The 72,089-nt window shown below is 40.6% G+C and overlaps 1 protein-coding gene, 1 long non-coding RNA gene and 2 pseudogenes across 2 annotated transcripts; 1 reads left to right on the top strand and 3 right to left on the bottom strand.

The window, feature by feature from the left end:
* Positions 1–6,446: 6,446 nt before the first annotated feature.
* LOC143850265 (cysteine proteinase inhibitor 5 pseudogene) lies at positions 6,447–11,010 on the bottom strand (annotated as a pseudogene).
* Positions 11,011–16,118: 5,108 nt separating this feature from the next.
* Positions 16,119–17,549, bottom strand: LOC143850264 (T-complex protein 1 subunit theta pseudogene; annotated as a pseudogene).
* Positions 17,550–25,520: 7,971 nt separating this feature from the next.
* Positions 25,521–32,393, top strand: LOC143851890 (uncharacterized). Its single transcript, XR_013236544.1, has 3 exons — positions 25,521–25,781; positions 31,736–31,888; positions 32,049–32,393. It is a non-coding gene; the product is annotated as an uncharacterized LOC143851890 (long non-coding RNA).
* A 5,224-nt stretch (positions 32,394–37,617) lies between these two features.
* LOC143850263 (uncharacterized) lies at positions 37,618–38,211 on the bottom strand. The gene has a single exon (XM_077359526.1). The coding sequence runs from the start codon at positions 38,209–38,211 to the stop codon at positions 37,618–37,620; it is 594 nt and encodes a 197-aa protein (XP_077215641.1).
* Between the last annotated feature and the right edge of the window lie 33,878 nt (positions 38,212–72,089).

Below are 72,089 nucleotides of genomic sequence, written 5' to 3'. Positions count from 1 at the left end.
GTCTATTTTCTATTCAGGTAACCCTCTCCAATTTGTAGTGTTTTATCTCTGTGATCTCTCAAAATTATGGTATTTTGCTATGTTTCCAGATGAGCTTTATGATTTAATGTCAAGTTCTGATTGAGATCCAAATGGGTTTAATGCCGTGGTGAATAGATACATTTGTCTCTTTGAACCATGTTCTTTTTGTTTTTTTGTTTTTGGTGTGGAATTCTTCTCTACTGACTGTTTTATGAACATGAATATGTGATAGTATTGTGTGGTGCTCTTCCTTTATATAGTTTTTTTTTTAATTGGATTTCTCTCATGTTATATGTTTGTTGTCCGATTCATCAAGCTTGGGTGCTATGCATATGTTTTCTTCTTGATTTAAATTAATGTATATCAGTTTATATATTCGATTCCATCGGATTTGTAGTAGCATACATATTTTCTTTGGCTTCATGTACTCATGCTTTCCTTTAGAGCTCTGTTACCATTTAAAGGGTTATAATGAGGTGTCCTTGGCATAACCACTGAAGCATTAGCCATAATTAAGAGAGATATTTGTAGAAAGATTGATTTGAGTTCTTAAAACCAATATGTGTCAAGAGCTAATTGAATGGGATTAAGGCTGTTTGAATGATAGATTCTTCAATAGGTCAGTTCAGTCCAACTGTCAAACTATGATGACATTATTTCATGTATTCTTATCTACTAAGATGAGTTCGAAGTACAAACTTGGCTTATCTTTTCTTTTATGGGATAGGTGAATACCTAATTGTTCTTAAAAAAATAAGGGATAAGGCAGAAGAGTATAAACAATTAGGGAAACATGGTTTGTGTAACAAGATCCCATAGTGTAAGTCTTAAGGGCTGGTATTTGCATTACTTTAAATTTATGGTATATCTGTTACTTTATACTACTTTAAATTGTTTTCATTTCTTTTATATAATAGTTTCAAATTTAACATATTTTAACAGAGTTGGTACTTGAACTGATTAAGACTTGGCTATGTTAGTGGTGTCACTATTAGAATGTTGTAGTGTAGGTATCTTTTGCTTGCATTTTAATACTACCATTATTAAGCTTTGATAGTTGTAAGTAATCAGCTAATCCTTATTATTTCAAATGGCTCTGTTGAGTTTAATATTAACAAGTATGATTGAAAAAGCTATGGAAAATTATGTTTCTTGTGTTTAATAACTTTTCTTCTTTGCATTTGTTTGCTCAATTTCTTATTGTCTGGCTTGTTATCCTGCGGTTATGTTATCTGTAAGCATTAAATTATAGCCATCACTTTGATATTTGCAGCCCCTTTTCATTTTGAACTTTGGCAACCATCATTTCACTTTGATATTAGTAGTCCTTTCTCTCTCATATTTCAAGATTCCAGGTTATATTCAAATTGTGATTATTCCGTTCCTTTATTATCTTCCTTCCCTTATTGGGATCTTCAATTTCTAGGTTTCAGTGTTCTTTACTGCCCTCTTATGTGAGGGCGATGAAGGTGTTAGCCCAAGCCCATCTTTAGGGGACTTGCTCGGTCCAAGTAGCACTCTCCTCTTATTTTAGATGTACTCAGTGTTTAGAAACCCATTCATTGCAAGGGCAATGAAAGAGTCATCTAGAGCCCCTTTAAGAGACAAGCTATGCCTCATGTAGAAAAGAGTTATACCCTTTTGGAGACAGGCTTTGTCTCATTAACAAGTCACATCCTTTGGAGACAAGCTTTGTCTCATTAGTGAGTCGCATATTAGGAGACTGCCCGAGTCTCACAAGCAGTTGTACCCTCACTAGAAGACCAACTCGGTCTATTAGTTGCCTCTCCTTGCATCATTGCTAGGGCCATGATAAAAAATACTTAGAGCCCCTCTCTTTTGGAGACTTGCTTAGTCTCATTGACACCCCTCCTTGTCTCCCATTTTCTATAGAAGACATGCTTTGTCTATATAGCACCCCCTCTCTTAGAGTCACCAATTTATGAGCCAGTCCTTTAGCATAGGAGTCTGTCCTTAGTTAGAGAGTCAGTCCTTCTTTCAGGAGTCTGTCCTATCATCATAGGGGTTAGGATTCTGTCCAACATCTCTCGTCAAATCATGTGATTTTTTATCCGCTCTTGCAAAGTATAGGATGCTGTCCAACCCTTGCAAAGTCGTGATTCTGTCTTTTTTCCCCCCGCAAAGCATAGGATGCTGTCCAACCTTTGCGGGATATCAGGAGTCTCTCTTAACCTTATGATGATAGGATTCTGTCCTCTTGTTTCGAAAACTCAAAAACTCAAAAACATTCAGAAATTAAAAAAAAAACATCAAAATATCTGAAAAATAAAAAATCTCAAAAATCTTGAGTCATTGTGAGAGTAGTTAGGAATTTTGTTCCGAACTACATTGGCTTGATCCTCTTCCACGAAGTACGTAGTGCAGCTTGGGATCCACATCCCAAGTCCAGCCAAACCTTTAAAAATAAACATTTCAAACTTTTTTCAAAAATTATAAAAAATCTTCAAAACCTTTTCAAAAAGATCTTACCCTAGAGTTAGGAGTATGTCCTAGTTGTTTGGGGTGTTTTAGAGTTAGGAGGCTGTCCTGATTTGTATTGATATGGTGTGTCCTGTCGTGTGAGTATCCCTAGAGTTAGGAGGCCTCGAGTCGATCGGTTAGATATTTAGTCGAACCGATGGCTAGACTAGGAAGCATATAGTCAGCCCATGATTTTCGTTAGGTTGCACAGCCTAGCTACACATAGGATGTAGGGCCCATCTGCATTAGCGTAAGGATAATCAACTTGTATTAGTTAGGGCATATAGAGAGTCCTAAAAATAACAATTCACATGAACTTAAGCAATTGTACAAAAAGCTTTAAAAATCAGTCGAGGCTAGTTGATCGAGTTTATGATAGCAGTTCTAGAAGGTTAGGCATCGTAGTTTAGAATAGGTCATCGAACTACGTCGACTCTGATTCTTCCCGAGTCCGGGATACGTAGAGCAGCTGGGATGAATGGCCATTCTGGTTCGAGTCAAGTCATGCATTAGAGTTTTAAGATTTGTCTTGTCCAGTCATGTATAGAATTGATTTGTGTTGTGTGTTTTGCTGTGTTTTCTTACTTTCATGTACAGATCCTATACCTTTAGCTGTAGCATGCATGTGTTTGCACACCAGAACTCAGACATCAATTAGGTATGACACTCATAACTTAGATATTCTTAGGTGACACTTCTTTCATTTATTTTGTGTGTGTTTATTATTCATGTCTGAGACATGCATAATTAGGTAAACGTCTTCTCGGAGATATATGTTCCCATTTCACATGACTTTCGCCCAAAACTCTTCAAAATCAATAATAAATGGCATAAGAGACCAGGGGCTTACACTTGGGCGGACGAGGTGCTCTTCGGACCTTTCAAATTCGTAATCAGGCACGAATTTTCTTTTTATATCTCTGGTTATCCGTTGCAACAGAGCATAGTATGGGATCCTTGGCCCACTTCCTTGGATGACGACTCTTCTTTGTTTAAGGTACGCCTCGAATCTGGGCTAGTCCCCGAATCGAGAGGTATCTTCCTTTGTATCGCCACTCATGCTGTGAGAGGCACATTCTTTCGAGAGTTCCTTGGTAGAGCTCTCCATTCACGTGGATGATCCTGAGACTCATGTAGAAGCTCGTCCCCCGCCTCTCTCGGATCGAGGTCTACAGTGGCTGAGATGGGTTTGGGCGAAATAGGGTTTGGATTAATGGAATGGGAAGATAGTCGGCTTGGAGATGGCTGCATTGGAATTTAATAAGGAATAGGGTCTGTTGGGAGTGAGCTTGTAGGAAATGGAGGAATAAGGATGGAATCAGGCATATAGATGAAATGGGGGTATGGGCTGAGTGGTTTTTGGTGGGGGTGTGACTGAGATGAAGGTGATGGTGGCAATGGTCGAATTGGCAAGGGTGGGTGCTAGGGTTACGAATGAAGAAGGGTTTCAAAAGGAATATGAGTAGGGTTATGGTGGAAGTAGAAATTAGAAGAAGAAGAAAGTGAAGTCAGGTGAAAATGAAGAGGGGAAAATGGTGGTTGTGGTGGTGGAGAAGGTTAAAGATGGTGGTGGGAATAGAGCTCTCTCTCTCTCTCTCTCTCTCTCTCTCTCTCCCTCTCTGCTCTGTAATTTTCTTTTCCCTGCAGCCCCCTCTTGCCAAAAAAATAAAAAATGAGATCCCCCCCAATGCCCTAATCGATGGGATTTTTACAAAGGAAAATGATATATTTGACCCTTCCATTTCCTTTCCGGACAGCCCCCTAATGTGTATTTTATACATTTTATCCTTACAAAAGAGGTGGTCCAAGGTGAAAAGGGAAATGATATATTAGTACCCCCTATTCTTGCTCTAGACAGCCCTCCTCTAGTGTAATTTTCGACAATTTCTAACCTACAGGGGGTGGTTCAAGGTAAGAGCAAAGGGGGAAAATTTTTGCAACAAATATCTTTTGCTCCTTTGATCCCAACCTTTCAAATCACCTTTATGCATGAAGGGTTGGGATTAAAGGCCTTTTAAACCACCTAGGCTTCTAAGGAAGCTTCTTAGGATTCTCTCTAACTAATCCTAGCCTTAAACCCCTTACTAACCTAGATTAGGGCCTAATTGTTACTTGTAAAACAAGAAAGGAATCTTCCTTATTTACAAAACTACCCTGCTCCCGATAATGCACCCCCAAATATTGCAGCTCATTAATTTGTACACCCATATATCTTCCTGGATAGTCCACTGCAGTAAATTTGAACTGGCTTTTCAGATTCTAGCACACCCCCCTTTCTGGCTAAATCGCCACCCTTCTGCCATTGCACTACAAATTTTGCCCGATTTACCAGGCAATTCTATAAGCTTTTTTCAAAATTTTAAAGGAGGCCTACTATGGATCTAAACTACGCTACATTAAGCTAGGGGACTCTAATTAAAAGGATTTATCATTAAAATTTGAGGGTTTTTGGGTATGGTCAAAATGGGGTGTCTACAGTAGGGGATAGGTTCACTCGCTTGTAATTTTTTCATATATTCTTTAGGGTATGCCTGGTTGCACAAAAGCTCGGCAGCTATTGGAATTTGGCTTAGATTTAGCATGACATTCAACGTTTGGTTGCCAAAATAGTATTGGACTCCCTTTGGCTCCCTTGGATGTCTCCATGTAATAACTGCTTGTGTGCTGACAAGGATTCCTTGTCCCCTTTTTATGACTTGTAAACTAAATTCTTCCAAAAGCAAGGAATTTTGGTTGAATTTTTAAGGGAATAATGCTCTCTCTCTCTCTCTCTCTCTCCCTTGTTTGGTTGCTAAAATAGTATTGGACTCCCCTTTGGCTCCCTTGGATGTCTCCCATGTAATAATTGCTTGTGTGCTGACATGGGTTCCTTGAATCCTTTTTATGACTTTTAAACCAAATTCTTCCAAAAGCAAGAAATTTTGGTTGAATTTTCTAGGAATAATGCTCTCTCTCTCTCTCTCTCTCTATATATATATATATGAAAAGTGTTATAACCACTTAAGCGCACCAAAAAAATGGAGCGCTTAAGCACACCAACATATATATATATATATATATATATATATATATATATATATATATATATATATATAGAAAAGGATTGTGTTCTCGAGTGCCCCTGACTCATGTGGGCCCACTTTGTTAGGATGATCCAAAGCATTCATTTGAAAGGCCCTTACATAGATCGGGTGTGTACCAAGAATCAACTCCATAGTGTGGACCCCGATTCCGAGGAAGGCGGTGAGAACACGAGATCCACGTCAATCCTCTGAGATCTTCACACGTGAAGGAGAGCTCTACTAAGGAACTCTCGAAAGAGTGCCCTCACAGCATGAGTGGCGATGTAAAATGAGATACCTCTTGATTCGGGGACTAGCCAGGAATCGAGACGTACCTAAAGTAGGCCCTGAATCCCATACTATACTCTGTCACAACGGATAACCAGAGATACAAAAGTACGTGCCTGGTTAAGAATGGGGAAGGTGTTAGGCGCCCTCAATTTGCCCGAGTGGAAACACCCGGTCTCTTATGTCATTTATTTATTAATTTTGAAGAATTTTGGGCGAAAATCATGTGAAATGGGAACGGATATCCCGAGAAGACGTCTTCCCAAGCATGCATGTCTCGGGGAGAGATAAAGAAAAGAAAACACACAAGTCCTAAGGAGAAGTGATATCAGAATTATCTAACATTGGAACAACACTAGAATCCACCATCTCTCAGAGAGACGGAGAAGACTAGGGTCAATCCAATATTAGATAACCCTGCTACATGTCTCCATACATCATATCTAACATACATGCCTAAAGAGAGTTAGTACCAGTTTCATCTGTTATCTGAATGAACACTAGAATCCGCCGTCTCTCAGAAAGAGGCGGAGAAAGCTAGTATCGATCTGATAATAGATAACCATGTTACCAATCTCCATCAACCATATCTAATCATAACACAACGCATCTAAGAAAGCGGTAAATATACACATGCACATCTATATCTAAAGTGATAACCTGCACAGTGAACAAACGTCAGTAGATGATACAGTAATAATCAGCAATAATAAAAAGTTACATCTATGCATGTGATCAAGAGAAAGATAAATGCTACAGCTAAGCATATGAGCAAGCAATAAACTAAGTTAAATAGACATTCAAATGCTACAGTTAAGCATATGAATCATCTAAAGAAAGCGATCATTCAAGCATATGAACAAATATTAGATCATAAGCTCCTGTGACTCTAGGACAATAAACCCTAAGACTCTAATGTGATACTTGACTCGGACCAGGATGGCCATCCCGGCTGCTCTGCGTATCCCGGTCTCGGAAAGAATAAGAGTCAACGTAGTTCGGTGACCTATTCTAAACTACGATGCATAACCATCTAAAACCGTTATCATAGACTTGATCAACTAGACCCGACTAGTTCTTAAAACTTTTTGTACAATTGCTTAAGTTCAAGTGAATTGTAACTTTTTAGGACTCCTTATATGCCCTAACTAAATGCAAGTTGGTTAGCCTTAAGCTAATGTAAGTGGTTCCTATATCCTATGTGTAACTAGGCTGTGTGTCCTAAGGAAAATCATGGGCTAACTAAGTGTTTCCTAGTCTAACCGACGACGACTCGAGGCCTCCTAACTCTAGGGACACTCACACGACAAGACACACAAAGCATCAACATAACCAGGACAGACTCCTAACTCTAAGACACCACAAACTTCTAAGACAAACTCCTAACTCTCGGAGAAGATCTTTTTTTGAAAAGGTTTTGAAGAATTTTTATACTTTTGGAAGGTTTGAAATGTTTATTTTGAAAGGTTTGACTGGACCTGGGATAAGAATCTCAAGCTGCCTACGTACCTCGTGGAAGAGGAGCAAGCCAACGTAGTTCGGAAACAGACTCTCCTAACTACACTCCTAATGACTCATGACTTTTGAAAATGTTTTTTGTATTTTTAAAAGTGTTTTTGATATTTTTAACTCAAGATGACAGATTCCTATCATCATAAGGGTAGGACAAACTTCTAATATCCCGCAAAGGTTGGACAGAATCATATACTTTACGGGGGAGACAGAATCCCGACTCTGCAAGGGTTGGATAGAATCTTATGCCTTGCAAGGATTGGACAGAATCACATGATTTAATGAAAGGTTGGACAAAATCTTAGCTCCTTATGATGACAGGACAAACTCCTGAAAGATCGACTCTCTAACTAAGGACAGGCTCCTATGCTAATGGACAGATTCCTAAACTATTAACCCTAAGAGGGGGTGTTAACTAGACAAAACATGTTTTCTAGAAGAAGAATAAACCACCATTACTAATGAGACAATGCATGTCTCCTATGAGGGCTCCAAGTATCCTTATCATCGCCCTTGCAATGATAGAATAGGGGTTGGGCAAATAAAAGACTAAGTTAGTCTTCTAATGAGGTGCAGCTTATGAGACTTGAGGTAGTCTCCTATGGGTTGACTTACTAATGAGACAAAGCCTGTTTTCAAAGGGTTTGACTTTTTCTACATGAGACCATCTCCGGGCAAATTCAAATATGGAAATGTAATGTTTTTGGCTGACATTTTAAAAATAGCATAACTTTTTCATGTTTCATCGTTATGAGGCCCAAAAGATGTCAAATCGAAGATATCAGAAAAATCTACAACTTCTACGTGTATCACTTTCGCTAGATCTAACTAAATTTTAGTGAAATATTGAAAATAAAATTTGAACCATGATATTTCACATCAAAACTTCATTCAAACACAAAATCTATGGGAATTTGACACAAATATATGATAATACATGCTGATTAGGTTTAGATCTAACCATGTTAGTTTCAGTTTTGAAGATCTTTAAGGAATTTTCACAAAAACACACATAGATTCACCATTTTGCATCGAATTTTGAGCTGAAATCTTAAAACGGCCATAACTTCTTTATTTCTTGGCCAATTTTGAGCCATTATACCCCAAATCGAAGATCTCATTGAGCTCTACACATTTCATAAGAAATTTTTATGAACTCCAACCTCAAATTGATGTAAAATGGAAAAACTGAGGCTGGACAACACTTAATTTTGCCATTTTCACATCAAAATTCAACTAGAACTCAAAATCTAAGGGAATTGCTTTAGATCTTTATATGAGACATGTTTTTAAACATCTTTTGGTAGATTTTAGCCCCAGTGATCTAACCATTTTTAAGCATTTTCCACTTAGATTTCTCATTTTAGGTTAGATTTATAAAGAAAAGTCAAAATCTACTAACCTTGTGCTCTTCTCTTCGATCTCTCCTTGAAATCTTGTTCTTCTCCTCCTTCTTTCTCTTTCTAAATCTCCTTCTTTCTCTCTCTAGATCTCCTTCTTTCTCTAGAATTCTCTCTTTAGATCTCCTTTCTCTCTTTAGAATTCTCTCTTTCTCTCTCTAGAAAGCTCTCTCCCTCTCTCTAAAATTAAATTAAGAGCCCTCATTTTTTTCAAATGAAAGCCCAAATGCTCTATTTATAGAGTTTTTTCTTATTTTTTTTCCATTAGTTATAGGACAATCCCTTTTCAAAAATTTTGCTTTGATTTTGGTTGCAAAAGGGTGGTCATTTGAGAAAAAATTAATGAAAAATTAATTAAAAGAAATTTTTCGCCCCTTGAGTTACTTTGGACAACCCCTTATTCATGTATATGTTGTATTTTAACTAAATGATGGGTATTTTCAAATAAAAATCTTCATAGGCGACATTACAGAGATAATGCACCATCATTTCTGCTCTAGTGTAAAAACTGGCTGGCTTATAGGATATTTCACTCCCCTTTTGCACTATAATTTTAATTCGGCTCGTCTTATTAGGCAAATCTCATCCGATTTCGATGAAATTTTGTAGGGACCTAGCTGGGACCCTAAACTACCTTAGGGAGAAATTTGGGGCTCTATATCCATGATTTGAAGGGATTTTTTAATCATATGTATCTCTTTAGGGTTCGGTGAAAATGGGGTGTCTACACATAGGATCATCTTAACCCATCCAATTGTGGAGGTCAAAATGGACAGACATTGTTTGTCCAGAAATCTGCCCATTTTTGCCTTCCACTTTTGGAGGGGTTAGGATTATTCAATGGACCTGATTTTTGGTACACACCCTATCTATGAAGGGGCCTTGCAAATGAATGGTTTGGATCAACACAAAAAATGTGGGTCCATGTGATTAGGCACTCGAGCACATAATCCTTTTCCTCATATATATATATATATATATATATATATATATATATATATATATGTGTGTGTGTGTGTGTATGTATGTATAGGGTGTGTACCAAAAATCAATTCCATTGAATCATTCTAACCCTTCCAAAAGTGGAGGGCAAAAATGGGCAGATTTGTGGACAAACAATGTCTGTCCATTTTGACCTCCACAATTGGATGGGTTAGGATGATCCTATGGAGTTGATTTTTGGTACACACCCCATCTATGTAAGTGCCTTTCAAATGAATGCTTTGGATCATCCTAACAAAGTGGGCCCCCAGGTGTCTGAGCACTTGAGCACACCATAAGCTTGGTGCGCTCGAGCGCACCAACACTTTCCTCTCTCTCTCTCTCTCATATATTAGTGATGACACTCCTTATTCTCCTACTCTCTGAGTATATGCCGCGCAACCAAACATTACTTACACTATTCTCTGAGGTAAATCTAAACAAATCAAAATGCTTGTCTCCTCCCTTTTGACTTCTTATTCCACTACTCTCCGAGTATAGAGAAACTCCATAATCAAACCTCTATAGATCAAACGGTTAGGATCATTCTATGGAAATGATTTTTGGGGCACAACCTATTTACATCGTGGCCCATCAAATGGACGGTTTGGATCGTCCGATGGTGTGGGTTGTATGGTCTATTTTGAAAAATAAGGGGTGAATTCATCCTAGAAGGGGGTGAATTTATCACCGCCCACACTGATATCATTTCCCTTTATTCATCTCTTTTGGGGCATGCCCATTCAATGGATAGTAAGTGCTAAATAGTACTTATATCTAGCAAACCATGATTTACTCATAAAATACACAAAGGTATTCATATTAGGACAAATTAAAGGATGATATATATATATATATATATATATATATATATATATATATATATATGTCTAATCCACTTTGCAGTTGCATCAGTTTTAAACCTGTTTGCAGGACATGAGGTTCCTAAATCCCACCCAAGCCTTCTCCCACAGCATAGCTTCATAAGTGTTTGTGACTTCTTTATTCATGGCCTCTATGAGAAGGTGATATTTGACTCCAGCAACTGTTTGGGTTTCGCCGCTGACCACGTGTTTAAACAAGATGCTTGCCTTCTGGATATTGTTGTAATCGGAGAAGGCGAAGTCTCCGATTTCTGTGATGTGTGGATCCTTTGTGTCTTTGATCGGTTGCCATCCACCGATGATCAAAAGCTTCCGGTCCCTAGCAGCGGAGGCCTCATGAACTTGGGGTAGGAGAAGAACAAGAAGATATAGGATATCCATACTTTTTTCTTTTGAATGTACACCAGAAGAAATGTCTTCTGTTTTGAGTGATTGATTTTTCCTTTGTTGAATTTATATGGTGTTATAGCCAAAGGTTTTGGGCTTTTGATGGTCAGAGATTTTAACTCTAAATTTAGTGAGAGAGAGCCCATTGTAAAGATTTGGTTTGGTGTGGAATGTGGGAAGGGCACACAACACTAGATAAAGAATATTTTTAGAGGAATGATAGAATGAAAGCCGCCCTTTCAAAAAACCAACTCCAAGGGCACCCCATTGGTCAGTTTCAGAAAAAGTCAAAGCCGTTTCCTTTTTTTCCTTGCCATCCGCTTTTTTCTGCACCATCTTAAATGTACTTTGATGAAACTGACCAATGGGGGCGCCTTGAAAGTGGTTTTTGCAAGGGCACCGTTGATTTTATCAATCCTCGTATTTTTATTTTGGGTGATGATAATATGCGCCTTGTTTTAAATATGGTATTTTTTGGGCTATAAAGTATAAACTAATAAAACCACTACATGTGGCTGCCCCATCCCCCATGATGGAAGGGGTGGATTTATCATTTCCCTTTTTTTTTATATTATATACAGTGGAATACACGTTGCATTCACATTACCTCGTATTAATGGAATGACACCTATATATATATATATATATATATATATATATATATATATATATATATATATATATATATATCACTACAACCAAAAAGAAAAAAAAAGATCTACAGTTGGGGTCTTTGGGAGGCGTCTTAGAAATATTGTAGCGGTAGTAACCGCCACAATAGAGTAAGACAAGACCGCTGGAAAACTTTGTAACTAAGAAACATAAAATCGTGCTTATCACTCAAGAAATTTCTCCGCGACGGTTTTCTTCCACCGCCCTTTTCCTGCCTCTCACGTCTCTTCTTCCTCGAAAAAAACCCAAATCCGTTCCTTGCCTTTCCTCGAGAAATCTCAAATCCGTCCCCTACTCTCGATTTTTCCTTTTTCAGGTATGTCTCTTCAAATTTTTTTTTTTTGAGAAGATAACAATTTTATTTCAAATAAACAGGTGCACAGATACACTAGGGACAAGATGTCCAAGTGATATACATGCATCCATTTATTGATTACATCAATCCAAAAAAAAACCCCCTTCCCCCTACGATCACATAAATGCACAATCGTATCCGGAAGCTCCACTCCCTCCTTGGCCAAAGAGTCTGCCATCGAGTTGGCGGACCGATGCCGATGCTTTAAGAAAGATCCAATAGCCAGAATTAAATCGCGTATCTCGTCGATTAAGTTAGCTAATCTCCAGGGTGCCGCACACCGATTGGAAGCCCAAGAGATAACATTTGATGAATCTCTTTCCACCGTAAGAGGCGCAAGGTTATGTCCCATAAACCATCGAAGGCCAAACAATAAAGCCCTAGTCTCCGCTTCATTTAAGTCGCACACTCTTGCCGGAGCGGAGAAAGTCATAATCGTATTCCCACTTGAATCTCGTAATATCCCACCGATCCCAGCCGGCCCCGGATTCCCCATCGAGCTTCCATCGAAATCAAGTTTTAATGTTCCGGCCGCAGAAGCTTCCCATCAAGGCTTGATACGATTTTTGGAGCGTTTCTCCGATAATACAATGACTCCATTTCTCAAGATTTAAGAAATCAAATATGAACTTCCCCTTTGCCCTTGACCCCAATTGATAATAGCGACAATGATAGCAAGGCTTACAAAATGACTTGGTTTAACCTTGTTGTTAAAGATTCTATCATTCCGCTCTCTCCATAGAAACCAAATAACTGCATATGGAATGGCATCCCACAAAATCTGGCCTGCGCATCCAGCAAAAGCAGCCGGCCAGTAGATGATAGTTTTCTTGATGCAATTGTGCAAAACCCTGTGGACCCCGATCCGAGAGAGAGGTGGGGGGACGAGCCCCCAGCGGCCTCTTGGATCATCCACACGTGAAGGAGAGCTCTACCAAGGAACTCTCGAAACGAAAACAAAACTCAGAGTCGCCATCCATGGTATACGGCCATGGATCCCTAAAAAATATGCTCTGTATACCATGGATAACCAGAAATGAATGGGTTCGTGCCTGATTACGAATGGAGAAGGTCCGAAGAGCGCCTCCAATTCGTCCGAGTGCAAGCACTTGGTCTCTTATGCCATTTATTATTAGATCCAAAGAATTTTGGGTAAAAATCATATGAAATAGGAACAATTCTCAGGAATCGTCTACCTAAGCATGCATTTCTTGAGGATAAAGAAATAAGCATACACAAAATGAAATGAAAAATGTGTCACCTAAGCAAAGCTAGGTTATGAGTGACATGCCTAATGGGTGTCTAAGTTCTGGTGGACATACACATGCAGGCTACAGCTAAAGGTATAGTATCAGTACAAGAAAGTAAGAAGACATATCAAAACATAAAACACAAATCAATCTTATATATGACAGGACAAAACAAATCCTAACTCTAATGCGACTTGACTCGGACCAAGATGGCCGTCCATCCCAGCTGCTCTACGTATCCCGGCCTCGGGAAGAATTGGAGTCAACGTAGTTCGATGTCCTATTCTAACTACGATGCCTAACCGTCTAGAACCGCTATCCTAGACTCGATCCACTAGACTCGACTGATTTTTAAAGCTTTTTGTATCATTGCTTAAGTTCATGTGAATTGTAATTTTTAGGACTCTCTATATGCCATAACTAATGCAAGTTGGTTAACCTTAAGCTAATGCAGGTGGGCCCTACATCCTATGTGTAACTAGGCTGTGCAACCTAATGAAAACCATGGGCTAACTATATGATTCCTAGTCTAGTCATCGGTTCGACTAAATATCTAACCGACCGACCTGAGGCCTCCTAACTCTAGGGACACTCACACGACATGACACACAATATCAATACAAATCAGGACAACCTCCTAACTCTAAAACACCCTAAACAACTAGGACATACTCCTAACTCTAGGGGAAGACAAAAAGATTTTGAAGAATTTTATATTTTTTTTTTGAAGATTTAAAATGTTTATTTTTTTTAAAAGGTTTGGCTGGACCTGAGATGTGGATCTCAAGCTGCACTACGTACCCTATGGAAAGGGATCAAACCAACGTAGTTCGAAACATATTCCGAGATAAAGACACTAAACAAGTACACAAGGGCGATTCACAAACAAGTAAGCTAGCGTGCTCACAAACAGGTACACCAGCGTGGTCACAAACGAGTAAACTAGCATGATCACAAACAAATGAAACATCAATCGAATAAAACATGTATAAAGGGAATATCTGAAAGACTTGGAAAGTCTTCTAAAATGAAGAGAAATGGGTGCTACAGGACTTAAACAATTTCTCCTAAAAGAGGGGCTTGGGATGACTCCTTCATCGCCCTCGCAATGAAAAGGGACCTAAAGTTTAAGGAATGCACATCTAAAAGACTAGGCAAGTCTTTTAAACAAAAGAGGGGAGTGCTACTTGGACTGAGCAAGTCCCCTAATGATGGGCTTGGGCTAACACCTTCATCGCCCTCACAATGATAAAGGGTTATGTCTATTGGTAGATGTCTAATAAACTAGGAAAGCTTCTAAAAGCAAGAAAGAGAAAGAAATGCTTAGAAATTAACACAATTTTTGTAACCTCTACAAAAGACCAACACACTAGGTACATGCATAATATCCATTTCTTAACTGACAAATGATAGGAAAGATACCATCCTAAAATCATACAGATTAGAACCTGGCTACTAAACTAACCCCAATCAAAATAAAAATTAGAACCTATCCATGAACTATTAGAATGAACTTATACCATCATTACCCTTTCTCATTTTCACTATTCTATATAACTGATGACCAACCATTTCATTTCTATTCCTAAAGATTATCAGAACAACAGTTAGAGCAAAATGAAGTGAATCCGCTGAAGTCAGGGAGGCAAAATAACTTCGTGTGACTATTAAAATTGATTAGTGTTACTATAAAAAATGTAAAGATTCATATATAAACACTACCATATTTCAGTAATCCCATGGCTCCATCCTGACCTTTTCAAATACTCAGGCTTATAATTAATGATCATGATCCTAAAATAAATCCATTACTTGACTCAACTGATGACAATCATTTAAAACATACCAACACCGAAACTCAAGGATAAATAAGGCCCACAACAGTATATATAGTTTTTCCATGTAAGTGAACATGAACACCCCGCCCACACATACACACACAAGTGTATAAAGGCTGTCAAAATCAAAAGAGAATGTGAGGGTTGACAATATAAAAAGGGGTTAGGGGTTGCACATATCAAAAAGAGGTGTGGGCTGCAATTATCAAAAAGGGGTGTAGGCCTCAATTATCAAAAAGGGGTTAGGGGCTGCAATTATAAAAAGGGGGTGTGGGCTGCAATTATCAAAAATGGATGTGGGCTGCAATTATAAAAAATAAAAAAGTGCGGGCTGCAATTATCAAAATCAAGTGGCTGAGGGAAGGGGGCTGCTCATATCAAAATCAAGTGGCTGTACATACAAAGAGTGAAGTGGTGGTTGTCCATATTAAAAGGGGTCAAGGGGCTACAAATATCAAAAAGGAGTGGGCTATCACTATATATATAAAAAAAATGTGACGACTTGCAGGACAACAACTATATGTTTTTAACCAAACAAAGATCATGACTGATAATGTACACACCTATAGAACAGCAGCTAGGTGCTTTGAACCAGACAAAAGTCACAACTGTAAAGTATAAAAAAAAATGAGACAACAACTCTAAGCTTCTAATGAGACAATTTCTACTGTAATCACTTTCAACTATTTCCAAAAGAGTAATACTATCATAAACATTGCACATAAAAGATAGAAAACTAAACTGGACATGTGCGTCTACCAAAACCTGTGAATTTCGACATAGCTTCTCTATTATAGCAGCCAAGATTTCCCAAATCCTTAAAATTTTACTACATTCTCTGTAAAATCAGTATTCCTCTAAGAAGAAAGGAAAAAAAATGAATTTCAAAAATCCTAAAATTTCCAACATCAAACATATGACAGCCCTTTTTTTCTTTTATTCTATTTTATTCAAGAATACTCAAAATACCAAAAGCAAGTTGTCTGTCTATCTCAAGCATAGCAGAATGCAAGCAATAGCATCATTGAACCAAGAAATTGGAGGAAGACAGATTACCTGATTAAGCAAAAGTCTACGATTATCACCTCTAATCCCGCTTTTGATTCTTCTTCTCTCTCCCGTTTCTTTAAAAGAGAACTCCTTTAATTTGCTTGCTAGCTCAATTTCAGTTGCTCCTGTTCCAGGTACTATGCGACTATCCCTGCACATTGCCTTGTAGGTATTCATACCATCATCAACAGCTCTTTCAAGGTCATCTAATATGCTATCAGTATTTCCTCTTAAAACCACAGTGGAAACAGTGTTGCCACTCTCCTCATTTTTTATAATAGTGACCCGAACACCACCAATTTCCTCTACTGAAACGGAGTCAGCATATCCCAGTTCATCTGGATTCGGCTGGCTAAGCTTCAAAATCGATACAGCACCGGTTGTGCGGCAAAATCGCCGTAGTTCAAACTTTGAGCTGATTTTTAGGACCATCAGCTTGTAACGCTCACAAAAATGCAATGCCATCTCTCCAACTGCTCCCCCACTGACAATAATTTTAGCACCTGAGTCTGCAACTGCTTTTATAAGCTCCTCAACTTTTGCTTCCTCTGTTTTTGCATAGTTCTCTAGCTGCTCAGCACTATGAATTAGAACTGTTCCTTTTGTTTCAGTTGCAGACGTGTCAACACCTCCCACAAAAACAGCAACCTTTGCCTTCTCCATTCGTTTAATACTCCCAACAGCATCATGTTTCAAGACCATACCACGAACTATTGAACAGTTGTGCAGACCTCCTCCAAGGAGCTTTACAACACGGACATTATCCACATTGAAGTTTGCTGGGTTCTTCGGGCAAACCTGGATACATGCATCTGCGATAAGGGGGCACAAAATGTCTTCTTGCCCGAACTGCTTGCTAGCAACAACAGCTTTCATGCGGGAAACAACTTCGTCCTTATTCCGCACATCCATTGTTTCTGAACCCTTTTTCTACCAACTCATCCAAAAGTTCAATTGTCTTATTGATTGCTTTTGTGTAGCCACTAATGATTTCACTTGTATGCAGCCCCATCCTTATAAGCTCCTCAACATTTTGTAGAAGCTCTCCAGCAAATGATATTGTTAGATTAGCTCCATCTCCAATTTCCTCCTGTTGTGCTTTGCCGGCTAACACCAGAATCTTGGCAGCAGGATGTTGAACCTCAAGTTCATTCACAATAGTGGCAGCATGATTTGTAACAAAGAGCTTGTCCAAATGATTGACAACCATCTTATTCATGCCATTGGGTCCAAGGGAAGTTCGAGTGTGATGGAAAGCTGTTTGCAGGCATCTATGTTCTTGAGAACCGCTTCGTCCAGGCCGGATAGATGCTTGTGCCCTTCTTTCAGCATCGATTGGATCCCATATGGTTGCATCTGGAACCCCATTTTTTTTTTTAGCGAGAGACTAGGGCAAGATCTAAACCCTAGAAATGGCTTCTCCTTCTCAGATGCTCTGTTTTTTCTGTATTAGAAATGGAGGATAAGAAGAGAACCCTAAAAAGACCCTTTGCTTCTTCTCTAAGCTGCTGTAAACAACTTTCTTCGAGCAATTGACCGAGATTTATCAAAATCCTGAGAGGATAAAAAAAAATGACCGAGATTTGCAAAAATTGCCGAAGAACATGTTAAATCTCGGATCTGATGCTGCTGAGATTGAAGTGGATAAGATTCTACAATCAGATCTAACAAAATGCCTTGATCTTTTTCTAATTTCTTTCTATTTTTCTGATTTCTCTTCTTCTTAACTCTTCCTTGCTAATTTCCTTCAGATCTCTCTTTTCTCAACTCCTAATTCCTCGAACTGTTTTTTTTTTTAGCTAGGTGAAGACAGGTTTGATTTAGGGTTTTAGGTTGCAAAAACAGGGTTCATAGCATGAGTTAGGGTTTAAAATGAATCTGATTGGATCAAAAGAGTAAACATAAAGAGGTTCTCGCAGAGATGAACGAAAGAAAAGATGTTTGACAATGGCAATTAGCAGGAAAATGGCCGGATCTCGGTAGGCTCTGTCGGAGAAGATGGTGAGAACGAGTTAGGGTTTGAAGCAGATTTTCTTTCGTTTGGTTTTTTTTCTCTGCTGGGGCTTTCTTTTGAAACGAAAAAATGAGCGCCCCCCCCCAAAATGAGAAGGGCACTTCTGTATTTATAGGAATTTGCCTTAATTAATTGCCCCTCAACCTGCTAAGACACCCTCAAAATAGGATGTTTTAACTTGGCTTGGCTTAAAATGGGTGGTCCAAAGGAAAATGGCTTAATGAAAATTTCAAAAAAATCAGCCCTTCTAAGCTACCTAGGATAACCCTTTACTGCAAAATTAGTCTAAGTAGAACACCTTCTAACCGGATGAACCACTCTCCTCTTTCCACACTATGTTAGGCTACACTACTTACCTCACTCATCTACTAGGCAAACATCCACGGATTTTTCTAAAATTTTAGAGGGACCTAAATGGGACCCTAACCTATTCTAGGAAGAAATTTGAGACACTAAATCATTAATTTGGAAGGGTTTCATTCAAATACACCTAATTGGGGTTCGGTCAAAATGGGGTGTCTACAAACCCATTTCATCCTGGAAAAACTTATCACCCCCATCCAAACAGAAGAAGAAAAGGGACTTGAGAGTAATACATGATCCATTGTGACATAGAAAGCACCAACTGGCAAGCTGAACACTCCTCTGCAGTCTGTCACATGTATTGATACATCTATATGCCACAGTCCAAGAAAAAGCTGCAATGCGAGGAGGAATGAAACGCTTCCATATTCGCCATTTGCATGACACCCTTTCGTCTCCCCCACAGATCTTTAAGAAAAAACTCTTCACAGAGAAAGTTCCATCACATTCCGGCATCCAAATCCACCTGTCCGCTTTGTTTTGAGAGAGATACTGAGACAATAATAACTTAAGGAGAGAAGTAAGGGAAACAATTTCATTATCTTCTAGATTCCGGCTAGTACGAATATCCCAGAAAACCTATTTATCCCTTTCCCGTACTTCATAGTCCGATATTCTAGCGTCTCGGTTTATTGCCACTTGGAACAAATCTGGGAATAAAACAGAGAGAGGCGATTCACCAACCCAGAGATCGATCCAAAAACGTATCGCATCTCCCCCTCCTGCCTTGAATCTCACCCAAGTCTGGAAAACCTCCCTGACAGAGATAATAGATCGCCATGCTCCTGAACCCTTCCTACCCGACAGATTTTTTGTTTACCAATCCCCCCAACCCCGTCCGTATTTGTCCCCAATTACCGTATGGCATAACGCCTCCTTCTCCACCCCAAATCTCCAAAGCCATTTACCAAGACTTATTCCTCGATCTAATCTTCCCAACACCTAAGCCCCCTTGCTTTTTCGGCTTGCAAACTTTCTGCCACTTTAATAGGTGTTTGAGCTTCCTGTTTCCCCCTTCTCTTCCTTCCCATAAAAAATCTCGTTGAAGCTTTTCGATACGGGCACTCACCTTTGCCGGAATTTTGAACAACGACATATAATACATAGGCACATTGGCTAGTGCCGCTTTAATGAGAGTGATACGCCCACCAAATGAAAGATATTGCTTCTTCCAAGAGGCTAGCTTCTTTTCGATTCTTGCCATTACCAGATTCCATAATCCCATCTTCGGAATACCAAAACCAATAGGCAACCCGAGGTAGGTTATTGAAAGAGAGCTTACCTTGCCTTTTTTTTGTTTATTTTCGATTTGTGTATTTTTATTTTAGGGTTTTATTTAGGGTTTTCACCTTTGCAAGACTTAGGGTTTTCTGTGTTATTATTTAGGGTTTTGCAATTTTTGTTTTGCTTTCCTCAGTTTCTTATTGTTTTCTGCATTGCCACTTGAACATTTTCATAAAGCCATGAGTATTCTTGGCTTTAGGAGAATTCCTAAGCACTTAAATACTTGAATTCCTTTGGTATAAATCACGCAGGCCTTAGTTTAGTGATAGAAGAATTTTAAAGCTTTCAACATGTTTGCTAGAACTGTGACATTAAAGTATTCATTGGCCATAGAATTTCTAACAGCCAAGATTTGCCCAAGGGTGCTTATCCGCTAATTGTTTTCAAAACTAGTCCTTACACTAGTCTCCATGGGCAGTTTAGCTATATAACTCACAGCTTAATTCTCTATGAATTGGTGTTTGGGGGGGGGGGGGGGGGGTGGAGTATAATCTTGTGGGGAGTTAAAGATTGTGTAGATGGTTCACTGTTGCATGTGGCTGGGTTGAAACAAAAGTACAGAACAAAGAGGGAGCTTCCATAACTCTTGAGGATTCAACTTCTGTTGTGTGACAACCATTCTTAGTGGACAACCATAAATTTCGGTTTGAAAAGTCTTCTTTTGATGGTATTGCAGAAAAGAGGTCAACCCCGATGCCTTCATTAGCGAGGCAAGTTTTGCATCAATTACAAAGCATTAACATCACATTTGTCAAAAAGCAAGATACTAGCTCGAAGAAGAAAGATACCTGTGGGAAGAAAATGGTATCTGAGGAGAATCCCTTGCACAAAGAAAGTTATGGTTCCACCGCTAAGAAGAAAAGAAGCCTCTCAAGGAACACAATTCGAAGAAAAAAGTATAGTTTTCAATCCGTCGTATTGGAAATCACTCCTATTGCGTCACAACCTAGATGTGATACATATTACGAAGAATGTATGCGACGATGTAATTGGGGCATTACTGAATATTGAAGGGAAAATAAAGGACGGTATAAAAGCGTGGCTAGATTTATAAGAAATGGGACTAAGGAGAACAATTCACCCCATGAATAATGTAAGGAACAAAACATACTTGCCCCTGCATGCTTCACAATGTCTACAATGGAGAAAGATGTTCTTTGCAACATATGGAAGGACATCAAGTTCCAGATGGCCATTCCTCTAATATATCGCCACATGTGAATATTCGGGAGCACAAGCTTTTAGGATTGAAGAGCCATGACTATCATGTTTTGATGCAACAATTACTTCCGTTAGCAGTACGCTCATCATTGCCTAAGAATGTCAGTTCGGTATTGATTGAAGTATGTAACTTCTTCATAGAGCTATTCTCAAAAGTCTTCTATATAAGCGACCTCATCAAACTCCAAGATATGATTGCACTAATACTTTGCCATATGAAAAAGATCTTCCCGCCTACCTTTTTTGATATGATGGTGCACCTGCTCATTCATTTAGTGGACGAGTCAATGTTGGCTGGACCGGGTACATTACTAATGGATGACCACATAGAGAGGTATGCATGGTTTGTCAAAATTTGTTTGATATCTCAAGGTTTTTACATATTCATATTAGTCAAAGTAATACAAGTTTTATTTGTTTGGGTACCTGCTCACATTAAAGTCAAATGTGCGCAATAGGCCCTCGTGCTTGAGCTTTACAATTTTGCTCTGATTGTGGCACATGATTGTGGTGTGATCTGAACATTACATCTTGTAGACACTTTGAAACATTACAGTGTGGGGTCCCATGTGACGAATGCTCTAGATCTTATGTCAGTCATTCAGGATAGGTAACATAGCTTGATTTTACGTAGGGAAATGATATCCCCCCTCTTTTTTGGAATTTCTGACCCTTTTTGTTTCTCGATTCCTAGAGGCGGCCGTAGTTGATTATTGAGCCGAGTTTAGTGGAAGAGAGTAAAGAGAAAGAAACTTTGAAAGACCAAGATCTGAGGAGAGGCCCTAGCTATGAGCACGAGGGTGAAGCTTACCATTCAAAAAAAAAAAAACCGACGGTGAAGCTCAAGTTAAAAGTCAATGATCAAAACCTTGAAGCCCAAGCATGGGGGCCTATTGCACACATATGAGTTTAATGTGAGTAGGTACTTAAACAATAGAACTTGTATTATTTTGACTAATACGAATATGTAAAATCCTTGAAGTATCAAACAAATTTTTATAAACCATGCATACCTCTCTATGGGGAACATCCATCGGTAATGTACCGATCCAGCCAACATTGCCTCGTCCGCTATATGTTTGGTAGGTGCACCATGATGTCAAAAAAGATAGGCGTGAATATCTTTTATGAGTGGTAAAGTGTTAATGCAATCCTATCTTGGAGTTTGATGAGGTCGCTTACATTGAGGACTTTTGAGCATAACTCTCTAAAGAAGTTGCATAGTTCAATCAATACCGAGCTGACATTCTTAGGCAATGATGAGCTTACAGTTAATGGAAGTAATTGTTGCATCAAAACATAACAGTCATGGCTCTTCAGTGCTAAAAGGTTGCGCTCCCGAATATTCACACATCGCGATATATTAGAGGAATAGCCATCTAAAACTTTGATGACCTTCAGGATGTTATAAAGAACATTTTTCTCCTTTTGTAGACATTGTGAAGCATACTGGGGGCAAGTATGTTTTGTTCCTTGCATTATTCATTGGCTGAAGTGTTCTCCTTAGTCCCATTTCTTGTAAATCTAGCCGCACTTTTACACCTTCCTTTGTTTTTCCTTCAATATCCAGTAATGTCCCAATTACATTGTCGCATACATTCATCTCAATAGAGTTGAATTTGCCTCCTGCATTTCTTCAACAATGCCTATCCGGTTCCGGACTTCTAGACTGACTTCCCGGTCAAAAGTGTCCCTTGACTCCTGAGACACACCTTCAGGGGGATTCAACATTTTTTCTAGTCGTTCTATCTCCGCAGCCTTAATCTCCTCCCATCGCTGACGACGAGCCTGATGTTCATCTGCTAGGGTCTTCTGGAAAAAATCCATCTGATAAATCTGAACAAAAATTTCCTTTGGATCTGATTTTCCTGACATTAAAAGAAATATTTCTCTGTTGTCCAAAGCTTCTCGCTTAAACTGCTTCCATTGCTGTTTCAAAATTTTCATCGAAACTTCCTTGGATTTCGGACACTCTTCCGATGCGAGTTGTTCATCGTATTCTAAGTGTTGGAGAAACTGTAAATCACCCACCTCAAACGAGGCCGCCTCCCACATTCGTGTTCCGCATCTTACAATAATTTGAAAAACTTCCTCGCATCTGCATCAGGCCCGTCCCTACTTGCATCTGCCGGGTCACCCTCCTCATTTTCTGGTCCATTGTCATCATCATGGCTCAACCTTGGTTTTAATCATATAACAGTTCATGCATTTCATCTTGTATAATCGGTTCATCAGGCACTTGGTAAGCATTATCATTCATTGCACGAAATGACCCTTCTCCATGATAGATCTATCTAGTGTATCCCATGAGCATCACATGCCGTAGCAAATGCGCCATGGCCTCCTCTTGATCAACCTTTCTAATGTTACCACATTTCTTACACGAGCATAATATCTTTCCTTCGTGAGCTCTATGAGCAAATGCAAAGTTACATACAAACAGAAATAGATCCAAATCATCAAATTTTACAAGTCTATAGAGCTTTTGGTTCCTTAACAAATTACTAGAGAGAGAGAATAAAAAGAGATAATAATGTTGAGTCTTTGAAAACACTCTAGAGTTGCACCATTTGATTGGTTTTTGGTCATATAATAGACCTACTAGTGTCATTCCAAGTTGAATTGCAGCATTTCATTGTACCTATCAATGCGGGCTGAAATCTGATTGTTGAATCAAAGTATATCACGACTCTATGGTTCAGATCGCATTTAAAAAGCTTCCATACATAAGTCTATAGTCCTAATCGGACTAGGGCAGTTATTTGACCATTAGATTGTGAGTGATGGTGATTATGCGGTTGATTATTGGTAACTGTCAAGTTCAGTGACACCAACAGATCAGGATCACGAATGATATGATCGACGGCCCATATTTACTCGAAAAGAAAAATTAAGGAGCTTAGTGATGATTCACATTTGCAAAGTGCAAAGTGTATCTAAAAAGCGCAATTATGTGCCTCGAGTGCCCGAAAACCCACTGCATCGGTACTCTGCACCCGTAAGTTTTCCTCTCATCCTTGTGCTAAACATATTTCTTTGCCCTTATTGCTAGATTTAAGAATCCTTAGCAATCATCGACCAGATCTTCCTACAAAGTCTACAAGTCACTCTCCTCCTATATTTCTTCATCTACCACATTTCTAGTCACCTACTCCTTTCTTCAACAACTTTCTCAAATCAGTTGTCTCTTTGGCTTCTTTGAATGGTCCAATTCTTACCATTCGACTTTTAACTTGAGCTTCACCCTCGTGTTCACAGCTATGGGCTTTCCTCAGATCTTGATCTTTCGAATTTTCTTCCTCTTTGCTCTCTTCCACTAGACTCAGCTCAATAATCAACTACGGCTGCCTCTAGATTGAGAAACATGCATTCCTCGATGATCATGTACAATAGCCCTAGATAGAGAATCTGCGCTTGTTCGTTTGTAGGCTTTGATCCAATGGCCACAATTGGTTGTTCATGTAATATTTAGGCCATTCGAGATTCAAGCAGCTCATCAGATGAATGGTCCGGAGACATTAGAGCATGGGCCTCATTTCTAGGAATAGACAAACAAAAAGGGGCAGAAATTCCAAAACGAGGGGGGGTATCATTTCCCTACTTAAAATCATGAAATGTTACCTCTCTTGAGTGACTGACATAAGATCTAGAGTATTCGTCACCCCGCACTATAATGTTTCAAAGTGTCTACAAGATGTAATGTTCAGATCAAACAACAATCATGTGCCACGTTTGTACCGGGCCCAAGAAGAAATGAGATTGCTCCTTAGCTTTTCTATTTTTTTAGGGATTGTGGTAGAAGAAGTATTCTACTTTGTTTTATTTGCAAAAAGGGTATTTTATATGGTGTAAGCCCGTATTGTCCTGTATTTTTCAAAAAGTACTGTACGACCTACATTATAGGATAATCTAGACCGTCCATTTGATGGGCTATAAATAGAGTTAACATGTTTGAGTGAATTTTGTAAATCTGGTCATGCCATCAATTTGGTGGATTTCTTTTCTCTTAAAAAGACCAAAAATGTCCTTATAAGTGAAAAGACAAAAATTACCTTGTAAAAAGACCAAAATACCCATGACGGTGAAGGATATGAATCAAGGGTGTGGGAATATCATTTCTATATATGCAAGGGTATAAAAAATGGGCCCACCACATCAAAACATGAGGTGTAAAATGAGTGGACGCCCTACGCCCCTTACATTGGCTCGAGTGGAGATTGTGGGACCTACCCATAAAAACATGAGGCAAAATGGTGGGCCCCGCGTGATACATAAGTTTGAGTTGAGTTGGTGGGACCCACCCTACCAATACATATTACGAGCATCTTGGGTATTCTGGTCTTTTTGCAAGGTTATTTTTGTCTTTTCAAGTGTAAGGACATTTTGCAATATTCACATAACATGTGATACTCGATTTGCATCAAACTAGGAGACTCTTTTTGCAAACAAAGCAAAATAGAAGGCTTCTTTTGCAAAACCTCCTCCTTCTCTAGAAAAAACATCACATTATTAAACCATAAACTAAATATAATTGAAGCCCAACAGGATCTTTAAAAAAACCCACAAGGAGGGCCAACTAATCCCTCTTTTTTATTTCTGGCTGTCTGGGACATTTCACAAGACCTTCCATACATCTCTAATAAGAATAGTGACCTCCTTGAAAAACACCGCGAGGAATTCCTCAATTTGGGTCTCTCTTAAAATTCAGTTTTCTTCAGGTAATCTCCTCCATAACCATTTTGAGTTTCCTTTCTGTTTTTCTTGCTATTTCTTTATTTATTTTGTATCTATTTATTGCATTAAGATATGAGGGTTTCTCAGGAATTCATGACAATGTATAGATTCTCTTCTTTCTATTTTCGTTCAGGGTTTTTTTGTTTCATGCTACAAGAGTTTTGTCTTTTGTTTAATTGGGTCATGTAGATCATGTACAGATCCACGAGGGGGAGGACTCTGTTTGATGGGTTATTTATGATTTTTATTTCTTATAGGGCTCTGTTTGATGGGTTATTATGATGTTTATTTTCTTATAATTATTGGTATTAGGTTACAAATGGTAGGAGATTTGAAGGTTTCATATTTGATGGGTATAAGTGAAATCTTTGGGATTCTTTGACATGTTCACGAGGGAACCATTTTGAGGTTTTGCTTGGTAGATTATCATTCCTCTCTTCCTTCTATCGGTTGATTTAGGTTGCATACTGTTGGAGACTATTTGGGTTTTGATTTTTTTTTTTTTTTGTGCTGTTGTTCTTATTAAGGAGAATCCTATCTTAGAAGGAAATCTCACCAAACATGGCAACTTCCCTTGTAACAGTCCTTGTAAATAAGGAGACTAAATATTCAATTAATTGTTTCTTCTATAGTTGCTTTTATTTTCCTTGTATATTATTAGCATCCCTGCAATCAAGGGATTTTCCAACTCATTGTAACGTGTATGGTGTTTTTAAATATATCAACAACACAGGCCAACACAAGTTTTGAGTTGGTCAAACTTCATCTTCTTCTTCTGTGCAAAGCATTTCTTCCTCTTCCTTTGCAATCTTTTATGGTATCAGAGCTGTAGACTCACGTCCTTTTTTTTACTATTCTCTTCTCATGGCCTTGTCAACCAACAGCAATAATTCCTCCTCCTCCTCCTCCTCTTCCTCTTCTCCATCCTTCATCATTTCCAATATCTCCAACCTTGTTTCTATTAAGCTTGATCGCGGTAATTTCCTACTGTGGCGCTCCCAATTTGAACCACTTCTTCTCAGCCATGATCTCATGGGTTTCGTTGATGGCTCTCAACCATGTCCGAAAAAGTTTCTCCGTGACAAAGATGGGACCGTTACATCGGTCATTAATCCTGCCTACATTGAATGGTATCGACAAGACCAAAATCTCTTAAGTTGGCTGCGTGCAACACTCTCTGAACATGTTCTCTCTCAAGTCGTTGGCCTCCACACCTCTCGCCCTGTGTGGACTGCCATTGAAGAGCGCTTTGCCTCGCTCTCTTGCGCACGCATGATTGAATTAAAAAGACAGCTACAGAACCTTCGCAAAGGTACTCTATCAATTACAGATTATCTCCTTAAACATAAGAGTCTTGTTGATGAGTTATTGGCGGTGGGTCACTTTGTTGATGAATCCGATCAAGTGAATAGCATTTTGAATGGTCTGCTCGAAGAATATGATTCCGTTGTTGTGCATGTTTCTGCCACAAATCAAAAAGAGCCCGTTTCTATTGCTTTTGTTCACGGTCTTCTCTTGAACATGGAGATGCGACTTGCGCTTCATCATCCATAGCCCCTATCATCGGATCAAACAACAACTGCACTTTTTACACCCCGTAATTCATATACATCATCGCACAACCGGGGTGGTAATCAATCACCTTTCCATCGTGGTCGCGGTCGCGGTCGTGGACGTACATCTCCTGGAGGACGTGGTTCTGGTTTACTTCCAACTCCACCCGCTACCACCAATCGTCCTACTTGCCAGTTATGCGGCCGACTTGGTCACACGGCTCTGGACTGTTACAGCCTCCCTTCTTTGCTTCAAGGGCGCCAACCACCCCCAAGGCTTGCTGCTATGGCTACTTCTCCCACCACTCTTGATCAAACTTGGTATACCGACACTGGTGCAGCCGATCATCTCACTTGGACCTTGGGAACCTCTCCTTGTATTTTGAATATCAAGGCACTGACAAGGTTTCTGTTGGCAATGGTGCAGGTTTGCATATCTCTCACATTGGTCATAATATCCTTCATACTCCCCATGCAAAATTTAATCTAACCAACATGTTACATGTTCCTAATATTGCTACCAATCTTCTCTCTGTTTATCGTCTCACCAATGATAATAATTGTGTTATTTGTTTTGACTCATCAGGTTTTTGCATTAAGGACAAAGCCACGGGAAGGATGCTTTTCCGCGGACGGAGTGAGAATGGCCTCTACCCCCTTCATTTGCAACGCACCCACATCAATAAACCCCGCTCCATTGCTTACATTGGTGAACGAGTCTCCGCACCCATATGGCACTCTCGGTTGGGCCATCCATCTTCTAATGTTTTGCAGCGCACTGTTTCCTTTTTTAAATTACCTGTACTTAGCGCTTCTCAGCTTTCTTCCATTTGCCCTTCATGCCAAATGGGTAAAAGCACGAAGCTGCCATTTTCCTTGTCTTCTTCTATCTCTTCTCGTCCTTTAGACTTGATCCATTGTGACATTTGGGGCCCTTCCCCTATTTTATCAATAAGTGGGTTTCGTTATTATATTTCTTTTATTGATGATTGCACAAAGTATGTTTGGCTTTATCCCTAAAAAGTTCGCTCCCATGCTTATGATGTGTTTGTTCAATTCAAAAAATTTGTAGAAAATATGTTATCTGTTACTAAAAAACAATTTCAATCTGACGGCAGGGGTGAGTTCATGAGTCATCGTTTTCAAAAACTACTTTCTGATAATGGCATATCTCACCGTATTTCATGTCCTCACACCCCAGAACGGAATGGAGCCGCTGAGCGAAAACACCGCCATATTGTATGCATGGGCATCACCCTACTCGCCCATGCCCACATGCCCACCCACTTATGGGTTGAGGCCTTCAACACAGCCGTTTATCTCATCAACCGGCTCCCTTCTCGGATTCTTAAAAATCACACTCCATGGGAACGTCTCTTTGGCATGCCGCCTAACTATACTTTTCTTCGCACTTTTGGGTGTCTGTGCTTTCCGTGTCTACGTCCTTATACTAAGACTAAGTTAGATTTTTGCTCCTCTACGTGTGTCTTTCTTGGATATAGCTTACATCACCATGGGTATTGGTGTCTTGACATTGCCACAGGTCATGTCTTTCTTTCTCGCCATGTGGTCTTCAATGAGCACACATTCCCCTTCAAGGACAACTCGGCCATGCCTCCACTCACTCCTGCCGCGGACAACACTAACCCGGCTTTTCTCCTTAGCGCTACTCCACCAGTGTCATCCACTTTACCTATCTTACCTACACCCACTACTCGTCCTCTCACCGATGAACCTAGTCTCATTACTCAACCCCAACCCACTACCTCTCCAAATGACAGTACCTCTAATGCCATTCCCCAACCTGCCACCTCCCCTGATGTCCCTTCCTCTACACCTATTACCTCTACCAATAACCATTATCCCTCATCTACCTCAACTTCTACACAATCTCATGAGCCTCTTTGGCGCCCTTCCACTCACCCAATGGTGACGCGATCCTAGGATGGTACTTGCAAACCCAAACACTCTTTTCGAACCTCTCGTTACCCACTTCCTATAGCCCTTCACTCTTTGAAATCTGCCTCCGAGCCTTCCTGTTTCACCATTGCCAACAAAAGCTCTGAATGGCGGCATGCTATGGCCCAAGAGTTCGATGCCCTACAGAGAAATGGCACTTGGTCTCTTGTTCCTGTTCGCCCTCACATGAATATCGTGGGTTGCCGGTGGGTTTATAAATTAAAACATCGGGCTGATGGCACTATTGAAAGGTACAATGCACGACTCGTTGCCAAAGGATTCCACCAACATGCAGGTGTTGACTATACTGACACATTCAGTCCCGTTGCCAAATCTACCACAATACGGATTGTCTTAGCTATGGCAGTTCACTTCAATTGACCCATCCGACAACTTGACGTTCAGAATGCTTTTTTATATGGAGAACTCAAAGAGGAGGTCTACATGATCCAACCCCCTGGGTTTGTTGATCCACAGCATCCACATCATGTTTGTCGCCTCCACAGGTCCTTATATGGTCTCAAACAAGCTCCACGGGCTTGGTATGATCGGTTCACCACTAATCTTCAAAAGCTTGGTTTTCAAGGCTCTTCCGCCGATCATTCTCTCTTTGGGCGCAGACAACAGGGACATCTCATCTTTCTACTGATTTATGTTGATGACATCATTATTACAGGCAGTCACTCTGCTTCTATTAATGCTGTAATAACTCAGCTAGCCGATGTTTTTGCCATGAAAGATCTTGGACCTTTACATTATTTTCTTGGCCTCGAAGTGCACCGATCGCGTCATGGGTTATTCCTTTCCCAAACAAAGTATGATGTTGATCTGTTATCAAAGTACAAAATGGATGGAGCAAAGCCATACTCTTCTCCGGTGGTTTCAGGCGGCCAAATGTCAACTTCCTCTGGCGACCCTCTCCCAAATCCTTCTGAATACCGTAGCATTGTAGGCGCTCTTTAGTATCTCACTTGGACCCGTCCTGATATTGCCTTCGCCGTTAACCACATATGTCAGTTTATGCACTCTCCCACGACGGTTCATTTAACCGCAGTCAAACGCATTTTGCGCTATCTCAAAGGGACTGTCACTCATGGACTTCTAATAGTCCCATCCAATTTTACCTTGTCTGCCTTCTGTGATGCTGATTGGGCTGGTAATCTAGATAATCGTCGATCCACATCTGGTCAATGTGTCTACCTTGGTGAAAACTTAGTCTCGTGGAGTGCAAAGAAGCAGCCCATAGTTTCTCGTTCCAGTACAGAATCAGAATATCGCTCTTTAGCCCAATCTGCAACCGAATTAACTTGGATACAGTTTCTCCTTCGGGACCTTGGTATTCACACCCGTACCCCTGTTGTATAGTGCGACAACATCAGTGCCATCTATCTTGCCTCTAATCCAGTTTTCCATGCACGTACTAAACACATTGAGGTCGACTATCATTTTATCAGAGAGAAAGTTGTTGGCAGAGAGCTTGATGTCCGGTATATCTCCACCAAAGACCAAGTGGCTGACATTTTCACTAAGGGGCTCACTTCTATGCGCTTCACCTTCCTCCGTGACAAGCTTCAGGTCCGTCCCCTCCCTATCAGCTTGAGGGGCCCTATTAAGGAGAATCCTATCTTAGAAGGAAATCTCACCAAACATGGCAACTTCCCTTGTAACAGTCCTTGTAAATAAGGACACTAAATATTCAATTAATTGTTTCTTCTATAGTTGCTTTTATTTTCCTTGTATATTATTAGCATCCCTGCAATCAAGGGATTTTCCAACTCATTGTAACGTGTATAGTGTTTTTAAATATATCAACAACACAGACCAACACAAGTTTTGAGTTGGTCAAACTTCATCTTCTTCTTCTGTGCAACGCATTTCTTCCTCTTCCTTTGCAATCTTTTAGTTCTGTTAATCTTAAACCCCACTTTCTGTCCTTATTTGATTAATTCATTTAAATTTTCTGTTCATGGATGGTACAATTTTTGGTTTTGTTGATTGGCATGCTCTCTGTAATGAGCATGGCTTATATGGGGGCTACACGTAATACCATGCTAAGCTGGGAAGGAGTAGGATTTGTTAGATGGAGTCTGTTAAGGAGAAAAATGAGGTTATGGTAGAGATTTATTAGGGTATGGGTAAGTCTTATAAGTATGATTCTTATTTAAGGTTTAGCATAAAGTCTATCTGAGTTGTTGAGAGTTAATAGGAATCTTTGTTGTTTTGATTTTGGGTATTTTAGTCGGGAATGGGATACATCCAGCGATGTATGGAAGTAAGAAACTAGACTAGTTAAAAAGCCTGCAATGAGTTGAATGGAGAACCACATGAAATTAACTATTCTCAGATATCTCTCTTTGGTGGCCAACCCCCTCGAAGTGGTTCTGTTTTCTATGTTTTACAGATTTCATGTTTCATTTTGGTATCAGAGCCAATCGATCCTACTATGCCAGAAGCCGACGTCATTACAGCGGGCGTCATTTCAGATTTTGGGCAGTTGCACGACCCGGTTTGTTCAAGCTCCAAACGAGATCTCACCTGTCCACTTCTTTGGTGTATATGATAGCCACAATTGTTCTGAGGTAGTCTGTTATTTTTTTACTTGATTATGATTTTACAACTGATGTATTGAAATTTCTGTTCATTATGCTTAATTTATTATGGCATTGTATATATATTTTTTGATTATCTACATGGGCGAAGATAATGGCTTGAGTTTCTGTTTATACATCATATATGCAGGTATGCAGGGTACTGAAATTGCTTCTCTGTAAACACACAAATCCTTCTAAATTGATAGTCAGGTATGCAGGGTACTGAAATTGCTTCTCTGTAAACACACAAATCCTTCTAAATTGATAGTCAATAGGTTTGAAGAATTTTTATCCCTTTTTTGGCTGGTAGGCTGAGATTGAACAATCCGACCTCCAGGTTGAAGAACAAAGCCCGGGCCATTGAGCTAAAAGGTCAATCCCATAGTGTTTTTATCCCATTGAACCAACAAAAATGCAATTATAGTTGATGTTATCTCTCAAGATTCATATTATCTGGATTTTACTATACAATTTTAGGCTTGAATTTTATGAAATCTCTCAAGAAGTTTTAATGTTTTAATGAGTTTGTGCAGTGTTAAGTAGGAATGAGGTTATTTTCTTTAACAGAGATGTTAGAACTAACCTAATTGGTAGGAATTATGGGGGATAAAATGATAACAGAAGGGATGAGGAACGCGCCCTTGAACTTCTTTGAATGAGAGATTGAGAGGGTGGCTAGTTCAAGGGATATGCTAGACTCGAGGTGCAACTTGGGTCAGTTTTTCGGAAATTGGATTGAGGTTTTACCCTTAAATCAGGTCGGGTAAGGGTTAATTCCAATTCATTTTTTAGCAAAAGCTCAACGTGACCCGAACCCACCCCTACTAGATTCTAATTATATTAAGATGAACGATAGTGATAGAAGACTTTGTATCTTGGCTAGGGGTGTAAATGGATATTCAAAAATTCGATTACCGTCCGCATCCGAATCCGTTTAAAGCGAATATTATCCGAATCCGTTTCAAGCGGATATTATCCGAATCCGTTTATGAGATATCCGGCTCTTAGCGGATGCGAATCTGGTAAATGGTATATCCGATCCGTTTAACATCCGAATCCGAGAAGTAAATCCTTTTTATTTATTATTAATAATATCATTAATATTTATTTTTAGTAATGACACACTATCTTTTGTTTCTATAAGAAAAGTGAATATTCTTTTTTAAAAAAATAAGATAAAAGCAAAAATAGCCCAAACCCATTCCATCAAAATAACCCAAACCCATTCTATCATATACAAAAAAAAAAAAAGGAAAAACCCAAAGACCACTACCAACACTATCATCCATTCCCATCGCCTCCCTCCCTCCCTCCCTCTCTCTCTCTCTCTCTCTCTCTCTCTCTCTCTCTCTGCCTTTGTTTTAAAAGGAAGAAGAGGATCTCATATATTTTAGGGTTTGAGAGTTATTTTGTGAAGAGAATGTAAAGGTCTAGTTTTAGGGTTTGAAAAATTCATTCGAGTAAGTAGGAGAAAAAAGATAAAGTGCTGCAATAAAATGTTCAAATTTACCGGATAAATGGATACGGATAATATCCGAATTCGAACAATATCCGACGGATACGAATTCGGTAATAGATATTAAATATCCGTCGAATCCGAATTCGAATCCGAATTCGGATAGTGGATACTGTAATCGAATTTGGATATAGCCATATCCGCTCCGAATTCGATCCGTTTACACCCCTAATCTTGGCTACCGAGAGAAATTTTTCTATTCATTCTTTCTACCAACGCCTTATGACAATCTTGTGTTCTTCGCATGCAATCCGGGCTTGGATGACTCTTCTTCCTCTGAGAATTTGTGGAGTCTGTGCCCACCTGGATGTTAGTATTTTAACATAAAATGTGATTTAATATTTGTTTTTTTAAAGGTTATGTTTATTTACAAATTTGCCATTAATTAAAATTCAAAATTGTGTTTTCACATGTCCCTAATAAAACCTTTAACCCACATTGGAAAGTGGAGGAAACCTTCATAAGTGTATAAAGCTCCATACTTCCCTTAATTGAGAATGAGAAAAATGGAGATCCTACACAATCCCTATATATCTCGTTCATCCTACGTCTTATGACAATTTTTCAGATCAGTGATCTTGAGGAGCATCGTACGTGAGAGCCGTTTTAGGTGATTTACGTGGATGAGTTAGGCTGCTTGTGCTCTTTTAGTTTTAGTAGTTTTGTTTTTTTCATATGTCCTTATGTTTAAGGACTCTTGAATAAAGTTAATGAACAAGATTCGTATGGGATGTGAATGTTTGACTTGTATAAACTTTGTTTTTTTTTATATAAACCTGTTTTATTTTAGAATAATGCTTGTATTGTTTTACAAGTTTTGTATGTAATGAAAAGTGTTTTGACTTGGCCTATCTTATGTTATTTTTAAGGGATATTTCTATCGGTTAATTATCGAATTTGGTTAATGTACTTGTAATGACATCAGAGATTTCACACAGCCCATTGTAGGGCCCACTCAGCCCTCGAAACCCCAGCCCCAATCCTTAGGGTCCACTTGCCCATCCCAACTGAACCCACTATTTTCTCATCTAAACCGACCCCACCATGCATCCCAACCCACTCCATTCTCATCAGACCATATGCCTCACTCCATGCCTTGCTCAACACCCATTTCCATAGCCACCAGGTCATAAACCCATATATATATACACGTAAACCCATACCTTAAATCATATATTCCATATCCCATGCCCGTCTACCACAGATCCCATCCTATCAAACTTACCCATATCCTATTCATCTTACCATCATGCCCATGTTGCCATATCCCATGCCACCATCTCCATATCCCATGTCCAAACCCCTATCCAATATACCTTGAATCTATACCCATACCCAATCCAGCACCTCACCAGCATACATCCATGCACAAATCAGGCTTACGCTCATACCATCCCCAAATCGAATCGCACCACTCAATCCGGACCCACCCGGTCCAACCTATCTAACCTGGACCCACCTGGTCCAACCTATCCAACCTGAACCCAACCCGGACCCAACTTGACCCAACCCAACCCGGTCCAACCCAGACCCATCCCGACTCGGTCCAACCCGGACCAACCCAATCCAACCAGGACCCAACCCGACCCGATCCGAGTTAATCTAACTGGACCCTCCCCGTGCTCACCTCTAAATCTCAGAGCTCACTCTTGGACCCATATGGCCTAGAAAAAACCCAGGCCTGACCAGGACAACCCGAGTTGAACCCAAACCCGAACCGGAACCCAAACCCGGGATACCCTATCCCGATTACCGAACCCAGAACCGGGGTACCTTATTCCGATTCCCTAACTCAAACCCAGGATACCATATCCTGATTTCCGAATCCAAACCTAGGATATCTTATCCTAGAACACCTTATACTAGGATGCCCAAACCTGGAACCCGAAACCTAGGACACCTTATCCTGAACCCCAAATCTGGAGCCTGAAATCTAGGATACCCTATCCTAGAATCTAATCCTAGAATACCTTATCCAAGGATAGCTAATCCTAGAACTTGTCATCTTCCGACCAGCACCTCAAACCCAAGCCTTACCTTAGGCTCAATAGGTTCCCTTGCATTAGTTCTAGGATTATTCTAGCACTAGCATAGTAGGCATATAGGAACTAGCACTTACTAGAACTTAGCACCCAGAATATCCAATCAACAGGCGCAATCAAACCACACTCATGCACTTAGAGTTCATGCTAGGCACTTAGGCATTCTAGTTAGGCATCTAGGACTGTGGTAGGGTAGGAAGCCGCCACGATTAATTCAAGGGTGAACTCTTCAATGTTCTATCTTTGATTAAGTTAATGGCGCAAATAAAACCCATGGGTAAAGATGTGGAAAATCAATCAATGGTTCTTCCATAATCAATCTCATGGAACATTCATAGTTGTATTTAAGATCATCCTTAAGACTTCTAACCCCTTTTTATTTCACATTTAAGTGAATAAAGCTCTCAAATATAAATACCGGTTTTAACCAGGTGAGAACAGTGCCTAACACCTTCCGTTCTCGTAATCAGGCAACGCACCCGATCTTTTGGGAACGTGGACTTAGTTCGCATAGTCACTTATGGGTCCTAGGCCTTAACCTAGGTGGCAACTCTGGTCAACCCTTTTTCGTGGAATTCAGATTATTTATCCCAAATTCACGGAAAAGCAAGGAAAATCAAATGCAACACACCTGAACTAAGCAAACGTCGATAAGTCAACCAGCAAACCTACAACACAACTCGTGGGTGCGACTGGATCCCGGATCCCAGGGCTCCACACCAAGTTTCGGATTTGATCTTATGTGTGGAATGGATTGGATCCACTATATGTGATGCCAAGGAGGAGATGCACCATACATAGGGTGTATACTTAAATCCTATTGGTTGGGAGTTAAGTTGAATCCAATGGTTGATTCATCCTTAATTCCTATTCGTTGGGGGTTAAGTTGAAATCCTATTGGTTGGGAGTTAAGTTGAAATCCTACTGGCTGGAATTATCTTAATTCCTATAGGTTGGAATTTCCTAATTTCTTATTAGTGGAAATTTGAAAAGGGGAGCGAGAGTTGATTAGGAGAAGGTTTCTAAGTTGGTGGAATCCTATTTGAGTTTAGAAAAACCCATGCACATGGAAAATTCATTTCTGATAGTGTGCGTGCGTGTGTGTTTGAGTAAGTCAACTCAACTCAACTCAAATCAACTAAGCGTTTCTCCTAAACTAGTTGGGGTCGTCTAATGAATCCCTTTTTCATGAAGAAGGTAAAAGAATCTATCCGGCTCAAATTGACTAAGTCTAATCCTGACACTGGTTGGGTCCGTCTACATGGATCATTTTCTTCCATTCTCTCCTATCCAATGTCATGTTCTCTGTTTTGTTTTTCCTTTGATTTTGGGTTAAACTTTAGGGATGTGGCGGGGTTGCCATGTCACTCGACAGCCCCCCTCTACTTCAACGCATTTTCCCAGCTTTGGTTTTAGCTTTGAATCAACCAAGCAAGAGATTTTGGGTTATTGGCAATGTGAATTTAAGCAAAATCCCGGCAAAAGCCAAATTTTGAGCAACCAAACATAGCCTTAAAGGAGTCTTGATCATCGCTTGAGGGATCTGGACCTATAATCATCTGATCATGGTCATCTCAATTCCATTTGGCTAGCTTTAGGATCTCCGTTTGGATCAATGGATACGAGGCACAAGTGGGAACTAATAAGTCTCTTTTAGGAAAGACCATATAATGTTTTATTTGGCAACCTTTTTCCCCCCATCCTTACACGCGGTAAATGAGAAATCCCAAAATTATCTAAAAACGATGTTCGACAATAGAATCCGTTCCACCCGTTTCCATCCTTTCCAATTTTTTTGCACCTAAAAGATGCAGAATAATGAGATTTTTCTAACCAACTCTAGTTTGCTTCAAAAAACTCTCATTATCCCGTTTCTCTCGATTTCCACGAATGAGCACGAGAATGGTTACCGAACACAATGAATTTTGTACCTCATCGATGCTGGGGTGGGACAGTATCTCCGTGAGTACGGTGCCGAAGTCATGGGTTTCTTCGGAGGCCATTTTTGACAATGCGTCCGCTCGATTGTTCATGTCTCGCGGTACCTAGAGGATCTCAACTTCCCCCATTCTCTGCAGCTTTTCTTTTACCTTCTGGAGGTATCGCTTCATCCAGGGGCACTTGGCCTCGTATGCCCCGTTTACTTGATTGACGACGAGCTAGGAATCGTTATAGACTTTTAACTTTCCTGTGCCGAGCTCCGTGGCTAGGCTTAGCCCTGCTAGTAAGGCCTCGTATTCAGCCTCGTTGTTGGAGGCTTTGAAATCTAGCCGGAGGGCGTATTCTAGTGTGAATCCTTCGGGGCCGTGGAGGACCACTCCCGCCCCACGCCCTGTTTTACCTGCTGAGCCATCAACGTGCAGGGTCCAGTCGATCTCACCGCTCTGTTCCAACGAATCTAGCCTCGTGTCTTCGCGAGCCGTCTGTTCGGTGGGGCCCCTGGCATTTTCCATTATTGCTGGTTCTGTGGCAGGGGCTGTGGATTCCACTATAAAGTCAGCAAGGGCCTGGGATTTAATGGCTGGCCTCGGTCGGACTTGTATGTCGAACTCTCCCAACTCGACGGTCCAGCTTACCATCCTGCCCGAGGTCTCCGGTTTTTGGAGAATTCTCCTCAGGGGTTGGTCAGTCAGAAGTACTATGGGGTGGGCCTGGAAGTAGGGGCGGAGTTTCCGGGTGGCGCTGACGACTGCGAGGGCGAACTTCTCTATGTTTAAGTACCGGACCTCCGCACCATGGAGAGTCTTGCTCATATAGTACACCGGGTGTTCCTTCTTGTCGCTTTGTTTGGCCAATACCGCACTTACCGCCTTAGGGCTGATGGCCAGATACAAAAATAGTTCTTCCCCCGGCTCAGGTTTGGCGAGTACGGGCGGTGTCTGAAGGTACTGTTTCAAGGCGTCGAAGGCTTCTTGGCAGGCCGGGGTCCATTCGAATTCTCGTATGTTTTTTAGCTGTTTGAAGAAGGGCTGACATTTCTCCGCCGACTTGGGCATGAAACGGCCGAGGGCGGTGATTTGTCCTGCGAGCCTCTGCACCTCTACAGCTGTTGTCGGGGGCTCCATGTCCAGGATGGCCTGGATTTTTTCGGGGTTGGCCTCGATGCCTCTCTGGCTAACCATGAACCCTAAGAACTTCCTGGAAGTCACCCCGAAGGCGCATTTGTGGGGTTCAGCTTCATCCGGGCCCATCGCAGGGTGTCAAAGGTTTCTTGAAGGTCGGAGATGTGTTTGGAGGCTTCCAAGCTTTTTACCAGCATGTCGTCAACATACACCTCCACGTTCCTTCCGATCTGTGTCCGGAATAGCTTGTTTACGAGCCGCTGGTAGGTGGCGCCCGCGTTTTTTAACCCAAAGGGCATGACGGTGTAACAGTAGACGCCCTAATCGGTAATGAACGTTGTTTTCGGGATGTCTGGTTCATGCATTTTCACCTGATTGTAACCCGAGAAGGCGTCTAGGAAGGTGAGGAGCTCGTGCCCGGATGTGGCATCGATGAGCTGGTCTATACGCGGGAGGGGGTAAGGGTCCTTTGGGCAAGCCCGGTTTAGGTCTGTGAAGTCTCTACAGGCCCGCCAGCCCCCACTGGCTTTTTTGACCATGACCACATTTGACAGCCACTCGGGGTACCGGATCTCTCTGATAAATCCGGCTTGTAGCAGTTTCTCCACTTCGGCTTTTATGTGAGTTTGGCGCTCTACCGCGAAGTTCCTCTTTTTCTGTCGGACGGGTTTGAGGGTTGGATTCACGTTTAACCTGTGAACAACCAATTCCTTGGGTATCCCGGGCATGTCCTTAGCGGACCATGCGAACATGTCTTTGTTGGCTCTGAGGAAGTCAATCATTTGGTCTCGCAATGTGCCTTTCAGCAGGGAACTGATCCAGACTTGTTTCTCCGGCTGATCTTGGTCTATGGGGATGGAGTCTAGTTCCTCGGCGGGCTCTCCTCTGATCGTGCGGGCCCGCTCCCGGGGGTCTTCACTCCTGATCGTGAAGTTTTCGGCCGGGGCGTTGCTTCCTTTTAGGCTTGCCGCATAGCACTGGCATGCTATCATCTGCTGCCCCTGGACTTCCCCTACTCCGGTTTGAGTGGGGAATTTCATCTTGAGGTAGGGAGTGGAGACTACCGCTCCCAAGTCTCTCAGAGCGGGGCGCCCTATGATGGCGCTGTAGGTGAAAGGTATGTCTACGACCATGAAGGTGGTCAGGATGGTCTTTTGGAGGGGGTACATCCCAAAGGTCACGGGTAAGTCGATTTTGCCATTGACCCGTACGGACGCCCCGAAGAACCCGTAGATGGAATACTCCGCGGGTCCCAGCCTCTCTTTGCCCAGTTTCATCTCTTCGAAGGTTCCGAGGTATAACACATTGACGGAGCTTCCCGTGTCAACTAGAATTTTTCCTATGTCGAAGTTGGCGACGACTAGCCTGATGACCAGTGCATCGTCATGCGGGACTTATAGTCCGTCGAGGTCTTCGTGGGAGAAAGTGATGACCTGATCTTCATGGGGCGGATCCGTTCGGGCCTTTTTGGAAGGCATTTTCATGGAAAACACCCGCTCTGCATACGCCCGCCGACCAGCTATCGTTGGTCCTCCCGTGATGATATTGATTTTTCCGATAATGGTAGGCGGCTTTCGCGGGCCTGCGGCTGTTCAGGGGGCTCTTCTTTCTCGGGGCGCTGGTGGCGGCGTGTGTCGTGTCTGCTGCGGGATCGGTGTCTGCTTCTGAAGCGATGCCTGCTCGGGGATCGGTGTCGGCTTGTGGATCGGCGGCGGCTGCTAGACCGGCGCTTACTGTGTGACTGACACCTGCCTCTGGGTTCGTCGGGTGGGTGATGGGCCTCGCGCGAGCTTTTGCCAGGGCTCCTGAGATATTGATTTAGGTACCCTTCCTCTGCCAGCTTTTCTAGCTGGAGGCAGAGGTGGAAACAATGGTTAGTTTCGTGGTCGTGGTCCCCGTGGAATTCACAGAACTTTCTTGCGGACCGCTTCTTCGGGTCCATGGCCATTCTCTTGGGGGGGTCAGGAGACCCTGATCTCTGATAGCTAGTAGGACGTGGGAGAGGGGAACCTTCAGTGGGGCGCTTCCCAGTCTTTCGAAGACGGGGACGGGGTTCCGGCTCGCCTGTTTTTCCTCGGCTCGTGGCCTCATGGCCCTTCGGCCGTCGTTGCTTTTTCTTTCATCGGGGCCGGCGTGGCTCAGCTCTCGAGCACAAGCTTCTTCCGCTCGTAAGAACTTGTCAGCCTTGGATTCCAGTTCCTGCAGGTCCCATGGTGGCTTGAGGGTAAGATGCAGCTTGAGATTCGGGTCGGTGGTGGCATGCTTTAGTGTTGCGACCGCTATTTGGACGTCCATGTTAGAAAGCTGGGCAAATTCGGCGTTGAATTTTAACATGAAGTTTCTTAGGGTCTCGTTTCTTCCTTGTTGGAGGGCTAAGAGGGCGTCCGCTGGATCGTGGCGGAGGCGGTTGTTGGCAAACCTTGCGCTGAACTTCCTTCCGAATTCGTGGAAGGATGCGATGGAGTCGGGCTCCAATCTCATGTACCAGCCGTTAGCGGTCTTTCTTAACAGGGAGGCAAAGGCTCTGCACATAAATCCGTCTGACGTGCCCCGAAGCGTCATTACCCTTTTGAAAGTTTGGAGGAACTCGAGGGGGTCCGTGCTTCCATCGTACAGACCGAAACGGGAGAGGTCTATTCCCACTTCTACTGGGGTTTTTAAGACCTCCGAGGTGAACGGGGATGTCGTTTCCCTCTCCCATTCGTCAAGGATGACGTGGGCGTAGGGCCTTTTCATTTCTAGTTTTACTTCTCGGATTTGCCTTTGTAGATCGGCTATTGGATCCATACCGGGGGGTTGCGCTGAGGTTGCTACCTCCTCCGCCCGAGCTGGGGGCGGTTCCTGGAAACGAGCAGTCCGGGCAGGGGGAGCGCGGCATAGCGTAGCTTGCTTCCCGTCGTCTCGCTGGTGTCCCCTAGCTGTGGGGGACAAAGGGCTATTTGCTGATGGGGACGGCGTCCGGCGGGTCGGTGCTTGCCTTCGCTGGGAATGACGCTCCCCCGCTTGTTCCTCGTCACCTTCGTCATAGGCTTCCGTCTGGTCATGTGTTGTCAGGGGCCTCCCCGGGGCCGGAGATTCTGGCGGAGGCTAGCGTTGGAGTAGTTCTTGGCGGAGTTCGTTGAACATTTCCATGGTGGTGACCATCTGCGGTGTGCTGGAGGAGGGCTGGTGTCGGCCCGAGAGCGGTGAGTTAGGCTCCCGGGAGCTTGAGGTGTGGGTTTGTGCGTGTTGAGCCTGGCTCCTGGTCATTACCCCTATTTCTTGCTGTTGGGTGTGGTTTCTCATCGCCATAAGGCGTTCAGTACTTGACGAGTCCCACGGATGGTGCCAATATGATGGCGTCTGAATCCGGGTCTGCGATCGCGCGGTCGGTAGAGGGCCTCCGCGGGGTCTGCAATCACAAACAAAGGGGGCAGGGGGTCCGGGGTGCGTCCCGGACGACCATTTCGACACCCAAGTCAGATCAGTCGACCAATCAATATAAAAGACAGCGAGAAGAGGAGAGGGTTCGATCAGGTTTATCAGGACCAAGGCGTGGGTTCTTTTCTGGGTGTGTGGATGAGTGGGTCGGAGGGGACTAACAGGGAGAGTGGGATTAAGTTCCTAGTCTCATCTGTTGTTGCCTCGCCTCTTTTTTCCGGTTGTTATGCGGGAGCTGAGAAAAAAGGATGTCTTTGAAAAAACGTGGATCCCTCTCTTCTTCCCTTCCCTCCCTTTTAAAGGGAGGCGCGCGGACCTTTTCATCATTATGGAGAGAAAACCTTCCCTTGCAGGATTGGGCCGTTCTCCTGCTCTGTCGGCACGCGTGGCTATGCCGGATATTTCCTTCCATAACTTGTGATGATGAGGCCTGGACGGCGAGAGAGCGACACCCATCGTGATCGTATGGTCTTGCCATTTTCCAACATCTTTCTTTATGATGGTTAGGCTTTATTGGTGCATAGACGACACGTGGCGAGATCTGAGAGCAACGCCGTATTTATGTCCCATCATGTACAAAAACCGGTTCGTGCCAGTAAACCTGCTTTAGGGTGATTGAGAGTAAGCACCACGAAATTTGGGTGAAAGCATAAGCTTCTTTTCATCAACATGTCTACAACTATCTAATATGTAAGAGAAAAATGTTAATCTTCCATACGCATCAGCACGTCCACTCTGACCAGGCCGAGGCGAGATGGCAGCCAATAACCTGCCCCCACCAAACTGTACTTCAATATGTTGGTCAAGTTTGTGTTCTTACCGACGTTTCTCCAATTTCCTCATGCATTTCCGGAATCCATGGACACATTTCTAGACACTAATCCCTATCATAGGATCCAAAATTCTTACCGATCGGATCAAGGCAACTAACAAAAGCTCGTGGGACAGTTCTAAATCTGATTTTACTTTACTAACTAGTTGCAGACCTGTGCATCGCACAGGACGAGGAAAAAATGCTTTAAAACTGTCTTAAAAAATATATATGCTTTAAAACCAACCAAAGAAAACAAATAGGTTTCGCCTAAACCAATCCTATGAATAAAAATGAAAGAAACCCACTTCAGAAAAACAAAAGAGTTTAATAAGAGTTCAAACCAAAACAAAAACCAATCTGCCCTATTCCCAGAAGAACAATTGAACAATTTGCACATAAACAAAGAAGCTTGTGAACCAAAATCCAATAGCCATTGCATGGAAATGGCTTTATCCCACTGTTGATGGATTAGATGGAGCTATTCCTCCTTATTCTTCTAAAGCATTGGCGGAAAGATAGATTCAATTGAGCCTGTATTCATCTCCTCACTTTGTTCGTAAGTGGGTGTTGTTAGCATCTTGCGTATTGCAACAGCCCTAAAAATCTAATTAAAACAGAGTGAGTCTTAGGGGTGGCAACGGGGCGGGTCGGGGCCGGATGTTGGGGTCCCCTTCCCCTTCCCCTCTGCGGGGAATTTTCCCCCTCCCCTTCCCCTTCCCCTCTGCGGGGATGGTGGGGAATCCCCCTCCCCTCCCCGCGGGGAATATCTAATCCCCTTCCCCTTCCCCTTCCCCTTCCCCTTCCCCTTCCCCTCCCCGCATCCTTCGGGGACAAAATCCCCGCCCCGCCCCTCTTTGGAACCCAATCAAACCAGCAAACAGAGCTTCTTTCTTCTACGTCCATTACAGACAATATTGTGATGAATGCTATGATTCTATTCATGTGATCAACAAACAGATGGACAAAATCAGAAATGCATGGATGAGACAACAAACATAAATAACAACAGGACCTCATCTTTCAGCAATTTTCTGCATAAATTATAGAATGATAAATAGGAAATGAGCACCAGGATTACCTTCATTAAGAGGCAGCCAATGTGCAAAAAGTAACTATTTCAGTAGTCACAATGAACTTTAAAAGTCCATAAGTGGACGCTCACACACGCAAAATAATGTTCATTAGTTCATTCTGTATAGCATGTTAACCCCCAGATGAGCATGAGAAATGAGAATGGAGAAGAGAACAAAATCAACAAATGACTTATTTCTTTAACTGCAATTCAGTCTAGTGCTGACATGAAACAAATTTCTAGTAGCTAAATTTTTCTTGTTGAAAATTAAAACCTGCAATCCAACCCTAAAATTTTGTTGGCACTACGATTTTTTGATAATTGCATACACTCAGCGTCTCAGGCTCTCAGCTTGTCTTTATTATTTCAACATCTGTGAAAAGGTTATTATAGTTTCCAAAATGCTCTCAGAAGCTAATTAAAAGGAAAAGACAAGCTAAGTTTATGTTTGGGGGAATCTTGTAGCCGATCCACAGAGTTTCTAGTAGTTTTCCTTAAAAAAAACACTTAAAAATTTACAAAAAAATGGCATTGATTAGCGGGGCGGGGCGGGGTGGGGCGGGGCGGGGCGGGGACAACTCCATCCCCTTCCCCTTCCCCTCCCCGCACCGGGGAATTTTTATAATCCCCTTCCCCTTCCCCTTCCCCTTTCAAATCGGGGAATCCCCTCCCCAAATGGGGCGGGGCGGGGCGGATCCCCGCTTTTTCGGGTGAAATTGCCAGCCCTGAGTCTCTATGTTTGCTTCAAGAAGCTGATATTGGCCCTCGAATAGCTGGCTCTCTATCAAAATTGAAAAGAAGTTACTGTCCATGCTCATCGTAGCTAAAAAATATGATAGGATAATAAATAAATCCATTTAAGTTAAAAAAATGTAGACCCAATATTATTAACATTAGATCCTATGTGGTCTGAAAAATCAACTCCCAAACAGAAATAAGCAACCGATTTAAAAATATTTCAAGTCTATTAAAACCTCTTAAGAGAAAATTAGCAATCTAAAAGAAATAGCACAGTCGTGTTAATTATAAGATATTGCTTAATCCAAACCAATATGTAAATATAGAAGGCATCTCACAATCCTTTAGTCTACATAAATTTTGCATCACATCTCTACCAATGGCATGGCATTTGATATGGATACTGGAACTGATATAAAAATACAGGAAGCCTGCTTTCTGTCTGTAGTTATATATATGGTACTATACTACTATGGATCATAGATGCAGGAAACGCCTAGGGAGGGGGGGAAACGCGTTTCCGCGGAAACGGGTACGAAACACTCTTTGGAAAATTGTGAAACGCTTGTGAAACGTTTGGGAAACGTCGGTGAAACGTTTGTGAAACGTATGTGAAACGTTTGTGAAACGCGTTTCCCATTTCTTGGAAATGCGTTTTATTTCTATGGAAACTCGTTTCTGGGAATTTTAAGACTTTAAAAGGATATATTAAACCCCCTTTAGTTTACTTTGGACAGCCCTATCTAGTTTAGAATTATATATATTATATTCAAGATTCTAGTACAACCATTTTCCTATTAATGTGTGTTACCATCATATTTATGTGTTTCACTAGCGTTTCCTTTAGGTTTCACGTACATTTCACTAGCGTTTCCCAAACGTTTCCCTTGCGTTTCCCAAACATTTCCCTTGTGTTTCCCAAGATGTTTCCCAATGCGTTTCACATGCGTTTCTCTATCGTTTCCCGTTTCTCGTTTCCCCTTTGATTTTTTTCACGCGTTTCATGTTTCCGTTTCACGCACCGTTTCCCGAACTGGTAACTATGCTATGGATACTACCCCTACTATATTGCCTTACATCACTTCATAAATTTTGCCTCGCATCTCTACTAGTAGATCACTCCATAAATTTTGCCTCGCATCTTTACCAGTAGTTGAAACTGATGAAAACCTTGCAAAATTTACACAACTTACACGATAACATATTGTGGGAAATCCAAAATTTTAAAATTACAAACTAAAAAATCCATATTGCGGGAAAGAAAACGGAGAAAAGAAAACCCTGGGGAAAAACAGCGTGAGTAAAAAATTATGAAAAAAAATCATCTACGAACTTTTCCAAACAATTCCTTCGATCCAAATAGGGCCTTTACAGTGAAGAGAGAGAGAGAGACAGAGAGAGAGAGAGAGAGAGAGAGAGAGAGAGAGAGAGAGTGTGTGGGTGTGTGGATATGGATTTTCTTGATAAGAGAAGAGAAACCACATTTGCCCTTGCCGAGATCTTGAACAGTCGTGAAAATCTCCCTCAACAACTCCATGTTCTTCTATTTCCCTGATAATAGAAGAGAAGAAGCATATAAAGTGAAGGGTTGTAGAGGAGAGAAGAAGTATAAATAAATAAGAGAAAGGAGATAGGCGAAGAAATATATAAGATAAAGGAAAAAAGTGGACAGGTCTAGTCGAGAGAGGGAGAGAGAGAGATGCGTGCTAGGGTTTTCGTGGGAAGGGGAAAAGACCCTTATGATTTTAGAAGGACATAAATATCTTGGAATATAACTCATTTTGAAACCGTGTGAAGTTTTAATGGGATTTGCATGCCATATAGGAAAATCAGAGACGGGATTTAAGGAGATTTTATTGAAAAATTGGGAAGTGATAAATATGGGAAAAATATAGCAAATGGTAAGCAGAGGCGGGATATAGAATGGCTGCGAATTTACTTTCTCATGCTAGGTAATTTCTAATTTACTTTCTTTTTTCTGTTAATGATACCACATTATTTTGGTCAGAAGAGTCCTCTTTTACTCTTTCCAAATACGTTAACTTTTCTATCTACTATGATTTACATTAAATTTTGACGGGCTTTTTCCTTTTTGGTTCTTTCATATATTGATTATTTTATTGAATTTTTGGAATATTTTTGCCAATCTCTATTTCTATGTAATTTTTTTAGGTTTTCATATACTGCATTTGAAATTGAAAAGGCATTTTGAAAGAGCCTAAGATCTTGAGAATGTCGGTGATTTATAAGGTGAGAGTGAAAGAAAGTTGGGATAATGTTCTTATGAATTGTTCTGGGCAACTTAAGGTATGTCTCTTATACGGTACTTGAAATCCCAATGGGCAACACAGGGGGGGTGTGAATTGTAATATTAAGGGGGATTTGTGGAGAGGGACTTTCATGGTTTTTGGCGGATTTGACAAGTCACACGTTAGTCGCGTAGTACTTTTTGTGCGCGTATTAAAAATCAGTGTTAGTCGTCTCGTACTTTTTTGTGTGCGTATTAAAAATCACTGTTAGCGGCAAGTTCCCCTAAATGGCGTACTTCGTAATGCCTCGAACTTAAAGTCACGTCGTTTAGCATAAAACACTCAACCCTAGAGTTCACCTTAAACAGGTGAAATTTTAAATCCACCCTATCTCGACTTTTTCATCTCATCTCATCCCATCCGGTAAGAAAGAGTGTGGAGCCCTAGTCTCATATCCCTCTGGTTCTGGTCATGGTTCATCTCCCTCCGCAACATCACAAGGAGTTTCTGGTTTATCTCCCTCTGCAACATCACAAGGAATTGTATTATTAAGGGGGATTAGTGGAGAGGGATTTTCATGGTTTTTGGAGGATTTGACAAGTCACACGTTAGTCGCGTAGTACCTTTTGTGCGCATATTAAAAATCAGCGCTAGTCATGTCGTACTTTTTGTGTGCGTATTAAAAATCACCGTTAGTGACAAGTTCCCCTAAACGGCGTACTTCGTAACGCCTCGAACTTAAAGTCACGTCGTTTAGCATAAAACATTCAACCCTAAAGTTCACCTTAAACAGGTGAAATTTTAAATCCACCCTATCTCGACTTTTTCATCTCATCTCATCCCATCCGGTAAGAAAGAGTGTGGAGCCCTAGTCTCATATCCCTCTGGTTCTGGTCATGGTTCATCTCCCTCCGCAACATCACAAGGAGTTTCTGGTTCGTTTCCCTCCTCACCATCACACGAAAGTTCCGATTGGGGTTTCCCTCCCCACCAAACCCACAAGAAAAGGTATTTTGTATATTGCTCTCTCTATTTTGTTGGCTGTAAGCTTGCTAGAGTGTCTACCACAGAAAGCTTTCTGCAAAAACCCCATTCGGCCTTCTTCCTTCCTCGCTTCCCCACTCTCCTATTTTCACTCCTTTTCCGAAACCTCCCACAAATAAGAGTCACCTCTCCATCCGTTTCTCAAAACTCGATTGGGTTTATTGTGTTATGTGTTGTCTTTATACTTTTTATGCTTTATGTTTTTTAAGTGGTTTAGGGTTTAAATTGCAAAGATGACAAGCTGATGTTCTATTGGATTTAGCCAAATGGTTTAAATTTTAAATTTTTAGGGTTTAAAAAATATATGGCTTTATCAATCCAAAGCTACTGATATGAAGGGCTCTGTTCGTTTTCACACCAGTAGATGTAGCTGTTCATTTATCAAGGCTCTGTTCGTTTTGAAACTGTGTTTAATTTATGATGAGTGCTATTAAACTTGTATGAAAGGCCCTTCAGAAAATTTCTCATATAGCTCACGTTTAGAGCTTTGTATTGTTAAGGCCCTGTTCTTTATGATTTTGACAGCGGATTGTGAGTCCAAAACCCATAATTTGACTCCAAAACGGATTGCTAAGGCCCTGTTTCATCTTAGATTTTGACGACCAGTCATGTATTGTTGATGTTGTAACCTATTATGCAACCAGCAATCACATAACCTGGGCATGGGATTGCTGTTAAACTGTTATAACATGCATCCCATCCCATTAACCTGTTATGCATCCCATGTTATGGCCCAGTTAAATTTCACCTGTTATAAAATCTTAAGTTTCATCTGTTATGCAATCCCATGCCATTAATAGTAACTTCTATAGAGTTCCACTGTTCCTGAAAGATATGGCTTGCTTTGTGTGTGCTCATGGGATTGATGTTTATTTGAATTTCAACCTTGTTAAAAGATGATATAGCTTACAATGATATATTTTGTTCAAGAGGTGATCTTTAGCTTAAATGGTAAAGCACTTGAGAGATGAGGTTTGAACACAACATTCTCAAGAGGATGGCGGTTCGAATCCACCAAGATCTTTAACTTTGCAATTTCTTTTGGCACAAAGAAAATAACAAGTCTTTGCAACTAATTCGCTATGGATGTAAGCTAGTTAGCTATGTGTGCAACTAATTCACTGTGGACGTAAGCTAGTTAGCTATGTGCATTTAAATCTTTTGAGCAGCTGGTTCAATGTTTGATTTTACCCAAGTAATTAGTGATTTCATGCTAGTTTTCAATTAATTTCATTGTGAATGCAAACTGGGTGGTCAAGGTATGCATGCGTAGTTGCATAGTTACAGGTATGAATCATGTTAGAAATTTTTTGCTTCACCTGTCATGTGAATGTTTGCTTCACCATTCAAAAACTAAAAAGGAAAATGTTTGCTAAGCACTTAATAAAGCTACTGGGAGAAGTGGGCATTATTTTAACTTGGGATTTTCTAGGGACCATCGCAAAAGGCATTTCGTAGAACGACTGTTGCATGAGAGTGCAGCCGGATCAGAAAGTGAGCCTATGTGGCTGCACCCTCATGCAACAGCCGTTCCACGAAATGCCTTCTGCAATGGTCCCTAGCAAATCACATAGTATAATGAATTAAGCATTCTCATTGTGCCTTCCCTGAAAATATTTGCTTCACCATTCATAATGATGTTTGCTAAACCTTAAAAACTGTGAATATCAGCTAATGTTGTTTCTGGTAGCACTTATATATTTGTTCGGGTTTAAAATTTCTGCATGTATGCTATAAATTTCAGCTTTAAAATTTCCTGTTCTTGTGTATTTCAAGTTTTTTTGTAAAATAAGTGTTGTTTGGTTTTTACAAGATTCGTGGATTTAAATTTCTTGATTAAAAAATAAAATGTATAAGAGGATTTGGTTACTGAGGATTCCAATAAGTTTTACCCACTACTTAGGCCTAAAATCTTTCTTTATTTAGGGGCATTAGTGGGGCCCACAAATGCACACTAGTATTTAGATCCATTAATCCAACCCACAAACCCAAAGGGTAGTAGTAAAAATTGAATATTAACCCTGTAACATGCAATTTTAATGTTCGCATGACTCTAAAAAGTTCCCGTTAAAGTCCATGTACTCTCAAGAGTCCCAAGTGTCCGCACATTCAAAGTCAAGTCCCCAAAGAGTCATGGACAATTTTACGAAGTCCACGAGTGATTTAAAATCCAGCACGACTAACACCCCCCCCCTCCCCCCCCCCCCCAAAATTTTTTTTTTTTTTTGCCTTAGTTAAGTGCACTTTCAAAGTTAATAGTTAATTTTCACAAATAGCAATTGTAAATCTAACCCTTGTTTAATTAACAACAATAATAGAAAAGTAGGGTTTAGATTATACCATTCACCACAAGAAGAAGGAGGAAGAAGATAGGAGACGACGCAATCATTTACAATGGTTCGGTCACAAACGAACCTACTCCACTACCCAAGTACTTGGTCTTTCCTTGGGATTTACCTTCACTAAAATGAGATTTTGCACGCCGAATCTCTGGGCTTTACAACAAACTCCTTCAAGGGACAAACCCCCTTGTATCCAAGGTGATTGCTCCTCTTAGCAGGAACGTCTCCAAGAAGAACAACCATTTTTGCAAACCGCCTCAAAGGGAACCGCTTCTCTTTGCGAATACAATAAAGAATAGTGAAAATTTAAGGTCTCAAAAGCCTCTAAGTAGGCAAATACTACAATAGAGCTCACAACGAACTTTCTCTCAAAGATAAGCAAGAAAAACCTAAATCCAACACTTTGGATGAAATCAAAATCAAGGCACAAGTGTTTTGGGGAGAGGTCTGAAACCCAAAAATGATAACCAAATAGATTTGAGGGTGTCAGGCTATTTCAAAATATTTTCATCAAGTTAAAATGGAGCTAGAACCTCTTTTTTATAGCCTTTGAAAGGATATAGCCGTTGGAGGATAAAACCGTAAAAACTAGGTCCTTTTTAAAACAGCACGTGAAGCCCAACGGCTAGTTTTCCAGAGAGGGGTGGTCGACCGGGTGTCGTGGTTACCCGCGCCTTATTGGGCGCTTTTTTTAAATTTCAAATTCTTTGTCGCCGCGGTCGACCGGGCCTATGGCGGTAGCCCTTGGAGGGCTCTCTAGATGTTTGGATATTTCATCCAAACATATACGCAGTCGACCGAGGGTATGACGGTCGCCCGCAGGCCATGTTCTGGTCAGATGTTAAAAACGATTTTCAAGCCGTCGCGGTCGATCGGGCTTGTCGCAGTCGATCGGGCTTGTCGCGGTCGCCCGTTGCATGGTTTCTGACCAGTTTATATTTTACCTTTTAAAAGGGTCCGATCGACGGAGGTCTAGGGTTGGTTGACCGCCGATTGCAAAAAGTGTGTTTTTCATTTGTTTTTGTTTCTTTTGCAATCCTTTTGAGTTCTCTCTTGGACATTAAAAGTACAGTTTTTGGGGGGTCCAAGAGAGTGTGCCTTGATAGAGAAAACATCAAGAGTGTTAGAGATACAACCTATAATCGAATTTTTCAACTCTTGAGTCTTCTCTCGAACATGATCTTCAATGTGTTCGGTTTGAAGCTTGACTTGGTCGAGATCTTCGATTTTTCACTCGATCTTGCAGGATCTTCCATCAAATGACATTTTGAGCTTGCTCACATCAAGATTGAGTTGCTTCATGTAGTGTCCACATGGATCTCAAAGTCATGCATTGTGTTGTGTAAGGTAATGTAATGTCATTTTCCTGTTTAAACACAACACTTAAGGCCATTTATTAGTCCTAGTAACCTAATCAATTTGTGTTTGTTAATTATCAAAATATGGGAGAAAGTATGAAGAGCCCTTGGGAGAACCCTTGGGCTTACAGTACTTCTCCGAGTTTTTGGTGCTGAAGATGTAACCGTCCCTATTGCTTTGCCAACAGACACCACCTGTCGTTGATTTGTCCTCCTTTGAGGTCATCAGTTCAATCTTCTTCCACGCTGACTCCTCATGCAGCCGGTAATTTATACAACGAATCTTTTCTTAACTGTTTGTTCAAATTTGATTTTGGTGTTCTCATGTTTGATATAATGTCTACAAGAGATTTACTATGCTTTGAGTTCTTTCATCCATTTGTTTTTAGATATCCATCAAATTAGAAAGGATTTTGTTTGTGAAATTTGTGGCATTAAAAGGAAAATGATAGGTTTGGTGTTGCAACTATTAATAGGAAAAGTGAATTTAAAAAAAAAAACTATTAATAGGAAAAGTGAAATCAGAATTATATTCTTTTGCTAACTCTTATTTATTTTTCTGAATTGTGTATACCATTTCAATCATGCAGGTTGCCATTATTACTCCAGTATTAGAAGATTTTGCAGATTTATTTTGGAAGTATAAATCCTCGCCAATGTGCATATCTTGAATAGGTGTAAGGCTTAATTTATGAAATAATAGAAGAAATTTCACAAGTTGTTAGTCTTCCATAATCTCCTGCATAAACATCCAAGCAGAAGTTCTTACTGATTTTTTCAACTTTTTTTTTCGCTTGATTCATACAGATTGTCTTTTTGTTAGGTATCACAATGGTGTCATAGGAGGAGGTTGTTGCAGCTTTGCATAATTTCAATTGTTACATGTTTTTGGCCTCTTCACCATATTAACTGGAAATTTCCTTTTAACAAATTACTACTCCATGTTACATGTATTCATATTTTTTATTCCAATATAATGAGATAAAATGTGTATAAAAATGTTGAATGGGGTTGGAAAATTTTACCTACAAATTCCAAAATATTTTTTTAATCAATTTAATTTGGTTTGGTTGAAATTATATCATTTTAATTATTCTTCCATGTCCTTATTTTTAATGTGTCTGACTATGTAGGTCTTTAACTTAAGGTGTGTTAGGCTTTGTGTAGAGGATTGTTACCACAACCTTTTCTTGGATATCCTTCTTTCAAGCTCTATCCATTAATGAGTATGAGCATTTTATCAAGTGAACATTTTTAAATCTTTTAAACAGGGATTCATTTTGGCATGTTGATTGGTATTGATAAATGTTTTCATTGAATAAAAGCGTACCTAAGGAATTGATAATTCTATCTTTTCTTTCCTTTACTTTTAATTACTAATTTGTCTGTACATTTAACTCTTCTTTATTTTTATAGAGTTGTCAATATTTTTCTAATTTGTGAATTATGCATAGTCTATGTTAATATTTTTCTAGGGTTGTCAATATATATATATATATATATATATATATATATATTTTTGAAATGGCTATTGTCAATATTTATTTAAAGAATGAATCTTTAATTTTAAAACAATTTTAAAACATATTTTGTTCCTCGCCCCGTGCATCGCACAGGCCTGCAACTAGTATATATGTAAAACAGAATCTTGGACGACGTGGGTGCGCCACGTGGCTCCCCTCCTCAAAAAAAGTAAAACTCTCCCTCTATAAGGTGATATATTTGGATTGTAGAAAAAATCTGACCATATCCCACGTTTTTAGCAAAATTGTTTCTATTACTCAATATCCCACGTATATTAGCAAAATTGTTTCTATTTATTGGAGAAAAAAGCTCCACTATGTCCCATGATTTTAGCAAAAATGTTTCTATCTCTTAATAGCCTAAGTATATTAGCAAAATTTGGTGAATTATTTATTTTTTGCCCCGTGCATCGCACAGGTTGTCCACCACTTATAGATAAATGTTACATGCACTTTTATTTCTATGATAATTTCTTATAGTTTTTTCAGTAGAAATATCAAATTTTGAAAGTCTAATCAACAACCTTGCCGAAATATTCCTGTAGACACCCCATTTTCCCCGCTTTAATCAACAAAGAAATTAGTGTGTCGTTGTCGGGTTCTAGTGTTTTCCGTTCCCGTGTCTGTCCCTTATGCTTTCTGTAGACACCCCATTTTGATCGGACCCAAGTTCGCTATGCTTGGGCGAAACCCCATCCAATCATTTCCGCCATGTTTCGCATTTTCCGTTAAGTGTTGAGAGAGATTATTCATAAGAATCCGAGCAAGGGAAAATTTGGACCCGTTTGGTGGGCCCGCATTGAACATAATTCGAATCAACCAGGGGGCCCACATTGTTTTGATAAAAAAATGAGTTTCGAGCCTATGTCGATCCAGTGCATAAAAATGTCCATCAAGGGAACAATCAGGATTTCACGGAGGTTACCTTAACAACCGAATTCTGTTGCGATCATCAAGTTGAGTTACTCGGATCAGCCCATTAAAATGATTTAGGAGGACACAAGCTACTTAGGTAGGGGACCCATCAATTGGATGGTCTGGATCGTCATAGAGGAATGATCTAAGGGGGCACAACCCATTTACATTGCGACCTACCATTTGGACCGGTTGAGATCATCTTACGAAGAAGGTTTGAGGAATACAATTTGCTTTTATTATAGATCAATAAATTGGATGGTTTGGATCATCTAATGAAGAAGATCTATAGGGCGTGGGTAATCTATTGGATGGTTTGGATCAGCCCATAGGATTGATTAGTGGAGCACAAATTAAATCACATTGTCGCCCATCAAATGAACGGTTCGGATCATACTTTGAGTGAGGCATATGATTAGTCACAATTGGGAACTTAGTCACATATGGGACCCACTTGGGTTATCTTTTACCTAATCAAAAGGACTTTAAAAAAATATGCATGGAGCCACACACATGTCAAAATTCAAACATGCATGGAGCCACCTACCATGGAATATGCCCACAATGGTGGCCACCTACCATGGGATAAGTCCACAATGGTGGCCACCACCCTCCCATTCCTTTGCTATAAATGGTTCAATGAGGAGAAGAAGAAAAAAAAAAAAAAAGGCCCTCTCTCTCTCTCTCTCCCCATTCAAAGTGAAGAGAGCAAAGAAGAAAAAAAAAGATCAAGAGGAAGAAAAGCGGAAGCGATCGCACATAGGCGGGATTTTTGAGTTTTTCGGCTTTTGGATTCGGCGAGGAACTCATCACAAGTAGGTACACTGTTCTCGGAATTTTTCAGAATTATTAGGTATATTTTCGGATTTTTGCATGATTTTTAACGAAGAAAACTAAAAGATATACTAAAAAGATTCCAAAAATAATGAAATTTCGTGGGAAAATAATATGATAATGATACATTCTACCATGAATTTGTGAGAATTTTTGGATTTTGTTTGGTATATTATTTTATGCATTCTTTGAAAATTATCAGATTTTGAGAGAATTGTTACTGACGTCAAATCACAGATAAAATTCTCCAAATTTTTACAGTAGTCTTAAATTCTATATTTCTTACTTCTGTAAAATTTTCAAGTGATTTGGATCTTATTTCATATGAGCTGTAGTGTTAATTCATAATCTGGTCTGAAAATTAAAATATCCGAAACTGATAGTAAATAGGTTTCTAATTTCATGAAAATCTCACATCATGCTATTTTCACTTATATCTTACTACTGTAGAAATTTCATGGAATTTAGATTTCTATTTCTAGTAGTTTCTGTGTTATTTTTGCAATTCTGTAAAAATCTTCCAGTAAGCTACATCTCATCATATCTTGCTTCTGTAGAAGTTTCAACTCATTTCAAATTTGTTTGCAACAGTTTCACTTGTAAAATCACTCATATGCTTAAAATTGATAAAATCCATTGAAAATTCGAAATTAATTAAAAAATCATTGTGAAAATTTCCAAAGAACTTTAAATTCTGTCACATGTTCACTCCTTAATCCATTGAAACATAAATTTTAGGATCTTTAGATTTCCCTGGAAAAGTGGCCAGTGCATCCATAATCGTATCCCAATTGCAACCGATCTTTGGCAATTTAGATATTTAAGCTATAGCATGTTGTTGGCTCTGAGGTTACTGTCCACGGAAATCCTGAGATTTGCCAGGCAATAAGATGCTATAACCTAAGTACTAAATTGTACAAGGAAAGAGAGCACGATTCCCTCCCTTAGATGCCATTCTGAGCCGAAATTGGCGAACCCTAGAACCGTTGGTATTCCTTAAATGTCCAAAAACTGAAAATCCTCAAAATCTGAAATTCATTAACTCCAAGAACTGAAATCGATTCATCTCGTGTCTCTCGGAACCGTTGGATTACGGTTTCCGTCATAAGAACCATTAGAGCCCAATTTAAGAACACTGGTGTCATGTCGTGTCCTATGTTTTAAGGAGTCTTAGGTTTAGGGAGTCCTAGAGTCAGGAGTCCAGCCTCATCACGGACGCTTGCTATGTATAGCAACCGTGCCATAGGTCTAGTTACACTAGTCACCCACTCTTTCCCTAGGACAAGCTTAGTAAACTAGGATGTAGGCTAACCTGCATTAGTCTAAGGGACAACTTGCATTTAGATAAGAATCATATAACATCTTAGATGAAATCGTAGGATAATAAAATCCTCAACTTGAATTAAATAACTTCTCTTAAAACTGTTGAAACAGTCAATCCAGTCTAGATCGGTGTCCTAGTTGAGTTAGGCATAAGTAGCTTAGCTTAGGTGCACCGAACTACGTCGACTCTGATCCCAGTGAGGCTTGGGTACGTAGGCAGCTTGGATGTCTGATGGCATACCATCCGCGAGTCGGCACCACAACAAATTGTGGTGTTTTGTATATTAATTTTCTTGTAAATGCTTAATCAAATCATTTAGGGCTTTCCATGAAATTAGAATTCTAGGAGAACTTTCACTTAGATTGAATCCAGACAAATTAATAAATCAAGATACACATTTAGGATTCACATTGAAATTAGATCATAGGATGCATGTCACTTAGTTCGCACATTAACATAGAGTTGAATGAGCCATTTAAAATAAATTTAAAAGAGTTAGCTTTTGGAATCGAAGACCGATTATCGGGCAGGAATGGTGCATGTGGCGGATAACTCCCCATACCTTCCATTCTCGTAACCAGGTAGCGAGTCTAGATTTCTGGTTAATTTCGGGTCCTAGATCCCACATCTAGGTGGCGACTCTGTCAGTCTCTTTCGTGTGGAATTCGGATTGCCTTAGTGATCCCAAGTTCACATGAAAGACGAATTCAAATCAATAATTAAATGCACACGCCAATCGCGTGGGTACGGGAGACCAAGAGAGAGAGCGCGGCGGCTCGCGCCCCACCCCTCTCGCGGGATCGGGTACCACAGTTTGGCGACTCTGCTGGGGACCACCTAACTTCATTAAAATTTCAAAAGATAACTCATTTGAATTTAATTTAACTGGCTCATAAAAACTCTATACTTGTTAGATTAGTTTGTCTTGTTTTATTTTCTCATCACATTTTACTTGAACTTAATCTAACAAAACCTGAAGGCATCATAGATTGCGCAAACATATTGCACACACCTACATCACTTACATCTAAACCCTTGCATCTCACGTGCACACACGTCCTATTTTAGGAACCCGGAGTGTTATCTAGCATGGTTGACTAGGATTTCATCACCTGGTGCCTCTGTGCTAGAGAAGCATTCCACCCTTAGCCTAGTACCTTTATGGTACGTAAACGGATCTCTTGTTCACGTACTGATATGCCGGACACTGGTACAGTATATCGAACAGGGATTTGCGCTAAGGGAACTCTTGGCCTTACCCCTAGATTAACCCACACATGCATGTAGTATACGAACACATGTGCATCATGTGTGTGAGCCTAGTTTATGATATCTTACCCATTTGTGTCTAGATTAGGCCGTAGTCCATCTTCCAATGGCTACGATCGGTCCTTAGATACACGAACAAAGTCATGAGTCGAGATCCTCTCTCCACTCCGCTAGGTTAGGATTAGGGCTGATGCCTTCAGGTAACACTGATAAAATGTGTGAAGATTAAAAACTTTCCCTTTGGGGTTAGGATATAAATCATTATTTTCAAAGATCTCATAGAATTAGTCATTCATGATCTATCCGTTGAAAGCAATTTTATGCTGTCTCATCTAATCTCTTGATCGTGCGTCTTTCATTCTTCTGTCATGTGATTCGATCATGTATTCATACTTTCCCTGTACTGGCAGGAACTTATCCCAATCTCGTGTTCATGTAATCCTGATCATTCTTATATCCCTTCTCTTGGTTTACGGGCACTATGTCTACTCGTACAATTCTTGATTGGATCCGTGGTACATTAAGAGAATCCCATATCTACGTCATAAGTGAACAAGAGAAAAATCTCTTCGGCTACGTGGCAACCATCAAGCTCGATTGGGGATTACTCTATGCCGCATCAGAGTGTTGGGATCCCGATCATCATGTCTTTCGTTTTGGCAACCAAGAAATGTGTCACACCTTTGAAGAATGGTGTGCCTTATTGGAATATCCTGTGGATGGCCCTTTAGTGAAGCCATCATGTGTTCCAGATTATCGTCCTTTATTCCTTCGCTTGATGAATAATCCAGATGAATCCATGAATTCTTTTATCAAAGGCCAAGAAATGTCCATGCAACAACTGATTGACATTTACCCTCCTGTTGGACACATTGGTGCTGTTGATAGTCAAAAAGCCCGACGTCGTGCTTTGAGATTCTGCTCATTTGCTAGGTTCCTCACTGTCCAGCCTTCTCGCTTTGCGTCCGCTATTCTCTTGGACCTTGTTGATCAAATGGATTGTGGCGCCAATCCAATTCCTACTATGCTTGCAGAAACCTTCAATGGATTGGATGATATGGCTCATCTTCGTGCCAGCTCAAATCCAGGTTCTTATGTTCGCTCTTTCATTGGTTCTTTCTCAGGATGTCCTGCATTACTTCAAGTGTGGTTGTGCCACAAACTAAAAATCGCAGCTCCTGTCCATTTTAATCATACGCTATACACCTTCAGTGAATGGCGTCATGATGTTTCTTTCGATCATAAAAGCGATTGGGTTGAATGGTTAAATTCTCGCCAACAAGATCAGGTTTATTGGCAAATCCCTGGAATCGAAGAAGCTGTCTTCAACACTGGAGAAGCTAACTACGTTCGCCTTCTTGGTCTCAAAAAGACTTCCTTCTATGTTCCTGCCAGGATTCAGCGTCAGTATGGAAGGGAGCAATCCATTGTGCCTCCCCTTCATCATTTCTATCCGCCTGAGGGTCTCAAGCCCAAGATTGTCAAAGCTGTTTCATCTGCTTGGGATGCCAGAATCATCAAACCTTTAAAGGAGTCAGTTGAGGAAGATTGTCGTCCGAAGAAGAAGTCTAAAAAGAATGCTTAGTTCCATGTTTATCTTTGAAAGATTGAACCATGTACTCAAATTTTAATGATTGATCAATAAAGTCTATCCTTCTCTTTCATTATCTTTGTCTATGTGTACATCATCGTCTATTCTTCTTTCTGATTTTAAAATATGTCTTTCGGATATCACAGGGCAGTAAACATCATAGCTAACTCTACTACTCCTTGGGTTCGGGTCTCTTCGCGATTGGAGAGGAAATCTGTATCCCCGCCACCTTCTTTAAGAACCCCAGCATCTCCTTCTTTCCCGTCCTCATCCTCACCAATGGCAGACAACCAAGATGGTCTTCCACCCGCTGCTATCACCGATACTCTCACCTCGATTCTTCGGCAGCTTCAAGAGCTCAAAGAAGAGAACCAAGTTATCAAGGCTCAGCTCTCTGAGCAGGTCGAACCGTCGTTGTCCAAGGACAAAGGGCCTATACACCAAGCAACCACTCCAGTAGCACCTTCCCAAACAGTGTTCATCAATATCCCTGATAAAGTCGAAGAAGACTTAGAAAAAGAGCAGTACAGCGAGAATCGCAGTAGGGCTTCTCAGTCCATGGTTGATAAGTCTGTTATGGAGAAATTAGAGACTCTTACCAAGAAAGTTCAAGGCATTCAGTTTCAAGACCAGGGTGGTTTCAATCCCAGTGATCTTACTTTATTTCCCGAAATTCGCCTTCCTGCCAATTTTCAAATGCCCGATTTCGACAAATATGATGGTGTGGGTTGTCCAATCACACATTTGCAAATGTTCACCATCATGTGTCAGCCTCAAGGCTTATCTTCTGAGCAAATGGCTCAATTGTTCCCAGTTTCCCTAACCAAGGTTGCGAGGAGATGGTTCATGGTCTTGGACAAGACTCGTTACAGGACATGGAAGGATATCGGCGAGCAGTTCATCAGGCAATTCAAATATGATGATGGGACAGAAATCACCAGAAAGGATTTAGAGAGAACAAAGCAAGACTCGAGGGAATCTTTTCTGATTTTTGTGAAAAGATGGAGGAGAATAGCAGCTCAGATGATGGAGCGCCCGTCTGAGGAAGAGCAAGTCCAGATAATCATGAAAAATATTTCCCCCCAGCTCCAGTATCACATGTCTTTGCAATACTATCCAGACTTCAAACACTTCATTGTGGCTGGCACCCAGATAGAAGAGGCTATGGCTCAAGGTGTATTCAACCGTAGCAACCCAAACCCAAGAGATTTCAAAAAGTCCCCTCCAGCCCAAGTCAATAGCATTTCCCGTTCCAATGCTCAATCCTCTAGGTCCCAAGAACCTCTAGTAATGGACTATGCTCAAACCGCAACCGCACCTCGGCAACAAACCCGGGTAGAATTTACCCCTCTCCCCATTCCATCTTCAGAGGTGCTTAAGCAGTGTCTGGCTTCAGTTCGCATAACCCTACCTGCCATCCGGCCCCCACCCAATCCTCTACCTGCAAGTTGGCGAGCTGACCTACACTGTGAGTACCACAGAGGTCCTGGTCATCTTACTGACAACTGCATTGCCTTGAAATTTAGAATCCAGAAACTCATTGATGAGAAAGTCATTGCATTCCAGCCAAGACCCAATGTCACCCAAAACCCACTACCTGGTCATGCAAATCCTCCTGCTGCCGTTAATGCCATAACCATAGGAGATCCTGAGTTTGACCCTCTCACCCTCATATGTGCCTTAGAACCCATCTCTGAACCCCAAATCATATTCTGTGATGAATCACACCTAAGAGAGTCTTTACCTCCCTTGGTAATCACCTATGAGCCACAAGTCCCTCAAATTATCACTTATGATGAGCCTGAATTGGATGAAGTCAGACGTGTGACAAGGGGCGGAAGAATTTTCAAACCTGTTGAATTGAGAGTCGAAAATCCAGGGGCATTGGCTCGAGGAAAGGAGCCGCAATATGTGAAAGATCCAGATGATGAAGTTGTGCAGCAGTTAAAGAAAACTCAGGCTGTTATATCTGTATGGGGATTATTGATAGCATCAAAGAAACACAGAGAGGTTGTGTTAAAAGAATTGAATACAACACAGGTATCCTCAGAGATATCTCCGGAGCAACTGGCTGAAGTTGTTGCTCTAACCCAGGCCACCAGGGCCATTAGTTTCTCAGATCAAGAGCTGCCTCCTCAAGGTCGGAATCATGCTAGAGCTCTTCATGTCACTATTGTCTGTGGAGGCAAGAAAGTACCATCTGTGTTGGTAGATAACGGATCCGCGTTGAATGTGTGTCCATTAAGAACTGCCATTACCTTGGGTTTCGGTCCCACTGATTTTGCCGAATCAACCCTTGGTATCCTCGCATATGACAACACCCGCAGAAATGTGGTCGGAATCCTCACCACCAAGATCGTTATGGGCGGTCAAGAATTTGAGGTTGAGTTTCAAGTTATTGATATCAAAGCCTCGTTCAATATGCTTCTAGGACGTCCCTGGTTGCATAAGGAAGGTGCTGTTACTTCAACTCTTCACCAAAAACTGAAGTTCATCAAAGATGGGAAGTTGTTCACTGTCAGAGGTGATGAAGAGCCAGAAATAGGGCAGATAACAGGAGAAACTTTGATCCTTCCAGTTGCAAAAGCAGATGACTACAACTTGAATGGTTTCGCATTCGAGGTTGCTGCTATCTCTTATGAGGATGCCTCTCAGGAGGAGTTGTGTTTACCGTTCGCCATCAGTCCTGTGGTAGCCAAGATGATGAGAAAAATGAACTACTTCCCTGGTATGAATTTGGGCCGTGACCCAAGCAAGGCATCACACTGGCGCCCAATCAAAGCAAACCATGGAATTTTCGGTCTTGGATATGTACCTACTGAGGAGGAGGAGGAAGCCATGAAAGAATTGTTGAAATTGAAGGAAGAAATCCGCCGCACCGGAAGGGTACTCCTAATGGCTCCATATCCCTTATCAATGAATGGTCATTTTATCAAAGAAGGTGAGACCTTTCCATACTATGGGTTTTCTGAACCATGGTATGACTCAGTGACAGGGATCATGATACCCGGTTTTGAAATATTCAGTGGCCTTGCTCTCCCAGAAACAGAACCGCCGATATATTATGTTGAGAAAGCTGTTGATGACTGGTTAGTCTACCTTGAGCCAGATGTGCTGGAATCTTTGTTTGAAGAAAATGTGCCTGATGTTGATTACTATTCTGAAGAACAAGAAGAGACAGATTGTGAAGATGTGCTGGTGGCAGTTATTCAGAGTAATGATACCTTTACTGAACCTCAGAGTCAGATTGCACCTGCAACAGAAAATCTTTCAAACTGGAGTTCTGATGTTTTTCCATCTTATTTTGTTGCTAAGACAAGTCTAGTCAAGTCAAGTGAATCAGTGTCAGTGCTTAGTCCAGGCGAGTCATTTTCTGAGTTTATTTACTATGTGAATCCTGAGCCTGTTCAGGATGAGTCCAATGATAATGATGTAACTTCTTTCAATTCAATGAAATCTGATTCTCAGTATGTCTCTGTGTTTGCTTCTGACTTTAATAATAATGATAACACTCCCTCCTCAGACGAGGAAGGGGGGATCGACGAAACTCCCATTGAATTGCAGCATATGCTCAAACAAGAGGAGGAGCGCCGAGCCCAGCCTCTTAAAGATGAAATCGAAATTATAAACATCGGAACAGAAGATTTAATACAGGAAATACGAATTGGAAATACTCTATCCTTTGAAGAGCGCGATGAATTAATAAACCTACTTAAGGAATATAAAGAAGTTTTTGCCTGGTCCTACAAAGATATGCCCGGGTTGAGCGAAGACATTGTTCAGCACAAGCTACCTTTGTTACCGGGGGTTAAACCTAAAAAGCAGAAGCTAAGGAGAATGAAGCCCGAGTGGGTCTTGAAAGTAGAAGAAGAGGTTACTAAGCAGTTGAATGCTGGATTTCTGCAAGTGGTGGAATATCCAGAATGGCTCGCAAATATAGTACCTGTACCGAAGAAAGATGGAAAGGTGAGAATGTGTGTAGATTTCAGGGATTTGAACAAGGCAAGTCCAAAAGATGATTTCCCTCTACCACATATCGATATCTTGGTGGACAATACGGCCGGGCATGAATTACTATCTTTCATGGATGGTTTCTCGGGCTATAATCAAATTAAGATGGCACCCGATGACATGGCTAAGACCTCGTTCATTACACAATGGGGGACATATTGCTATCGGGTAATGCCATTTGGTCTTAAGAATGCTGGTGCGACATACCAAAGAGCAGCTACAGCCTTGCTCCATGACATGATACATAGAGAAGTCGAAGTTTATGTCGATGATATGATTGTAAAAGCCAAGGAAAGGAAAGATCATATCCCGAACCTTAAGAAGTTCTTTGAAAGAATTCTCAAATACCAGCTTCGCCTGAATCCTAGCAAGTGTGTGTTCGGGGTTACCTCCGGTAAGTTGCTTGGATTTATGGTGAGTCAAAGGGGCATAGAGGTAGATCCTCAGAAGATTAAGGCTATCCAGGAGATGCCACCGCCTAGAACCGAGAAGGAAATTCGGGGATTCCTAGGAAGGATACAATTCCTAAGGCGATTCATCGCTCATCTGACATCAACTTGTGAACCTATCTTTAAGCTCTTAAAGAAGAACTCTTCCAAAGAATGGACAGAGGAATGTCAGCAGGCCTTTGAAAAGATAAAGCAAAGTTTGTCTGAGCCACCGATAGTAGCACCAGTGATACCGGGGCATCCATTGCTGCTTTACTTGTCAGTAACAGAAACCACAATGGGTTGTATGTTAGCACAGCAAGTTCCAGAAACCAAGCATGAAAAGGCTGTGTATTATCTTAGCAAGAAGATGTTGGAGTATGAACAGAAGTATACTGTCCTAGAAAAAACCTGCTTAGCCTTGGTTTGGGCCACTCAGCGACTCAGGCATTACCTTTTATCACATAAGGTCCTGCTTTTGTCGAGGATGGATCCGCTGAAGTATCTCTTTGAAAAACCAGCCCTGACAGGCAGGACTGCCAGATGGTTATTATTGTTGTCTGAATTTGACATCACTCATGTAACCCAAAAATCAGTAAAGGGCCGAGCCATTGCTGAACAATTGGCGGAAGCACCCCGAGAAGAAAGTCAGCATTTCAAGCCGATGTTCCCAGATGAAGAGATCATGATGGTTGAAGATGAATATCCAGAAACTGGTTGGACCCTCTATTTTGATGGAGCAGCAAACCAAACAGGACAAGGAGTAGGGGCATTGCTTGTGTCGCCTCGAAATGAGCATGTCCCCGTTGCCGTTAAGTTACAATTCAATTGCACCAACAATATGGCAGAATATGAAGCATGCATTGTTGGGCTTGAGGCTGCATTGGCCTTAGGCATAGAGAATCTTGACGTATATGGAGATTCGAAACTAATCATTTGCCAAACTCAAGGAGAGTGGAGAACCAAAGAAGAAAAGCTATTGCCATATCATGAATACTTGGATATTCTCGCTAAGCAATTTCAGCGCGTCACTTTCAGTTATTTGCCAAGGTTGAAGAATAGATTCGCCGATGCCTTAGCAACGTTAGCTTCCATGATTGACATACCTCACAATATGAAGATGAGGCCCATCACGGTTCAAGAGCAATGGGCTCCTGCATATGTTGATGCTATAGAAATAGCTGCAAGATGTCCCAATGGAAAGCCATGGTATACAGACATAAAGAACTACATCTCAGGTCAGGGGCATCCCAATGAGGCGTCGAGTAAAGAAATAAGGACTTTGCAGAGATTGACAGCTAATTTCGTCATTTGTGGAGGAGAGTTGTATCGACGGTCTTTCGATGGAATTCAACTCTTATGTGTCACTGAAGATCAGGCAGAAGAAATTCTCGCAGATATTCATGAAGGGGTGTGTGGGCCTCATATGAATGGGAAGATGTTGGCAAGGAAGATCCTACGTCTGGGGTATTATTGGCCGACATTAGAAGCAGATTGTCACACATTTGTGAAGAAATGCTATAAATGTCAGATACATGCGAATCTCATCCATGTACCACCCACCGAATTGCATTCTCTTACCTCTCCTTGGCCGTTTTCGGTATGGGGAATTGACATCATTGGCAAGATTTCTCCCAAGTCGTCTAATGGTCACGAGTACATACTCGTTGCTATTGATTACTTCACCAAGTGGGTTGAGGCCGCTTCTTATGCAAAGCTTACATCCTCATCAGTTGCTAAATTCATACGCACCAACATAATTTGCAGATATGGAATTCCCCATGAACTTATCTCAGATAATGGATCTCATTTCAAGAAGGAAGTAATCTCTCTTTGCGAAGAGTTCAAGATTAAGCATCATAAATCCTCGCCTTATCGTCCGCAGACAAATGGAGCGGTAGAAGCTGCAAACAAAAATGTCAAGACTATCATTAGCAAAATGTCAGAAACTTATAAAGATTGGTCGAATAAGTTACCATACGCCTTGTGGGCTTACAGAACATCAATTAGGGCTTCAACTGGGGCAACCCCTTACTCTCTTGTTTACGGGATGGAAGCAGTGCTACCTGTTGAGATCTGTGTACCTTCGCTCCGAGTATTGACTGAAGTCAAGTTGCCAGAAAATGAATGGGCAGATGCCAGATATAAAGAGCTGAACGTGCTAGATGAGAAGAGATTAAAAGCGCTTTACCATGTACAGGGCTACCAGCGCAGAATAGCCCGGGCTTTTAATAAAAAGGTTAAAATCAGAGATCTAGAAGAAGGCAATCTTATTCTGAAAGAGAATCGAGCACCAATGTTTGACCCAAGGGGCAAGTTCAAACCAAATTGGTCAGGACCATACATTGTGGACCAAATCTTACCCAGAAAAGCCGTCTCCGTAATTTAAATGGAGAAATATTACCGGAACCAACAAATCTTGATCAACTCAAGAGGTTCTATGCTTGAACACCAGAAGGCCGTCCTTTGGCCGAATAAATCCCAAATTCATAACCAAAAATCAAAAAATTTATAACCTTTTGCAAACCCTTTTGAGCCTAAATAAAATTTTCCTTCAAATCCCAATATACTAGGGGCATTCGCCCTGAACTACGCATGACTTGATCCCTACACTGGGATACGTAGGCAACCTGTTCACATGTTCGGTCGAGACCCTTGCAAAACCTTAAGCCATTCTTTGAAAAGCCCTACCTCACCTATAAAGTCCTTTTGGTGTTCAAGTAAAAGAAAAAAAAAGATAAAAAAATAATAAAAGAAAAAGAAAAGAAATGGAGCTTGAAGATCCGCTAGATTGAAAAACCTGAAAAGGCGATCTAGGCAAAATTTAGGATCATTCCCCTGCTAAGTTGAAAACCTGAAAGGGCGGCTTAGGCAAAAGTTAAGGGGGTGGCCCGCTGAGTCGAAAACCTGAAAAGGCGATTCAGGCAAAAGTTAAGGCCGAGCGGTCCACCAAGTTGAAAATCCAAAAAAGGAAGACTTGGTCGTGGTAAGATTGGATTCACGCCAAAAGAATTACATCGGTCTCTGAACTCGCGGTAGGTCGGGCGAAGCTAATACACAATGATTCTCGAAGCTAGGGGCATTAATTTCAAAGCAATCTGAAAGTTGATAGAAAGATATATGAGGTATCACTGTATTAAAAATAAGTGAAGATGTTTATCAATGGAGAAACGTTCTTTAAAAGAGGCTAGTCTAACCCAAAAGAAAATACTGATAAGTCAGAAGCATCACGAAATTACTGGAGTAATCTTTCTTATTTTGTGCTTTTATTACAAGTGTCTGTAGTTCTATTTAAAGAAAAAAAAAATTACGAACTCTATTTTTAGAATTGTTGTAGGGTGCAATCACTCTGAAGGCAGGTTCATTAACAGGTTCTGAGAAACTTGGAAAAAGGTGACACTGTCACGAATGACGAAGATCTTTGAAAGAATAATCTCTGGTCAATGAATAGAAGAAGGTTAGAATGCCTCAAACTGGGGCAGGTTGCTAATGAAGTGGCATCCCATATTTAAGCCCTGAAGTTCTTTTGCTGCATGGTGTTATTAAATCCTTTGCTTCTAAAGTTGTTAATTGAAAATTTCGATTTCTCTCAAAGCTCAAATCATCATATCTCTCTGAATCCATTTGAAAAGATGAGATGTTTCCTATGCGTTTTTGCCGTGAACCATTTAGTTTATTGGAATATGAAAAGATGAGATTTGGAATACAAATAGGCGCTGATTTTTTTGCCTACAATTATGTTTTCTATGCGTTTTTTTCCGTGAACCGTTGAGTAAGTAAATTGTTTTTCTTTTTTTTGCAAAAAAAATAAAGCCATGTAGATTCGAGGGAGGAAGGGGAGGGTTGCCACATCATCGGTGAACAGTAAACAACCCTTCCTCCTGATTATATTAGATTATATGACTAATTGCAGACCCGGGCGATGCACGGGGAGGCCCAAAAAAGAAAGCTTTACCATTTTAAAAAAATAAAATAAAGAAAAGAAACAAGAAACATTCATAAGATATATAGAAATTTTCAACTCAAGAGCCAATAAGAAATCCATCCAAAGAAGCAAGGGCTGCAGCACCTAATGAATAAGAAATTCCTATGCTAATGTATCGATCACCTCACACAATCACCTAAAATGGGGCTTGTAGCAGCAACACATGCTTCTCTTCCATCTCTAGTGAACCCATATATAAGAGATGGTCCGGTGCAATTAATACACATCCTTGGAGTTTTTCCATTGTCACCCTTGCTATATCTGCAACCCATCATTCTGAACAAATAGCGTCACATCACTTGAAGATCTATCTAGTTTTTCTCCACGAAGATTATATGGAAATTCAGTTTCGTATGAAAGGTTTCAATGTATGAGGAAACGTGGCAATTAATGAGGGAGAGGAATAGAAGGGGAACATATAAATATTAGGGTACAAAAGGAGTGTTTACGGGGAGAGGAACCGAATCGAAGTGTAGAGCGTTATAAGATAAAAGGATTAGCCTAAGCGTTATGGATTAGCTTAAACGTTATCCATTAATAACAAAATTAAGAGAGGCATTTGAAATACGTATTATTAAGGGGAGTAAAAGCTTTGCAAATATTGAGGGTAAATTAAATTGAATATGGAAATAACAGATTTTAATGTTACATGTGGAAAACAGAAATATTGATGAACAATGGAAAAGTTATATATGAATGAATAGCGAAAACTAAAATAGCAGAGTTTTAAGCATTGTGGGAAGTTGAAGAGCCATATGTCGAATGGGCTGTTAATTTTCTGAAATATCAACTCCACGTCATAAATTTTGAGGACACGTAAATTTGAGGGAGGAAGGGGAGGGTGTCCACATCAGCGGTGAACAATAAACCTCCCTTCCTCATTATATATAGATTTGAGGAAGGCGAGGGCGTAAACCTCCCTTCCTTCCATATCTATCTAGTGAGACACACCGTGCGATGCACAGGGTGAATTAAAAAGAATATGTTTTAGAATTTTTTTTAAAAAGAAAAAGAAAAGAAGATACATTCATAAAGAAGTTTAGAAATCAGCTGCGAAAAAATTGAGAATGAATAGAAAATTCAAGATCAGGTTAATAGATTCTTAAAAATGAAAAAAGGATATAATACGTGAAAATTAGAGAGAGAGGGGTGGCGGCGGTGATACAAAATACCCTAAATTAATAAATAAATTATTTAGCAATAAAGCCATCAATTATCTAAAAACAGAGAAAAGAAAAAGAAAACTTAGTAACCAAATTTTGAACTTAATAATCCTTACTCTGTTAGGAAATTATCCTAACGGTGGATGTTGCATGTGCAAGATCAACGGCCTAGATCATTTTGTTAGTTGGTTTTGTGAAAAGGCATTAAGTGAAAAGCCATAAAAGAAGGGGTGTAAATGTAAGAGACTTTTGAGGAGGGAACCAGCGTGATGACGAGTTGTGTTTCTTCTCATAAATGTCTGTTTATTCTCTCATCCGGTTCCTACTTGCACACAACAATTTCTACATCCTTCTCTTTGCAATCTACAGCAAAAAGAGAGAGAAAGTCGGTCCCCATCACCGTCTGTTGTGGAGTGAGGAGAAATACCGGAATGGAATCCTTCCAGTGATAGCAAAACGATATTCGGCTTTCGGTATGTTCCCTTTACTGTTTTAATTTCAATCCATATGGTTAATTGTGATTTTCTCAAAGTTGGACCGCCAAAGATCCGTTGCCCGTGTTCCTTTTATGATGAACACTTACATGTGGTATCAGAGCCACGGTTCCGCGAGAAAATGGCGAGAAAATCGCATTAAAAGTGATTGAAATAGGGTTTGTGAAAACTTGTATTTTGAGTGCTGCCATCAATTTTGGAGTCGGATCGATGATTAAATGGCACTGAAACGTTGCTTGTGTTCCCATGAATCCAACGCAACAAACGGTTCGTCAATCTGATGTCTGGATTGCGTTTGGCGGTGATTTAAAGATGAAAATTTTAACTTTTGGGGAAGTTTTGGACCTCACCGGAAAACAGTGTGCCGCCGGCGACCGGCTTGTCCGACCGGAAATTTTCCGGCGTGATTATGAAGTTCGTCGAGAGACAAGTCCAACGGCATATTGTGAGCCTCAATCGAACTTCAAACGAAGCCGCAATAATAAATCGAACTTTGAGTGTTTTTTCGGATTTTGTTGGAATTTTCACTATTTTAATGAAGAAGACGATGAATAGTGTCGGGCTTAACGGGCCGAACCGGGCCGTGCGGGCCCGTCAAGGATCCGCGACGGGCTTTTCAATTAAAAAAGGCCCAATAGAACCTCTAAGCCCACTAAACCGCTTGGCCCAACCTGACCTGAACCGGCCCATAGGCCCAAACGGCCCAAATCTGTGTTTGATTCGGTTTGGCCCATTTTTGTGAGATTTTTGGCCAGATTATAGCGGTTCTAGAGGTTTTGCACCCTTCGGAATCCATTTTTTGGGTTAGTTTTGGCATTTGGTATGTGTATCATTGTGGGACCCGATCCCGCGAGAGGGGTGGGGCGCGAGCCGCCACGCTCTCTCTTGGTCTCTCGTACCCACGCGATTGGCGTGTGCATTTTAATATTGATTTTAATTCGTCTTTTATGTGAACTTGGGATCACTAAGGCAATCCGAATTCCACATAAAAGAGACTGACAGAGTCGCCACCTAGATGTGGGATCTAGGACCCATGATTAACCAGAAATCTAGACTCGCTACCTGGTTACAGGAATGGAAGGTATGGGGAGTTATCCACCACATGCACCATTCCTGCCCGATAATCGGTCTTCAATTCCAAAAGTTAACTCTTTTAAATTCATTTTAAATGGCTCATTCAACTCTTTATTAATGTGCTGGCTATGTGACATACATCCTATGATCTAATTTCAATGTGAATCCTAAATGTGTATCTTGATTTCTTAATTTGTCTAGATTCAATCTAACTGAAAGTTCTCCTAAAATTCTAATTTCATGGAAAATCCTAAATAATTTAATTAAGCATGTACAAGCAAATTAATATACAAAAACCCCACAATTTATTGTGGAGCCGACTCGCGGTTGGTATGCCATCAGACATCCAAGCTGCCTACGTACCCAAGCCTCACTTGGATCAGAGTCGACGTAGTTCGGTGCACCTAAGCTAAGCTATGCCTAACTCAACTAAGACACCGATCTAGACTGGATTGACTGTTTCAACAGTTTTAAGAGAAGTTATTTAATTCAAGTTGAGGATTTTATTATCCTAGGATTTCATCTAAGATGCTATATGATCCTATCTAAGTGCAAGTTATCCCTTAGACTAATGCAGGTTAACCTACATCCTAGGTAACTAGGCTTGTCCTAAGGAAAGATTAGGTGACTAGTGTAACTAGACCTATGGTACGGTTGCTATCCATAGCAAACGTCCGTGAGACCTAGGACACGACCTGACATAAGTGTTCCTAAGTTGGGCTCTAATGGTTCTTATATCGGAAACCATAATCCAATGGTTCCGAAAGACTCGAGACAAATCGATTCAAGTTCTTGAAGTTAATTAATTTCAGATTTCAAGGATTTTCGATTTCTGGACAATTTAAGGAATACCAAAGGTTCTAGGGTTCTCCAATTTCGGCCTCGAATGGCATCCAAGGAAGGGAATCGTGCGTTCTTTCCTTGTGCAATTTAATACTTAGGTTATAGCACCTTATTGCCTGGCATATCTCAGGATTTCCGTGGACAGTAACCTCGGAGCCAATAACATGCTATAGCTTAAATATTCAAATTGTCAAAGATCGGTTGCAATTGCGATACGATTATGGATGCACGGGCCATTTTACCAGGGAAATCTAAAGACCCTAAGATTTCTGTTTCAATGGATTAAAGAATTAATATGTAACAAAATTTTAAGGTTTTTAGAAATTTTGATAATAATTTTTAATTAATTTCAATTTTGAGTGGATTTTATCAATTTTAAACTGCATGAGTGATTTTACAAGTGAATTTATTACAAACGAATTCGAAATGGATTGAAATTTCTACAACAGCAAGATGGGAATGTATGTAGCTTACTAGAAAAGTTTTACAAATTTTTACGTTAAGCTCCTATTTAATTTTGATTTAACAATAATATGACCAGATTGTTAAAATAACACAGAAACTACTAGAAATAGAAATCTAAATTCATTGAAATTTCTACAGAAATAAGATATGCGGAAACATAGCATGCTGTGATATTTTCATGAATTTTAAAAACGATTTACTACCAATTTCGGATTTTTCAATTTTAAGACCAGATTATGGATTTACAATACAACCCTTAGAAAAAAAAATCCAAATCACTTGAAAATTTTACAGCAGCAAGAAATATGAAATATAAGACTACTGTAAAAATTTTGCGAATTTGAATTGTGATATGATGTCAGTAAAATTCTCACAAAATCTGATAATTTTCAAAGAAAATATTAAATAATATATCAAACAAAATCCAAAAATTCTCAAAACTTCATGGTAGAATGCATCAGTATCATATTATGTTTCCACTAAATTTCATTAATTTTGGAATCTGTTTAGTATATATTTTATTTTTCTTCGTCAAAAAGATGTTTTTGAAGAGTTTTCTATTTTTAAAACACGATTTTCGAGAAAATTACGACTCCGGAAAATGTCCTTTAAC

The sequence above is a fragment of the Tasmannia lanceolata genome, unplaced genomic scaffold (genome assembly GCF_043159265.1).
Source record: "Tasmannia lanceolata isolate RefF3 unplaced genomic scaffold, GAP_Taslan_0.1 ptg000018l, whole genome shotgun sequence".
Classification (NCBI taxonomy): domain Eukaryota; kingdom Viridiplantae; phylum Streptophyta; class Magnoliopsida; order Canellales; family Winteraceae; genus Tasmannia; species Tasmannia lanceolata.
This window is presented reverse-complemented; position numbering and strand designations above follow the sequence as displayed.

Excerpts from the sequence above, each read along its gene's own strand:
- LOC143850263 (XM_077359526.1), bottom strand. The coding sequence starts at position 38,211 with ATGAGCAAGACTCTCCATGGTGCGGAGGTCCGGTACTTAAACATAGAG.